General features: G+C 39.2%; 1 protein-coding gene across 1 annotated transcript; it reads left to right on the top strand.

Moving 5' to 3' along the window:
- The first annotated feature begins 39578 nt into the window (after window positions 1-39578).
- LOC139711493 (transmembrane protein 184A-like) lies at window positions 39579-66187 on the top strand. The gene is made up of 5 exons (XM_071623371.1): window positions 39579-39649; window positions 51676-51846; window positions 52626-52795; window positions 64446-64657; window positions 65870-66187. Exons 1-5 carry the CDS (start codon window positions 39621-39623, stop codon window positions 66185-66187), a joined length of 900 nt encoding a protein of 299 aa, XP_071479472.1. The 5' UTR covers window positions 39579-39620.
- Window positions 66188-71578: the final 5391 nt, after the last annotated feature.

The following is a 71578-nucleotide window of genomic DNA, read 5'->3' as shown; positions in this document are numbered from 1 at the left end:
TAGTGGTCGACGGCTTTGCCACAGACGAGGTTGTAGTATATGTAGATGAAGATTATGTGGGTGATGACGCTCATGCCACTCCGAATACTCCGCGAACTTCGAGCTGTCCACCGAAGGTAATTCTAACCGATAAGCGGAAGCGGAAGTTCCCGGACGACACACAGGAGTCTTTTCCAGTCAGCTCCACCATGCGGGGAAGTAGGCCTACCACCAAAGCAAGTCCAATGTCTTCATCGGATTATTACGAAGAAATGATCCGTATCGAAAATGAGAAACTAAATGTCATGAAAGAAACTTTGGAAGTCAAGCGACGCTACATGGATCAGAAGATAGCTATTCTCCGTGAAAAGCAAACCACTTCACTCAGAGAAAATTCATGATTTTCCACTCTTCCTCTTTCTCAACCCTGTACATGGAGTTACCCATCACGTGTTACTCCAGCACCTACGTTCACGCCTGACCATGTTTCATGGAATAGCATCAGCAGTGGTGGATCCGGGATATCGAAATGAGAGGGAGGCCCGTACTTGCCATATAAGCAGCAAAGCAATTGGCTGTTGTATTATATGCACACAAGTGTATATACAAAGGCGGCAAATATTGGCAAAGATTGGGATATCAGGGAGATTTTCTGGCTCCGTCAAAGTAGTCGTGACCGCTCAGATGAAGCGAAAATAGCGCCCTCATCTGTGGAGTTAAGACTTTAGGAAAAGTAAAAAAAAAAGTTATTGTTTTATAGTGTCCCCGCCAACTTCCTTTTTACTTGCTAGTCTTTTTTTTTGGGGGGGGGGGGGGGATGAGGGGGTTGTTGAAAAAAAAATGTCAGAGTAAGCTATAACGTCATTTTATTGTGGATCCGCCACTGAATAGCCACGAGGAAATCATTCAAATCACAAGCAAAATTTCACACTGTCAATTGATATTTTGTTATTCATTTATTTCCGTCCCACCGTTCCATAGAACATGTCCGTTGCATATCAACGTTCACATATATTGCCTCTATGTTTCTAAAGTACCATAACAATTAGAGATGCATGAACCAGAAGAGTTCACATTTTTCTTTTAGGCATTATGTTTACTGTCTGTCGACACACAAAGTAAAGATTCGATGCGGTACTTTAAACTTTTTCGTAACGCCGATTATTGCTGTAAAATATCCTTTCATGGTTCTACTCTTTCATAGTATATGAAGTGTTCTTAGTGCATATTATGTATTACTATACAATGGAAGGTTCTTCATCAAAGGATTCAAACACAGCCATGAAACTGTCAAACGGATCTACACTGAACGGCAAAAAAAAACTTTTACTTTTTTTGAGATTGATGCCTTATAAATTATATGTACGGCATGGAAATGAATGTGCTTTTTTATACTATTTATGCACATCATTACAAACGTTGACCAAAAAAAAAAAAAAAAAAAAAAATCCCCAAAGAAATCGACAGTGCCAAAATGAGATAAATGCCTTCAAATCACAAGTCCTGGCAAGAGATACAAAACAGAAAATCGTAAAAACATTCCTTTGCAATAGCTGAACATGTATTTTGCTTACAGTAAGATGATGGTTTGTGACAATTATCAACATATGCTGTGCTTATGATCATAGAAGTTTCTGTAATATAGAAATATCAAGTTCAAAGCACAAAGTTTTGTTTCGTCTGACATTGATATTTGGCATATAATCCGTATGGTGATGTGCTCTGAATCTCTCTACAGTATTTCTTTACAGATAATTTATGTGAGCTGCAAACTGTTCAGAGGGACTCGGAAGAAATACAGCATTCATGTTGCTAATTTTGTAAGGTTTACTCATCTAAATTGTTAAACTTTAGTTCAAATCTCTGTATCATATATGAAACATGTGTTTCCTTTACCAATACTACATATATAAAAAATATATTACCATCTTTTATGCATGTGTGAAAAGCCAACAAACATGTTCCAGTGACAAGGTGTTGCTAATTTCATGAATTTCAGAAAAGAGTCATGAGAGCGGTCATGTAATGTTATAAACAGTAAAACCATAAATAACTGACTGTTCTATATGAATGCAGAGTTCTTGTTGTGTTACAAACATTCTTAAAAGAAAAAGACAAACATATAGAACAATTTGAGATGTGTTTGCATAGTGATGATGCATAATGTTGATTTGTAGTCACATTAAATGCTATCTCACCTTCCTTCACACAATATGTGTTCACGTCTCTTTTATGATCGATAGTAATAATGATAAACTACAGCACTCGCAATTGAGCACATGTACAAGTGTATCCCCCGAACCCATCCCATACCCCATCTGGATTACTTTTCAGGCCAGAATGTTGTACAAGACGGAACAAGCGTGGGCACCACCGCCAAAAACAATATAGCCAATCTTCATTTCACTGTAATGCACCTTTTTGTCAAATTTGAAGAAAATCTGATAAGAAATGTGGCTGATACAGCCAGCACACACAAGAAATGTGCACTGGCATCCGTGTCGGAACACTGAGGGCGCCGTCACCACAACCTGTTGTGTCCTTCATGTAGAATGACCACCCATACATCTCCTTAGCAAGTCTGAATAAAATCCATTGAGTAACAATCAAGTTATAGCATAAATAAGCACTTCTGCAAAGTTTCACATGATCAGGGTGACCTTTGACCCTGTAAAAGGTGGAACAGTGAGGGCATTATCAATAGGTATAGGTGTACAGATTAGACTATGATACATTTACATACCAAATTTGAAAAAATAATCTGTCAAGAAACAAGGTCAGCATTGCACACACAAGCAGACTCTGTTAAGTATACCTTTTCACGTATAAAGACGGAACAAGCGAGGGCGCCATCACCAAAAAATAGACTTCTTTGTCTTACCATAATTCACCTTCATGCCAAATTTGAAGATGATCAAAGAAGAACTGCAGCCAGTAAAGTGCTCACAAGAAAATCTCTGCGGCGGACGCGGCGCAACGAGGCCAAATCCGTAGTATCCTCCGAACTCTGTTTGGGGGATACAATAATACAGTGGAACATTCGTAGCAAGTGGTCGGATGTAACAAAACCCAAGGTATTACATTGCAATTTTGCCACTAGTCCCTTCTCTTTAGAATGTGTTGATTTTACACTGATGCAACCACAGACTGTTCCTCATCTCCATCCACAAATGAGACCTTTGCGATTGCCTTATTTAACATCGTAGCGCCGTAAAATTTGCAGCGATGTCAATTTCAACAATCATAAGCTTTAGTAAACATCATCACAGCGTCCATTGTGCTGGTCCTGTCATAAAGTACAAGTGTAACTACAACCTGTATATCACACTGTATGTTTCACCAGCTAAACTTGCACCGCAGCATAATTATGGCGTGACACATCATAGGGGTATGTTAACTCTTTATGTGCCATGACACAAACCCCCCCTTGTGCCACGTTCTTCTAAGACACCAACATTGTCATACTTTGGAGAAAAGATTCCGTTTTTTTATATCCATGCGAATTTTAATAGATTTCTGTTAAGATGGACATGTGGTGAACAAAATTGAGGATAACATGCCAGGCTTTGCTTTGATGAAAATTGTATAAGACAAACATGATTGTTTTATTTCAAATGACCAACAGCTATATTACTGTGAAGTCATGACTTTTGCACACAAAACAGTGAGAGAAACTTAGAATTTACACGCAAATCCAGGAAAGAATGCTGCTTGCTAGTCAGTCCTCACCAAAAAATGCAAGCTTAATGTGAGAGGAACAGAATTCCGAGAAATGCTTTAATTGTACTGTGGTATTTGGCAATTTATCGATTGGTTTGGGCGGATTTGTGTGTTTGAGCATAATATGCGAAGTTGGCACGTCATCGACTGAGTCGGGCGTGCGACATGACACATAAAGAGTTAATGGCTACTACGACAGAAGGCAAAACATTTTCCCCAGGAAATATACATGGTATTTTCCCCAATTTGGGACACAAGTTTCCTTAATGACGCATGAACAATCTTTCCACTACATTTCGACGGGCACGAATTCCTGCATTGTCTCTGCCACCATTGGCCTCAACGATTACATTAGCATTCACCAACATGTTCTCGTCTACAAAATTGTCAATGTCAGGTGGAAGTTCCATATTGTGAGCCAAAGCAAAGTTGTGTAGGGCTCCGCATGCTGCGATTATTTTTGACGCTCGAGGAGGTTGGAACATAATTGGCTTCGTGAGACACCTCCATCGCATCTTCAGCACACCGTTGCATCTTTCTACAGCAGAACGGATTTGCTTGTGTCTCCTGTTGAATCGTTCCTCAGCTTCGTTGGCAGGACGGATGAATGGTGTAAGAAGCCAATGCTTGAGTGGATAACCAGAATCTCCGAGCATCCAGCTATTTCGCATGTTGTTCTCCTCAAAGCGTTCCCATACATGCGAATTCCGCAAGATATAGGCGTCGTGACAGGAACCTGGATACCTTGCATCGAGGTTGAAGATTTTCAATTTCCTGTCGCACACTATCTGTACATTCATTGAGTGAAACCCCTTTCTGTTCACGAATGCACCCTCATGCGCTGGACGAAATGGTGTATAGAGTGGTACGTGGGTCCCATCTATTAGAACGATGATAGATGGCCATCTTTCGTTTTGATAGAAGTCCAACTTTGATCTCCTCAACTCTTGCTCATCCGGCCAATGAATGAAATGATGCATGTTGTCACAGATGGCGTTGGCCACAGTATGTATGCAATTGCTGGTGGCACGGGGTGATAAGCCATGTGCGTCTCCTACCATGGGTAAATATCCTCCTTGTGCGAAGTAACGGAGTGCGCTGCAAAGTTGAACGGTTGGCTCGATGGCATCATGCCTGTGAAAGTAGACAATATTTGTATACAGGTAACTACATGTAGATACTACCAGCTTATTGCATTGGTTACGAATGGCCTCTGAGATAATTGTGCCACCTCCTGGGAGAAGTGGGGCATTGGTTGGGGTAAATTGGGACAAACAGTAACTAACATAAGCGGACAATTAAAAGCATATCACCGATAATGTGTTTGTGTGTGAGTGTGTGTGTGCCAGTAAAGGCCTTATGTGTGTGAGTTTGTGAATATTTACACGAGTTTCATTGCAAAATGTGATATCATATCCATCATGCGTCATAAGAGAAATTTACATCTTAAGAAACTGAAATCTAAAGAAAATGACAAGAAAGTCAGATATTTTTATCATAATTTTGAATGAAGTGAAAAGACAGTGATATTGTCCCATTTTACCCCAGCATCCCCCCAAAATTCAAAATGGCTGCTATAGCATTACAAAAATTGTGCACAGATTTTGCAAAATCTTTTAATGGAAATTATTAGAACTCGAGGCCTACATAGCATGCCAAGTGCCTGCTATTTAAAACAATACAATTAATCCAAAGAGCACTTCACAGATCACTTTGAATGCAAAGAACAACAAAATAGAAATGTAAGTGAAATAAAAATCAAACTTTCCAGTAGACTTGCCGCATAACTCTCACCAAGTGATTGTACTATGATTTGCCTAATAGGGGGTAAGACTTGATTGAAAACTGATTGGTTCGAAACTTTTTAAAATTATTTAATTATAATACGACACCATATAGGGTCCTATTTATATTTTCTTTAAAAGACCCCCTTTTTGCTAAATTGTCAACTATTTCATTACCTTTCACTCCTTTATGAGAGGGTATACATTCAAAATGTACATCTATATCCTGTAATTGTAAACATTTCAATTTCTCTAAAATTTCTACAACTAAAACATTAGTAATAGAGAACAAATTTTCTAGCGCCTGTAACGCAGCTAGAGAATCAGTTAAAATAACAACTGAAATACTACGAAAATTCTCTAACCATTCTAATGCCATTATAATTGCAGTTAATTCTGCTCTCATAATACATATTGAAGGTAATCTAAAAACTTTACCTATATCATACTGATCAACATAAAAAGCAGCACCAGTATTGTTATTGTCTTGCCTTGATCCATCTGTGTATATTTTCAAATACCCTTTCCATCTTATTACTAATCTTTCTTCTACATAATTTGCTACCTCTATCTCAGTATCACTTCTTTTCCTAATGTTATCAAAAATAAAATATGATATTCTCGGAGGTACATAATACCAGTACGGTTCTTTTAAAATACAATCATAAATTTGTTCAACTTTTGTATTCAAAGTACATGCCCTCATAACAAGCGGGCCTTGACCGGTTTTCCAATGAAATCGATCGTATTAAATACCAACATGGCTGTAATGTTTCAACTGTAGAATGCCGTTTCCTTTCAAAAGACATTAAATAAAATCTATACTTATCAACAAATATACTTCTGCGAAATTTTAAGGGCATCTCTCCACACTCTACTTGTAAAGCTTCAAGAGATGTCTTACGCACTGCACCAGTAACTATTCTCAAAGCCTGATATTGAATACAATCAAGTTTACGTTTTGTGCTACTACTTGCAGCATCATACAATTCACATCCATAATCTAAAATTGATCTTATCAATCCTTTATATACCGTCAGTAATATTTGTCCGTTACTGCCCCATGGTGTACCAGCAACACATCTCATCAAATTCAATCGCTTTACAGTCTTGTCTTTAATATAACATCAATATGTTTTTTACATCATCAAACGGTACGTACTGTGGTCTCTACATACGTAATAATACAGTAGTCAATACACGGTTACTCACCGTAGTGTTCTTCTTTCTAATGCAGGGGCCACAATGTCAAGGAGGTCTTCAAAGACTGCTTTAGAAAATCGATATTTTCTAAAAAAATCGGGTTCACTTTCCTCGTAAAAGGGGTCATATCTCTGTCTCCTTGTGCCAACCGCAAAATCTGCGTCTGCCGCAACCCGCCACATTTTTTCTCACTTATTTGTAGTTCTCGGGTCAATTTCGTGTCCGAGGTAGGTTTACTTGGGAGAAAATACTGGCGCATGCACTCAGCGCGCACGCAAGAAGCACTAACAGTGCCACTATCGGTGCCCTTGGCACTGTTAGTGAGTTGATAAAACAGCACCACTGTTGTTAGCTTCTGTGCGGCCTCGCGCTGTTAGGCTAACAACGCTGTTAGTGAATTTGACTACCAGCACGCTTCTGTGCGGCCAAATCGGCGCTATCAGTGCTGTTAGTGCGCTGTTAGCGCTAACAACGTTTCTGTGCGGCCGTCCCAGGATGAAATAACAGAATTATCAAGAGAGATTTAAGGAATTTAAATACATGAAAGGAAGCATGGTGGTGAGAAGTATAATGTAGTGTATTTATTCTGAATAGACAAATAACACATGTGATTGCAATATTTGTAAGACAGACTGTTCAGCTTGATATACATTGTACAATGTCAGACCATCTCAAAATTACGCCACTTTGAAAGATTCAGCCAAATTAGATGGAGGAGCAGATGGCCCCAGTCATAATTTGCCATTTATAGACTTGATTGCATTATCAGTGAATTGGAACTGTTCTGTTTACCAGGAATACAACTGTGGGCCAGGTTTCTAAGTTGAATTCTACGAGTGTATAATTATGTAGGGGATGTTTTGTTTACTAATTGTATTCTCTTCAGCACTTGCTTCTTTGAGTTTACACTGTTACATGGAAATTGCTCCCTTGTGCTGAGAGCCCTTTGCTAGTTCAGTCAAGTAGACCTCTGAAAGATCTCAGGCAAGCTTTATGTTTTTCACCTATAGCAGTTGAAAGTGGAGAATAAGATACATCGACCCTGTTTTATGAAGAGTTGTAAGTTGATTTCTACATGGTAAGTCTATGGCAGCCTGTGTGGAAAGGAAACGGGGCTGTGAAATACACTAACACTCTGTTATAACATGCATAGTGTTCCTTATGAAGAAAGCCACCTAAGCGGAACTTTAGCAGAAATTTTATTGAGTTTTACATTCAGTCTGATTTTAAGGGATAGTACAGTTTTGGTGGAGATGAGAATTGGGTTTTTAACTTTTTGCGAGATACCAAGAAAACACTTATGATATAGTACAGAACATACCATTTTAAGAGGAATTCAAAGTTTATTTGACGAAGATCGGGTTTGGAATGACTGAAACATAAAAAAACAAAGTAAAACAAAGCGATCATAATAAGTGTGGGTCCCACACTTTATTAGAATCACTCTTTTTTGATATCTCAGCCATTTCAAAACCAATTTTCATCAAATAAACGTTGAATTCCTCATAGAATTACATGCTCTTTCACATTTTATAAGAGGTTTCTCATTATCTCACCAAAAAATGTTAGAAACCTGAAATTAGGTCTCAACCATAACTGTGCAATCCCTTTAATATACTGTCCATGAAGATATTTCTATGCAGGGGAGAGAAATAAGAAAGAAAGGTGCAGGTTTATTTCATTTACTCTTTGTCTGGAGCGAGTGGAGCGAGAGTGAAAAATTTGTTAGAGAGAAAATTGTGAAAGGAAAATGTATGCATTTTAGTGTGTCTTGGATGATGGTCATGCCTTGTAAATGCAACTTTTCAGAGTCATATTTTGTATTTAACTGCAACAGAGCATGCACATACATGTACACAGGCAGGGTGGGTGAATGTATGCTTCCGATCGAAATCCCAGTCCCATGCATGTCATTTGATGTGGTGTTTTTTAAAATCCTTGGTGATCTCCGTGGTGATACAGCCACCTACCTGTGTCTTGGTGTTGTCTTACTGCACGCACTGATGTGATGTTTAATTTACCTGAAGATGGGAGAGGAGGCCCCCAGGGGTCCGAAGGGGTAGCAGTCTTGCCAGGGATGTACATGTACCTGCTAGTCTTTTTGCAAGGACTCTGAGATTATTGGTTGTTTCCATGGTTCACCCTTTACAAAAACATGCATTCTTAAATTTGAATCTAATAGCATGTGCTGGAAATCATATGCACCACTTAGCCAAGAGTATTTAGATTGCTACTCCTTATCTGTTTTCTTAAAACGTTAAACATCCTGAATAATGTGTTGAAGTGTTTTTTCTATAAACAAGTCCAAAGTGAACAGTTCTTATGCGTATGCACTGCATAGTGCTTCTGATAGTGCAGCCTACTTTAAAGTACTATACAGCAGTGAATAACACCTCATGTATCTGATAGTACAGCCTACTTTAAAGTACAGTTGAACCTCTCTTATCCAGCCTCCCTTTATCCGGATCTCTCTATTATACGGACGCAATCTCGCCGTGATTTTTTTAAAAATAATTACGGGAAGAAAGGGGGATTCCCAACTCCTTTTACTCCTACACAAACACACATGAATTACATATACTTGATACATTTCTTAATAATTATTTAGGTAAATCATCCCAAGAATTTATAAAAGAAAATGATTTCATTCTTGCAAACACGAACCTCTATTTTGGGGTCTGTTACTGAGTGTAATAATGAAAAGGTTGCAGTATACACATTACTACATGTGGTACAAATGTGTACTACAATGGGATACATCAGTACATGTGTTTGTATAAAGCATTGAGTCTCCCGTATCCGGCCAAATCCCTTATCCGGATGAGCCCCGGTCTTGACTTGTCCGGATACGAGAGGTTCAACTGTACTATACAGCAGTGAATTATACCTCATGTACACCATATGCATATGAGCTCATATTGCAAGCTTTCAGCTTCTAGGCTATAGGAGAAAGGGGAGGATGCTGATGTGAATGGATAGGACTGAATCAGTAGCAGTGCTAACATCATGTATAAAGGCTTTCATTTGCCTTATTTTTTGTTCAGAGGTATTCATTAGGGTAATTGGCCTGGAGGCATTGCTGGAATCATGCCTACTCTAGGCATGATGATGGCAATTCTCTTAGAGGCTGTATCTATAGGGAATGCTTGTAATTGATTATCAACGCACAGCTAATCAATGCTGTATTGTATGGTGGTGTGCCGGACTGCATTCGCACCTGTGCTAGAATCTGTGTGTGTGTGTGTTGATGGGTGTGTAGGTATGCATGTATGTCTGTGTGGGTGGATGTGTGCGTGTGTGTGTGTGTGTGTAAGTATGTGTGTATGTGGATGTGTGTAAATGTGTGACTATGTGATGCTTTTGTTTTCTTGGTCTTCCAGCACTCATATATGCAATGACTCTTGTGGTTTTGCGATATCCTCTCACGACTGTATTTCAGCATCATTTTCCTTTCATCATTAAAAATTGTCTGTCATAAATGATGTAATATTAAGCTTCAAACACAACCAAACAATTAAACAAAAATGCTGATATGAATGTTATTGTGCCAAAGATTTACAATAACATGTGAAGGGAAGTACGTCTCAATGAATACAGACACTGCATGTTAACATGGTGTACTTGAGCATGCAACTGTACCTTTAATTATTCATGCAGCCAGCATGGTGACTGGATGATGTACATGTGATAGCTGCCTGAACTCTCGCTATAAAAACAGCCTGAACCAAGGATTCTTGATGGATTTAGCCTGAGAACATGCTCACATTCTCCAGTGTCGAGGTCCTAAATCTTCCCAGTTTTTCCAGTGTCTTTATATCCATTCCTTGGGAATTACTGGCTCCTGAAATGCTTTTCACATTTAGATTTATTTATTCATTGGTTGTTGTTGTTGTTCTTGGGTTCCCTTGGTATTGTGTTCCATATTCTAGCTCTGTCACACTCTTGTTTTTTGTTTTCTTGTTTTTCTTATTTTTCTTGCAACAACATCCGAGCATGAATGCAGCGGTGTGGCAATGTATCAGTAATCAACTTTCCTGAACATTGTAGAGTTGGGACGTTTCCTGTAAGGGAAAAGAAAAGCCTGGGTACAGTGTGTTGGACTTATTAATTTCAGAGTTTGTCAGGCATTTAAAAAAATGTGGAACATGTGGAACTGATGCAAAACATTGGTAATGGCTTCATTTCTTAAAAGATGAAACCACTGTTTAGTGAATGCCTGGGGCATATATGTGACCGTGCACCACAAAACAAACAATAAGTCACACCCCTTGATTTTACGTGAGGACTCAAAAAAGGTGAAATGGTTCAACCCAGTCAATCTTGAGTTTTTCTTATTTTCTGAAAGAGCTATTTTTCTCCTACATTATTCTTCAGTTTGGGATCTTAACATGAATGGGAAAGTGTGTTTTTAGCAGTTTTTCTACAACTCTTTTTTTTTTTGGGGGGGGGGGAGAGTAGAATGATCAGTTATAGAGGCCACTTTTCATGTCTTTAAATCCTTTGCACACTCTTCACTCTCAAGTCTAATAATTTTTGAAAGGATGACGCTACTGCTTCGAAATTTAGCATTAATCATGGGCAGAATGTGTTAATAGAACATGCTTGATTTCAGCTTACTTAGTAATCTGATAACCCCTTCATTTTTGTTGCTCCAGTGGTTTACATCCTGTGTTTTGTCCCTTTCATTGCACAGCTACAGTACCACTGCTTGGTAAAGTTTAAGCACTTGAATAGACCATATACTTCATAGCCTCTTTTCTCAGTTCACACTTTTCCAGAGTGGGTGCTTTCTTTCCAGTATTTAGGTAGGTTAGGGGAGTCCATTTGAATTGAGTTACATCATTTTAAAGCTTAGAGTCTGCTCTTTCAGAATCTGCCCTTAACTAAAAATTCATGTCTGGCGACTTTTTGTTGGTTTTGTGGTGCTGGGTCACATATAGTAAACTTGGCCAAGTTTGATAGCAAGTTCAACATAGCAACTTATATTTCTCACTCTTTGCTTTTACTTGACAGGATTCACCATTGTGGCAGTTTTTTGTTTTGTTTTATTTTGTTTTATTTTGTTTTGTTCTGTTTAGTTTTTTGTGTTCGTTTGTTTTTTACAGAGAATGTCAGGTATTCAGTTTTTTGTTACCTTCACTCCTTCCTACATATTATGCAATAATTCATGTCTATACACTGCACAAAATGTTGAAAAATATACATGGGTCAGATACATTATGTAAACATGTACATTATGTGTTATAAATATGATGCATGCAAAAAATGTTGTCTGTACTGTGTAACTCATAGGTGGCAACATCATGTAGAGCTATGCAGAAGAAATAGATTGGTGCCATGAGAACGTTTCTCTCTCCTCTCTCTGATATTTATCTATTTACCAGGTATATTGTGAGAATTTTAGTCCATGTGTTGGTTCCAGTACACAAAAGATGAAAAGAAGACATTGTAATGGATTATTTGTCCGAAACCCTAAAAGAAGACGTAAGACACGTTTCAAATTTGGTGCAACCGTTTTAAGTCATTGGGTGCTGATAATGCATTATGTACAATCTCTTTTTTCAATCTTATGTATATACATACATAAACATATATGTACATATTGCTGGGAACATATGATAGCACATGTACAGTATTGCACCATACCAAGGAAGCTTGCACACCCCTTGGTGAAACTTCCCTGAACGTATGTGGTTACAGCTTGGAGCTGGATGCTAGCTTATCGTCCTTGCTACGTGACGCACAAGACACCCACCGGTGTCACTACTGATGAGACAACAAGGGTTTTTGTGTCACCCGATGGCTAAGTTTATTCATGCTGTCGAGCTACCACATTAACAGGCTAGTGTGTTGTAACAGAGGCCTATTGCCTGCATAATATGTGTGTCTGCATGTTATTATATTGTGACGATGGCTATGACGTCCATACCAATTTTTGCCAGCCTTTTGAAGGCTGCTGTTTAGTAAGAGATGATAACTGAAAAAAAAAAAATTAACTCTTAATGTGCCAGGCCCAAAACCCCTAATGTGCCAGAGGTTTTTACCTAACGCCAGAACGTTTTGATACTGGACTGACAATGAAATTTAAAACCGCTATATCTCTGAAACTATTGACTGTTTTGAATTGAGGTCTACACAACATATATCAAGAAATGTTTGTTCTTTCGTGTCATGTAGTCAGTTTGCCATAATATCTATCTGAACCTGAAATATTACAGAAATAATTGATACATCAAAAAAATTATTAGAAATTTTTGTGTAGTATGGAAAAAAGAGTCAGTCGTGTTTTTCCTTCAATAGAACGCTCCCTTTACTCTGTGAGAAAGTTTCAGAGCAACATCTCCTCTTTCAAATGATAACAAAATTGCCTTCTAGAATTGTATGATTCCAAAGATACTAGCAGTTTATTTTGTCTTAGCAATTTCTCTTCCTGCCGCAGTAATTCATTCCCAAATCTGAGTCCTTTAGTCCCAGATCCTGTATTTGACACTAAAGTAATTGTCCCGGGCCCTGGAAGAGTGTCTTTTGTCTACTTGAGAAGGAAGAACCTACTAATCCTTCTTTTGTCTAAGCGGATCGCGGGTTGGGGGGGGGGGGAGGGGGAGGGGGGTACTCTATTGAAATCGGCAGGCCTTTGTCCGCGTGCAATTCCTATGCTAGCATGGGGACCATTAGTGACGTTTACCAAAACAAAAGGATGAAACACTTGACCGACGAACGAAAGCTGACCCTCTTTGAGGGACAAAATGAAAGCAGCTTCCCGCAGGACAGCGTCCAAGCGGAACAATGCGAGTGGACCCGCATAGACAATACACGCAGATTCAATTGCATACACACGCGTGGTTTACTAATGAGACTTTTGATCCATACACATCTCGCAGAGGGTGCGCTCGCTGCGGATTTTCCCGACGCGAAAAAAATACATCTAGCTGAAAAATCATGTATTTACTCAAAATTTTCCAATGTAAGCATGTTCATATTTTTATTGGAAACGATGGCTATGCTTATCAGCTACCAGTACATATCATTGGCAGTTTCTTAGTGTAACACATTATGGTATCACAAGAACTTAAATGATCAATGCTTTTCTCGCTCTTCTTAGTCGCCGATCGGCGACCATGGCACGTCAGGACTAAGGTCGCCGTTCGGCGACCATGGCACGTTAAGAGTTAAGGAATGATGCCTTATATGTACATGTAGTTATCTTTGGATGTTCTTTGAAATGACCTCATTGATGGCACTTACTACATATATGTCCTCAGTTTCTGTGTAGCATATGTTAATGATTAATTTAGCCCTTTGCCTTGAGCACTCCTGAAATACCATGTTCCTCCGATCATAGTTAGGTTTTAAGGAGGGTACCACTTTTATTGTAAAAGACTGGCAGAAATTTGCAATACTCTGTACCATATGTTTGTCAAATACTCCATCCCCTGCTTGTTGCCCGTAACACAGATTTTACTCAGAATGCTCCATAGTTGACTTATGCTGTAAAGTTGCAGTATATTAGGTCGTTGGGCAGTCTGTTGAAGTGACATGCTTATTGATGTAATAGCAAAGCTGATATTCTACATAGGCCTGCATCTATTTCTGATTTCATATCTACCAAAGCAAGGCATATGGATATGAAGCAGTCAACGTGTCATTCACGTGAGTGGCAGGAGGCATGAGAGAGAGAGAGAGAGAGAGAGAGGGAGAGAGTGAGTGTTTGTGTGTGTGTGTGTGTGTGTGTGTGTGTGTGTGTGTGTGTGTGTGTGTGTGTGTGTGTGAGAAGGAGAGAGATAGGAAGAGAGGGAGAGAGAGAGAGTTTAGAGAAAGACTGTGTGACACTATGGGAGTGTGAGAATGAGAATGTGTGCAGGTATTACACTGTACCCACTGCTCTCCAACCAGTAGGCACGCATCACCGTTTCAGCGGGATTACAAGTGGACAGTGTGTTGTATTGTCAGTATATTAAGCTCTGCCTTCTATAGCCATGAGCAGTACACACACACACACACACACACATACACACACACACACACAGATACACACATACAAACACAAGAGGAGAATATCAGACCTTCTGGCATCAAACTGCATCACGGTGACCTACACCTTGGATCTTCACACTGAAATAGTTGGTCGCATAACAAACCATCAATACCAAACAAATTAGGATGATGCGAGAACACTAGGGCAGTAGATATTAAAGAGATGCAGATGGTCCCTATCCATCTGAGTATTGACCAAAAGATATGACCTTCTTCTTTTCCAAGCTACAAACACCCATCCCAAGAGAGCTTTCATACAGTTCATCATTTTCTAACCCCTCACATGCTCTGTGCATCATTCTACTTATTTTTTTTTTCTCCCCATGCTCTGTGGCTTTTCCTCACCTCACTCTTGTGTTTCATTTATGGACCATGGGGCATAAATATCATGAGGTGATAAGACCTACATAATTTACTGCATATAGTGATGGAGAGGTCCTAAAAAGATCTGTACTGCTTAAAGCATTGTGGAGCCTCATGCCGCCATTTGTAGCACACAGTCTTCATTGCGGTGTCAATGATGAGACAAGACAAGGCCAAAAAAAAAAAAAAACAACCAAACAACAACACTACTTTAGTCAAATGCTAATACAGTCAAACCTGTCTGTAGAGGCCACCCAAGGGAAGCAACAACAGTGGCCATTATAGACAGGTAGCCACTGCAGACAGGTCGGTGACCATTTTGAATTTCAACACTTGCATTGTATAATAGCATAAAATACCGCATGTTGTATTTGAAAAACAAAACAAAACAATGGCAAATAAGTTTACATGTGCAGCTATGATATGGGTATTTTTCTGTGCAGTTTACTTCATTTGTTCATTTATTTTATTAATGTTATTATTATTATTTTTGCCTACTTAGGCTGTTCTTTTGATTGATTCAAATAACATTTTGGGCCTGAGGAACTACACTGGTTCATACCAGTTTACATGCTATGAGCAGTTGGCTGCTATAGACAGGTGGGTGCGAGGACGGGTTTGACTTATACATGTAGATCAGAGTTCTTTTCAGTTCATGCTGTAATGCTATTGTGTGTGTGTGTGTGTGTGTGTGTACCTATGTGTTATGTCGGCATCTATATGTATGTGTGTTTTAAAGAGAGAAGCATAAAGAATGCTCAGTGACAGAATGTGTGAGAGAATTTCTTCATAATTTCTATGGAGAGAATGCGCATATGATGACATAAATGGTATCCTGGGGTACCATATAAAAATCCGCCATTTTGTTGAATTATTATTATTTTTTTTTAAAGGTTGTACCCTGGGTTGCCAAAAAGCTGAAATTATTTTGGTGCTGGAGCTGGCACGTGCTAGCCACTGCACTACACTGCACTGCACTGCACTGCACTGAGCACATGCTATTGCTAGCACAGCGTACCATGCATGCATAATATAACATGCAGTGGCATGGGAATGACTGTGTACACGCACACACAGTGCATGCATTTCTCTGCGGCTGTCCTCGAGTGGACGTGAGGTGGCGCTACACAACGTGGTACCCCGGGGTAAGGCGTGATGCATCATATAGAGACAAACTGAGAAAGTTAGCACCACACCACTGCCAATGTCAAGACCACTGTGAACATTTAGTGTCAGAACCCCATTTCTAAGGAAACTAATCAAATATTGTCCTTATAATTTGAATGATGAATACACAGTTTCACTCTATTGTTAGGTTTGCTTTTATGAATGAAGCAAAGCCAACAAAGATTGTATATATTATAATAAAATAATGATATATTAGCTGCAACTTCATGCACACATTACATGTTGGTGATGTTGTTTTCTCACAAGTCTTCTATTGACTTGTAAACGACTCCTTTCTAGACATTGTGTCATGACATGAAATCTGAAAGGAGAAGTTATACACGTTGTAGCTTTTGCTCCAGATTATTCTTTTGTTATGACAACCTAATAATGATGAATTCTAGGAGATGAGGTTTTACAATTGTAGTTACTACCAACCGAAAACCTGTATTTTTATGACAGTCATATTGGGCAAGCACAAAGTGCTTTTTATTTGTGAATAACTTACTGCCAGCAAATGGGGCTGATGAAATTATTGTTGTTTATATCATATTGTGTACAACTTCAGTGATATAATGCTATGTAACCTTTTATCGACATTGCTGTACATTGGTGTGAATACCTAAGAACTGTAAACTTTGAGGCACACCCTCTTGATAAAAAGTGTCACAAGATCCAACTGCTCAGTGGAAGAATCTCCTCCAAACAGTCTCAAAAAGAAAGCTAGGACAGATTCTGGCTATGGGAAGGAATAAAGACCAATCATTGCCTAATTGGCTCCGGGGGTTAGGAGAAACCTGAGAAGAATTAAGATCTAATTTCTTGAGGACGAGATCCACCAGGTAGAGGGCTTACGCATTCATGAATGAGAATCAACTCCCTTCTCCCGCTCTCCTCCTGTTACCATCTTGGAGGAAGTGGTATCCAACAGCTCCTCTTTCGTGTTGCTTGGGGATGGAATTTATTTGCCGGGCCATAGTTTATAAACTGAGCAATGCATGGCGTATATCTCACGGTGAAACGCCCGATTCCATCCATTTATTAGTGATACAGTTCGTGAGGTGTGGTTTGTTTGTGTTTCCGTGTCGTATTGCACCCTGATGCTATGTGGCGAAGTCCTATGACTGAAATGGCCGTTGGATGAAGTGAGAAAACATGATCAAAGGTGCTGACGTAGGTAGACTGACATTTAGTGAGACAAATTTACGATTTGCTTGAGATGCAATGTAGCATGCCCTGTGAGGCACATTCTGCTCATGAATGCATAAATGCATGTTGTACAGAGAACAATCTAATTTATGCACAACAAAAAAGACATTGGAGAACTACATGATATGAGCAATGTGACTGCAAAACCGTACTGTAGGATGCTATTAGATTGTAGTGATAGTCGTTCTGCATAGACTAGATCAACATAGTATTTTTGTTTTTAAGTTTATTTCTTTGGGGGGTTTTTGTGGATAGATAAGCAACATTGTTGCTTCCCATTTGATCTTGTGTCCTATATAATTCGCCAGCTGTTGCTTGCTCTCCACGTCAAGTCTTCAGCTCCACCCAGGCCATTGAGCAGGCTTCAGAGCGTTGAGCTATGGGAGTCAAGCTCAGTTTAATATGCACATACCCTGCGTAGGCAGAGGGTCCATCCAAGCGGGGATGGATGGGACAGATGTGAGAGTATAGGCTTCGTGACCATGAGATGGGCTAAGGGGGGGGGGGAGCGAGGAGTGGATGGATGGATGGGTGTGTGGTATTCAGAAAGAGACTGAGAGACAGAGAGTAGTGGAGAAGAGAGGTGATGCGGAGAATTACTCAAGCGCTTAGTGCACTCAAATTCATACAGCTGAGAGCAGTGCCTGTGATCAAATTTCGCAAAGCTGGAACATCGTCAGAGCCTGAAATGAGCGACATGTACAGATGAGGGGAAAGGAGGTACAGAATGATTAAAAAACAGAAGAGTTTAAGTGTATGCATATTGAGGAGGGACTTTTAGGACAGTTTTCTAAAACTTAAGCCATCCAAGCTTTGGTACAGTGTATGTTTGATACTTTCTGAAAGGGGGGGGGGGGGGAGATGGGCATGGAGAAAGGAGGGCGGGGCTAGAGGGAGTGAGATGAAAGGGAAGGAATGAGGTCAGTGTACCACTCCAAGTCAGTGAGTTAGGCAAGGATGGTGGTTTGTGATGGATGACTGTTATTAAGTACCAGAGGGATTGAAGGAGGGGAAGAGCTGACATAACCCTTTCCATGTCATTCATTCAAACTAGCATTGATATCTAGTGCATGATAGTCACACATGATAGGAAAGTTAACCCTTTAGCAAATGAAGATTCTCTACATAATGGCCTATTGTTCCCTAGAAGGTAAAGTAATATTACTCTCATATTGACAACTTTCTAAATTATGTAAAATAGATCACTGCATGTTTATTTTTGTCTATTATACACGTAAGTTGTGTTTATTTGAAAGCCTATTAAGACTTTGCCAAGAGACTGATGTGTCACAGAAGAAATTCTGACATACTTTTGTTAATCTCGGACCTCCTTCAAATTACATAATGATATATTCGATATGAAAACAATAAAAATAGTAAAGCATAAAACTCTAAAAAAGCGGATAGGCGGTTTTGGGCGTTTCAGTTACTAATAGGTTTAGTTTTCTTTTCATGGTTGTTACCCAAGATATTATTTAGAGAAGTCATACTACATTATACCTTTGATTATTATTGCAAATGATGTTGATGATTACTTGTTTACTCCATTGTTATTTTCCAGTTGAGAAACATCTTGTTTATTCTTATAGAATTATTAGCCGGGTTCACACGTACAAAATAGCGGGATGACGATCGCGCTCCATATCTCAAGATTTTTTGCAACCATTCACACGCTCCAAATTAGCGGGATAGCGATCGCGCTCGGAATGAGTTTTTTGCAACCGTCCACACGTACAGAATTATCCTGCTAATTGCCGATCCAGATAACAGCAAAGCCTGCAAACTGGGTCACACAGCGCCCTTCTCTATCACTGCCTGCACGCACTTCCCTTTGTCCTTCGCAGAGGCCTCGCTGTTGTGATGTGCGCATTGCATGATGGGATATAAAAACTCGAGATTCTAATCCCGACCGTTCACATGTACCGGCGCAGGGCAAATTATCCAGCTAATTGAGGAATTAGCGCAAGATTTCTTGGGATTAGCATCGCGATGCTTTTCGCGCTAATTTTCGGGTTTTTTCTGTCCACACATGCAAAAAAACTCGAGATAACCGATCGCGATGCAAATCTCGTTATTTGTATCCCGCTGATTGGTGTACGTGTGAACCCCCCTATTGTAACCAATATTTGTACTTACAGATTGCAGAGGGATAGTGGGCAGTGAAAGGTTGGAACATTGCTGCCAATATGAATGCCTTTTTGAGTGAATGTCTTGTTGTTGTTGTTTTTTCTGCTCAGAAAACAGTAATAAAAGAAAGTGATGACTGAAGTTATCAATCTAACGAGACATGAAAACTCGTCACATTGAGGACGAGTTAGGTGATACGCTTGTGGTCATCAGATGACAGTCATCTGTGATCGACAAAGAAAAGAATGTGATATAGGCACCTTGAAGTTATATTGAGCGTACATGCGAAACCGTTTCTGTAACGACTCGGCCACGGGTCATCCACGGAAATGGTAAGACAAAAAAAAAAAACAATGTATAGATATAACAGGGGGAAAGTCAATGCCCACTCAACCAACGTGGCCGTGTGAACATCTATTGCATTGCTAAACGGAAAAGCGGCCTTGTAACGACTGAGGTCGCTATGCCATTTCTGGCAACTTGGGAAAAATACGTCCCGCAGACATAAAACCTATAATCGGCTGGTTTTGATACCTTGCCTTTAATCACAATTTTCAGTGTAATGACGTCATCAAATTACAAAACAATGACATCGTCTTGAAAGACAATTGTTCAAAGTACAACACCTCAGTCGTCGTCATTACATACTATGATCGGTTTGACAAAGTCAACCTGCAAAATTGTGCTGCAGTCGAAGCAATGTGGTCTCCAACACACAAAAAAGAGGGATATGGCGTGTGTGTGTGTGTGTGTCTGTGTGTGTGTATAGGTGCGTTTATATACGTGCGTGATTTCTACATGGACGAATATGTAATACAAAATTGAAGAAAAAAAAGTAAAATAGCTAAGTATTTTGTTTCGTGATCTTGTGGGGTTCGAACCCGCAACCTTACGTCTCTGAGACGTCGCCTTTAGCCACTCGGCCATATGTCTCGACGAGAAAATATGGGGAACGTAAACTTATGTATGTGAAAGATACATGAGGAATCGTTTTGTCCACATTCCATTTTCATTTTCAGTTTTAAACTGCAAAATTGTCAATCTGATGAGGAGATTTCAAAGAATAAAATGCATGATTACTGCAGCTTATTGTCTCAGCTACAACATACTAAAGTTTCAGAGGAAATGAAGCAAAATCAGCTGAGATAGAGGTGCTTAAACGTTGTCAAGTCATTGCATGGTTTTAAAAAAAATCACCTCCCATAGACATAACACGTAAACTTGTCCGATTTTGTGTCTTTACTTTTATCACAATTTAAAGTATGATGATGTCATCAAACTAGAAAACATCGATATGGATTTGAAAGACAGTTGTTTAATGTATAATATATTAATCGTACGTTGTCAGTTTGCTATTGACATGACAATCAATCACATGAATATGAGGCAGCTATTAGTACCTGTATGAAATTATTATAGGCATGGTTATCAAATTCCCTTAAAATTTCCTTATTATTGCTTTATTTTTACACACAGTTAAGCTATCTCTTTAAACTCGTCACAGTTTAATGAGAATCATGAACATCATACATTAGTACCATATTCAGTTCCATAGCTGATCGCGTTTGCTAATTAATTAAGATTTATTGTCTAGAATGTGCCATATGGCCAACCTGTATACACACGTGGACACACAAACACAATGCTAAATGTATGTATCAAACCTCTGTAACACAACTTTGAACTAACTGTAGAAAGTATTGCTGCACTTATCATACATACTTTTTATCATTATCTGAAACTCCACAAAAACCACTAATTGACAAATAATCATCAATACAGAAGACTGACTTAAAGGAACAATTCAAATACCTTTTTTTACAATGTATAGCTTCTTACATGTATAAAATCAGCACAAAGTAACCACGACTACATTGTGTTACTGAATTGATATGAACAAATTTCATTTTGTTACAATATACCATGATCAGCTTGAAAAGCCCAGCCTGCAATATTTTGCAGCAGTCGAAGCAATGCAGTCTCCAACGATAAACAAAGGGATACTGTGTGAGTGTGTGCGTATAGGTGTGTTTACATGCGAACGTGACTTCTACATGGACGAAGGTGTAGTACTCCATTGAAGAAAAAAAGTAAAAAAAAAATTATTATTTTCTTTCGTGCTCTTGTGAAGTTCGAACCCGTACGTGTGCAACCTCACGTTTCTGTGCCGACACCTCTAACCACTCGGCCATACGTCTCGACGAGAAAATTAGAGGAACGTAAACTTATGTACGTGAAAGATGAATCAGGAATCGTTTCGTCCGCATTCCATTCTCATTTTCAGTTTTAAATTGCAAAATTGTCAACCTGATGAGGAGATTTCAAAGAATAAAATGCATGATTACTGCAGCTTATTGTCACAGCTACAACATACTTAATTTTCAGAGGAAATGAAGCAAAATCATCTGAGATAAAGGTGCTTAAACGTTGTCAAGTCAATGTATGGTTTTTAAAAAAATCACCTCCCATAGACATAACACGTAAACTTGTCCGATTTTGCGTCTTTACCTTTAATCACAATTTAAAGTATGATGACGTCATCAAATTTCAAAACCATGACATGGACTTGAAAGGCAAATGTTCAAAGTAAAACATATCTGAATTTGGGGTGATATTAAGCTTAAACAATAGAGATACGAGTAAATGAATGTCAGAAAGAGTACCTCAAAAAAATTAATTCCACTTTTTTGATTTCAGATGATGATATGATGACGTCATGAGTTTTCCTGGCAATATCGGTACTTGAAACGTTATTTCCAATTCATATGCTTTTGTAATATGCAATAGAAATATAGGGTCAATGGACGATTTAAAGAGCTATGGCGACATAAACAAAAACATGTTTTTTCACTATATTTGCAGAAAGACGCGCGCGCGGAATTTCAACTTTGACGCCAGTGCATTCCTTTGTTATAGGTCAAAATCGATCGGAAATCAATGGATATTGTTACTCAAAGTATCAGAAATCCAAATCAGTCAAAAAAATTGCATTTTCATGTTGGTTACGCCCTCTGCGCGCGAAATTGCGCGGACGGACGCGCACGCGAGAAAATGTTTGAAACGCTTAGAATTGTCTGAAACTTCGAGATTTCCCATTGGGAAGTCGTTTTGAGCCTTTTAAAATTTTGACGCGCGCAAACGCGCGCGTAATGATGACCTTGGTAACTAGCGTTAAAACGTAAGATAGAGCCTGACCTGAACTTTATGTCCACCGAAAATGATACAGAAATGATATCTAGTTATGAAGTTATGATCGATCATGTGACAAGGTCCGAAAATCACAAAATGGCGCCTAGATGACGTCATAGATATGTTACTGTCATGAAAACCTTATTGTGGCTAGATATTGTTATGAGACATGTTGACTGAAAATGTTATGTTATTCCGTAATGTCATTGTTGAGATATTGACGACACAAAATGTGGCAGAAAGAAAGAAGAATAAAAAACGAGACATGAAAACTCGTCACATTGAGGACGAGTTAGGTGATACGCTTGTCATCAGATGACAGTCATCTGTGATCGACAAAGAAAAGAATGTGATATAGGCACCATGAAGTTATATTGAGCGTGCATGCGAAACCGTTTCTGTAACCACTCGGCCACGGGTCATCCACGGAAATGGTAAGACAAAAAAAAAAAAACAATGTATAGATATAACAGGGGGAAAGTCAATGCCCACTCAACTAACGTGGCCGTGTGAACATCTATTGCATTGCTAGACGGAGAAGCGGCCTTGTAACGACTGAGGTCGCTATGCCATTTCTGGCAACTTGGGAAAAATACGTCCCGCAGACATAAAACCTATAATCGGCTGGTTTTGATACCTTGCCTTTAATCACAATTTTCAGTGTAATGACGTCATCAAATTACAAAACAATGACATGGTCTTGAAAGACAATTGTTCAAAGTACAACACCTCAGTCGTCGTCATTACATACTATGATCGGTTTGACAAAGTCAACCTGCAAAATGTTGCTGCAGTCGAAGCAATGTGGTCTCCAACACACAAAAAAGAGGGATATGGCGTGTGTGTGTGTCTGTGTGTGTGTGTAGGTGCGTTTATATACGAACGTGATTTCTACATGGACGAATATGTTATACAAAATTGAAGAAAAAAAAGTAAAATAGCTAAGTATTTTGTTTCGTGATCTTGTGGGGTTCGAACCCGCAACCTCACGTCTCTGAGACGTCGATTTTATCCACTCGGTCATACGTCTCGACGAGAAAATATGGGGAACGTAAACTTATGTATGTGAAAGATACATGAGGAATCGTTTTGTCCACATTCCATTTTCATTTTCAGTTTTAAACTGCAAAATTGTCAATCTGATGAGAAGATTTCAAAGAATAAAATGCATGATTACTGCAGCTTATTGTCTCAGCTACAACATACTTAAGTTTCAGAGGAAATGAAGCAAAATCAGCTGAGATAAAGGTGCTTAAACGTTGTTAAGTCAATGCATGGTTTAAAAAAAATCACCTCCCATAGACATAACACGTAAACTTTTCCGATTTTGCGTCTTTACCTTTAATCACAATTTAAGGTATGATGACGTCATCAAATATCAAAAGCATGACATGGACTTAAAAGGCAAATGTTCAAAGTACAACATATCTGAATTTGGAATAATATTGAGCTTAAACAACAGAGATACGAGCAAATGAATGTCAGAAACAGTACCTCAAAAAATTAATTCCACTTTTTTTGATTTCAGATGATGATATGATGACGTCATAATGTATTCAGGGAAATATTGATACTTGAAACGTTATTTTCAATTCATATGCTTTTGTAATATGCAATAAAAACATAGGGTCACCTGACGTTTTAAAGAGCTATAGCGAAATAAACAAAGACATGTTTTTCGCTATATTTCCACATAGACGCGCACACGAAATTTCAACTTTGACGCCAGCGTATTCCTTTGTTATAGGTCGAAATTGATCGGAAATCAATGGATATTGTTACTTAATGTATCAGGAATCCAAATCTGTCAAAAAATGTGCATTTTCATGTTGCTTACGCGCACTGCGCGCGGAAATGCGCGGACGGACGCGAACGCGCGGAACGCTTAAAATTGTCTGAAACTTCGAGATTTCCCATTGGGAAGTCGTTTTAAGCATTTAAAAACTTTGACGCGCGCTAATGCGCGCGTAATGATGTCCTAGGTAATTAGCATTAAAAAGTAAGATAGAGCGTGACCTGAACTTTATGTCCAACGAAAATGATAAAGAAATGACCTTTAGTTATGAAGTTATGATCGATCATGTAACATGGTCCGAAAATCACAAAATGGCGCCTAGATGACGTCATAGATATGTTACTGTCATGAAAACCTTATTGTGGCTAGATATTGTCATGAGACATGTTGACTGAAAATGTCATGTTATTCCGTCATGTCAATGTTGAGATATTCACGACACAAAATGTGCCAGAAAGAAAGAAGAATAAAAAGAAAGAAAGGAAGATTTTGACAAACACAATAGGTGATACGCTAAAAGCGTATCACCTAAAAAGAGAAATTTTGACAATCACAATAGGTGATACGCTGATAGCGTATCACCTAACAAGATACTTTACATGCACAGTCACATATACATGTAATAGGCAGTGAAGCAGTACTTAGTTGTTGATAAAGTGGCCATTGATCATATGAGTGAAACACCTACATTGTAGTTAACAGCATGAAGTCTAGGCGTTGCTCAGGCTAGGGGTAAGTTTCTTCACTGGATGCTGGCCTGCCCGCATTTTAATTCGCAGGGGAAGGTCAGCTCAGCGTAGGTGCAAGTTTCCTCAGTGGATGATTCTTGAGTGAAGAGAGATTGGCACAGAGCAGAAGTTGTGCTCCTGGCTTCGGAGCAGGGCGGAGGAGTCTTCCTCATACTGTAGGGCGGGATGCAAATAGATGGAGATGAAAAAAAAAGCCTAACAGATGGATGAGTTGGTGGGATGTGAAAGGAAATATCTCTGGGATAAATAGTGGGTTGGCAGTGGAATGCATTCACTCTGATCTGATGGATAGTAAGTGGAGACTGGCCAGGGGGTAAGAAGGAAGGGACAGAGGGAATGATGGGTTGGTGTGCTGCCACCGTGACTGACCTTGTCAATTTGCATCAAGCCGAGTCAGGGAGCTAGGCGGTCATTAGACTACATAATCATCGCAAACTAATGAATTAGTGCAGTCAGCCAATGCAATGCCATGTACTTGTAACCCGACAAGGATTGTAAAATGATGGTCGAAATTTTTGTGTTAGTCTGAGTGTGTTGAGTAGGTATGTGTTCGTGTATGTGTGTATGTGTGTGTGTGTGTTTGTATGGAAGTATGTAGTATTTCAGATGTATTCTTTCATATTCATTCACTTTTACCTTGTTATTGTGTGTCTGTACATGCAGCGGTGATTAGAATAAACATGACACTACATGGGTTCCCAATACAAAACTGTGGCTGCTAAGATGGATAATATTCAGTCAGACTAAAATTATGATTTCTTTTATTGACCAAACAAATGATTGTTGTGATTGTGTATGTCATGCTGAGCCCCTCTGCTGTTTCTTCTAATAATCTGGCATGTCCAATTTATTCTCATTGCAGATATATCTCAATTCAATTTTAGTTCAAACTTCAAATTATTTTTCAGCAGAACTGAAATCAATAAGGAATGCAAAAGAAATAATAATACTGTAAAGACACTTGGCAATTATACTGGTTTTGTATCATTCCCTTTAAAATAACTACATTTGCCATAACAACAAAAGGTATTAAGTTTCAAGATCATGTTCAGTGTAAAATGGAGCCCTGAACCCAATAAAAAGCAGTGCTTGTAATTTGCAGGTCCCTCAAGGGAAATCCAAATAGATCAATGAGGAATACATGTAAATGTACATAGAGATGTAGCCCACAACTAAAGAAAACAAATCCAGGACAGGACATTAGCGAGTTTTAGATCTGCCACGCGAATGTCTGGGTTGGACAATCGAAACAACTGTCTCACATATACAATGTGCACAACACAATTTTGGCCTAATTAGCGTCGTCGTAGCGTTTGCATTGCAGATCTAAAGCTCGCTAAATATAAAGACAGGATAAAGAGATAGAGGACAACATTGAGAGCAATGCCTACAGAAGGAGAAGTATACAAAGTAATTGACCTGCACTTTCCTCCATAATACCAAGGGAATTAAGAGCACTGAAATCAGATGAAGATATGAAAAGGGAGAGAAAAAGTAACTGTAGGAGGATTTAGGAGACATGAATGCAGCGACAGTGTAGAGGAGTGGAGACAAGAGAGGCGGTAATGAGGAGAGATCTATCCATAGAGGTTAAATAATCGCATGACATGGGCGCAGGGTCACGCTCATCTCCCCCCGATAACGAGGACATTAGTGGAGTGGATCGGATACTGCGCCATTCATGAAGCTAATCATTCAAACATCCATTCATCTGGGGCTACATGCACCACCATGACACCCACTGTTTTAAAGAGAGGCCATGTTTGAGGGACTCAGGGTGTATACATGTACTAGGTGTTTCAAAAAACATTTCCCACTTTTGATTCTTAATAATTCAAAAACTATATATCAAATAACACTGTCATTGATATGAGTGATAGCTGAATAGTGTACAATTTGGTTGAAGGTAGTTTAAATATGAAAGCATAAATAAGTTTCATGAAATCCATGATTAATTTCAAAGTTAGGTTCCAGATTTTGCTCTATTTTCAACCCTCTGTACAAAATTTCACTTTGCACAGGGGTCAATGGGTGTGTATGGGAGTGTGTGGTTAACACTCTGACAATGGTCCTGAACAATGGCCAGGGTTTGAATGCTTCATTATTCATTCATGAGAAATTCCACTATCACAGCTAGTCTTTATTCAGCCTCTGGCAGTATCTGTGTAAAGTCAAACGCCTGTCGATACTGTCGTTGAGTCGCGTCAGTGCTCTCCCTACTTCTGAAAAACAAAATTACGATGAATACCTTCTGTTCTATCGTAAACGTGGTGACAGGAAGTAAAGAAAATCAATTAGAGTATAATACACTTGTGTATATGGAGCCTTAAATAAATCTACTCTGAAACAAATCGCCCCAATGATAAATGCTGCTGAACTCTTTACCAAAAATGATCTCTTTTTATCGAAAAAGCGAAAAATTTGTCAGACTATTTAATTAGTAGACAGTTGTATTAAAATGAGGAACTTTAGATCATTCATGCTTATTTATATCCCAAATTTAGTGATATGTCAGAAGCAAAATTTGAAAATGATTGCCAGCTGGAATGAAATGTGGTGTTTGCAAGCACTTTACCGTGCATGAATTCAGACTAGCAGTGCCCAGGGCAATCCACATGAATTATTGATTAAGCATTCATGTGCCAGGGAGGGCCAGACTGACGCCTAGTCAACAGGTGGTTCAGGCATGTCCATTGTTCAGGGCCATTGTTAGCACACACTCACATACACATCATTGGTTCCTGTGTGAAGTTCAATTTTTGTACAGAGGGTTAAAATTTGACCAAAATCTGAAACCTTACTTCAAAATCAATCTTAGATTTAATGAAACTGATTTATGCTTTCACGTGCAAATTACTTGCAACCAAATTGTACACTATCCAGCTATTACTCATATTAATGACAGTTTTATCGAATGAATAGTTTTTGAAATATTAATGATCAAAAGTGGGAAATGTTTTTTGAAACACCTAGTACAATACATTCATTCATTCATTCATTTCTTTGTTTGTCCAAATCATGTATAAAAACATGGCATGGAAAATTGGTTTTGTCACACATTCATCATGGACACATCGTAACGCCAGATAAACAACAAGTTACATTACATATAACATCAAAAGAATAAAAAAAAAGAATACAAAGGAGCTAAACATTCAATCAAAACACAAACATGCAATCAACCGTGTAGTCAGTTATTCAACACTACTAAGATCAGTTTGTCAGTTTTACAGATCAGTATGGTAATGTTTTGTTTGTTTTTTATTCTTTTTGGGGGAGGGGGGAGGACAATACACCTTGGTGTTTGAAAGTGCAGACCATGTTGAAAAACATACCAGTGAGTCACTGTTGTCAAGATACGTCCATTGCAGTTTGAGCTAAGCATAGATGATCTTTGAGAAATAATAGTCCAACTTTAGTTTATCCACCCTTCACTTTTCCAAACCTCTCTATTATCTGGACATGGACTTGCACATGATTGTCTTCATGTTTTTAGTGCGAAATGCTACTGAAAGATCAGTGGCGGATCCAGGAGGGAGCGCACTAGGTGTGCGCCCCCCTTCATTTTTTAAATTAAAACAAAAGAAATAAAAAGAAAAAATTGTAAAGGCACCCCCTCTTTACAGAATTCCTGGATCCACCCGTGAAGATCCCAAACAACGATTCTCTTGCAAATATGACAAAATGAGAATATTGGGACATAAATGTTGATCACTTTGATGCAAATATACAATTTATATTTTGTATTGACCAAATCACTTTTACTTGACATTTCGTTTCTACAATATTGACACTATGAGACATGCAAATGTCGTGTAAATCATTGTGGTGGATATTAAATTGGCGGTGCCTTTTAATACAACTTGCTTGAAAGTGTTGTGCTTGAGCCTATGTGGCTCGAGCCTATGTGGCTCGAGCCTATGTGGCTCTCCTGGCAAGATCATTTATCTGTATGGGCACCGGTCCCAACATGGCCATATGACTGAGGTTGGACTGTAATTGCATAGTGAAGTGAGTGGGTGTGTCAAAAAATCCCCCCCCCCCCCCCCACCACGATCCATGAGTCAGTTGGTCTCTTGTGCAAAGCTCATTCAAGCTGTGTCATATTTCCAGTAGAGAAGAAAAGTGGTGTTAGTATCACTATGATTTGGAGCTACATGTATACTGTAGAGCATTTCTGTGAACAGATGGAAAATTGAGATTTAGGCATTCACATCATTAATAAAACAGCATTCTTGGGGGAAGTGCTTCTCTTCGAAAATGAACGCCAGTTCTTTGATGCAAAAATTTCTGTAATCCAATCACACTCAATGTGGTTACACCCTGAGTGAGGTTTAACTGCAATGAAATCAAAATAGAGAAACTATGACCTCAGTGACAATTATGCAGAAGATAAGTAAATGGCATCCCTCTCAACACTGTCATGATCACTTGATAATCAGTTTGATAATTTTCAAGTGTCAATTAAGCAGTGACACAACATTTGCTCCTGTGACAATTGCTCCTGTGACAATTGCTCCCATCTTATTTTCTCCTAAGGACCGAGGGTTATGGTTAGGGTTAGGGTTGTGATAGGGTTTTAGGTTTAATTTGATGTGAGGATTAAGATTAGGGTTAGGGTTATGCTTGTGGGTAGGTTTTGTATGTTTGGCTTTAGTCTGCATTTATTTAATGGGAGCAATTGTCACAGGAGCAAATGTCATGGAACTCAATTAACCACCATTTAGATGACCTTTCAACAGTTATCTGATTTTTTTTTTTTCATCCTTGCACTATAGTGTATAGTTCTGTTACACAGCATTCATGCAATGGAAATTTTTCCACTTGGTGCAGTTTTCTTGAGCCTCAACATCAGCCTTGGTCCCTAAAATCCTATAGAGTTTGCCAAAAATTTCAAGGGAAAAAATTCATTTCATCGAATTTCAAGAAAAATGATACAGGGAAAAGTGTGTTGTCACCACTACATGCAGCAAGAATTGTGAGAGTCTCCTCATAAGGACGAGATTGAATAAGCTCCTTGAATTGATTTTAAATCTCATGTTAATACACTTGAAGAAATAAAGTAAAGAGATAACTTTTGAGCATTTTTTCTAACAGAGAGTAGTGGATGTTTGCATGTGCCTTCTTCAGAACTGCCTTTCTGACATGTAAATTTTTGCCTTAACTAAGTGAAAAATACTTGCTTCCCCAACTTTTACACTTTTTATAGTTTTTCGTGTATGTGTGTGTGTGTGTGTGTGTGTGCATATGCATGCATGTGTTTAGATTTGTATATATAAATGCTGTGTTTGTGTGTGTGTGTATGTGTGTGTGCATGCATGTGTTTAGATTTGTATACTGGATGTTCATGTGTACATTATGTATGTGTGTGTGTGTGTATGTGTTAGATTATGTTACTAGGTACAAGTGTACAGGTGCAGTTTGTCCATTAGTTGAGAAATAACTTTGTTGATATTCATGATGTGATGAAGAGGGCGCTGCGTATATTGCTCCTTTGTGAATACGCAGAACTCACACTCAGTACGCAACCATGATGAAAAGGCATGGAGTAGATGAGCTGATGCGTGCCTACGGGATGCATGTTACATTAACTAGCTGGCATCGCACGACTGGACTTCTCGTACGTTTTTATTGGACCCGAGGAGGACATGCCAAGTCAGTGGGAGAGGTTGTTTTGCGATATTTGTCGGCGGTGCTCAGTGGATCCAATTTATGACAAGCCTGAGTGATTAAGATCCCTGTCTCAGAGGAATAGCACTGATAACTTGTCCTTTTTCAGTCCATTTGTCATGTACAGTATTCATCGCATAATCGGGACAGGTTGGGAGTAGCAAACACGGCCCCTTTAAGCGGGGTGCCCGATTTCGCGATGAGCACTCACCATACACTAGCGGCATACGACATGCACATGTAGTGCACACACACACACCCACAAACACCTGCATACTGACGTACTGTACATGTACATGAATACACAACCACGCCAACCCCTCGGCGCGACCCTCTAGCTAATTCACAACTGAGGAAGATTGTGACATACACACAGATCACAGTGTATTGAAAGTTGAAACACTCAGAGATGAGGAATTTGGACTTTGCCCTCAAAGTGTATGACTGAGATTAAACAACGTATACAGCCTGAGCTGTGTGAGCGAGGCATGTTTTTTATTGGATGTGAGTAGGAATTGCAAGCGAGCACGTGCCTTTGCTTATGTAGGGGAGAAGAATGTTCGCGAAAGCATGTGTCTCGCAATGGCATGGATACTTATACACGGCGCTTTCATGGCTATGCATGTACGTGTACTGGATGGACGGAGGTCAAAACACACCAGTCCGAAGCTTGCTTTGTAAGTTTGATGTAAACGACAACTGATAGGGAATCTTTGAAATATTGTTGTAGTATTTTGGTAGATTTTTTGTGTAAAATATCAACAAAATCGAAGATCGCTTGAAGAAAAATTGTCCCATTTATCAGAGGTCCCCGCCCGATTATCCAGTGAAAATAACATGCATTGGAAATGTTTCTGGGAAGCGTATGTCATTTAAGCGAGGTTCCCGATTATCAGATGCCCGATTATGCGATGAATACTGTAATATCAAAGTTTAAAGGGGACCTCTTGATGATCTTCAGACTTCCACATTTGAACAACTATGAATTAGCTATACTGAGTACAGAGTTTCAGAATTTGTAGTGACTGAGATGAGGAATAAGAATATTTTCAAAATTTATAACAAATTGCAATGAACAAGGATGATGACATGGTAGCCTCAAAATCAGAACGCGTGAGTCGAAGGGCTCAAGGAAGCAGAACAAAATAAGAAGGCATGCATTGATTCTACACTGGTGGATTTGTTTAGCAAGTGGTATTGTAATGGAATTACACTGCTACATTTCTGAAATATGTGAGGCTCCTTTGTCATCAACACTGTTCAGTGTAATCTGTTTAGATTTTTTCAGAGTATTGGTTTCAAGCGCCGCAATAAATTCCACAAATCTATACATGGAGCTGTTGATTTATGTACTACATGATGTGAAATTATGAAAATCGTGTGGAGTGCCCCTTAAGCGAGTGGAAGTTTTTTCTTGTTAATTTTTGGTGTCGGGGAGGGGGGGGGGATGGGTAGGGCCATATATACATTAAGCACATTCAATATCTTATACAATTTGCTATTGCTGCTAAAATGCAGTATTTGTTTGTTGTAGTAAACTGTCACACATTATTGGCAATATCCTGCAAATGCTCACTCTTGTAGTCATCAGGTGTTGTTAAAGATCCATCTATATACAGTATGTATTATTGCACATGATAGGACTTATTGACTGATTTATTACAGGAACAAGTTTATGATTATTTGTGACTCTGCACCTCAAAACAAACAAAAAGTCGCCAGACATGAATTTTTAGTTAAGACCATATTCTGAAAGAGCAGACTTTAAGCTTTAAAATGATGTATAACTCAAATCAAATGGACTCTTCTAACCTATCTAAATATTGGAAAGAAAGCACAAACTCAGGAAAAGCGTGAACTGAGAAAAGAGGCTCTGAAGTACAGTGTCTATTCAAGCGCTTAATCTTTACCAAACCGTGCTGGCTGTGCGATGCATGGGACAAAAAACAGGAAGTAAACCACCAGAGTAACAACAATAAAGGGATTATCAGATTAAAGTGAAATTAAGCATGCCTCATTAACACATTCTGTCCATAATTAATGCCAATTTTTAAAGCAGTAGCACTATCCTTTCAAAAGTTATAAGAGTTGAAAGTGAAGAATGTGGACAAGGTTTTTCAGAAATGAAAAAGGGATTCCAAAGACACACCTAATCACACTATTCTACCGAAAATGTTTGAGATAAACTACTAAAAAACCACACTTTCCTGTCCGTTTTATGATACCAAATTTTAGCATAATGTCAAAGAAGACCCGCTCTTTCAGAAAATATGAAAAAGTCAAGTTCGGCTAGGTTGACCCTTTTCACTTATTTTCCGTCCTCACGCAAAATCAGTGTGTGCGACTTTATGTTCGTTTTGAGGTGCACGGTCACATTTGATACCTAGTTTGTATGTACCCCCTTGCTATAACTACTAGAATTTCAGTACATGTTTATGCACTTACCACTACCGCCTGAGGAAAATTTGTATTAAAAAAGCGAATAAAAAGAAAATGTAGATGTGTTGTTTATGTTCCAAGACGCATCTTCAGGCACAGAGTGTTTTTTTGTTTTGGTTTGTTTTTTCTCCCTCATAAAATCAGAAACTCGCCTTGGTTCATGTCCGGGATGGCTAGTGGTCTGCGAATTATCACATCAGACACGTTTGATGGAGGGGCTGATAAATCAAGCACAATGTTTACACTCCTTCGTGTGTGCTTTTCTCTGTTTGCTGTGAGTTGATAGTCTCACCAAACAGACCCCTAGATTGCCGAAACTGTGGCTGCATCCGTGTGTTGTGTAATTCATAAAAATTAATTGAAAAAAATCCCAAAATGTTGAATGTTTCCCTCCTATTGTCTATAGAAACTTCCCAATTTGAGCTCTGTGTTTTTGACTTGCCATCAACAGGTAGACATTTGATTGTGATTATGAGATTTTTTTTTAATGTAAAGAAGGTATTGTACCATTAGGATTAATGTTTTGAAACTACCATTCAATATGGATATCATCAAATTGGAGAAAACATCAAAGTGAATTTATTTCACAAAGAGAGTCAGAAATGAGGACTTTGTTGTTTTATTGATGGTTGGTTCATGAGTAGTGGAATATTTACTGTTTGGGAAAATTATATGATGGCATCATATTCACATCTTCTGTAGATAGCATGTTTCAGTAGTGGCTATTTTTACCATCTTATATGCTCTTTATTGACTTGACAGTGTCACACAGCTTACCACTGGCACCACTGAAAATAAATCTACATTCACTGAAGTGGTGTCTTTCCACCCTGTACTTCTTTCCATTCCTTTCTTAGTTTTTGTGGATACTCATTCTACTCGGACAACATCCTTGTTCAGAAGCTTAACATGGCAAACCACTTTTGGGATTCTTAAGCAAAAAGGGCTCAATTTACAACAGTAAAAAAAAAAAGGAAATCACTTTTTATTCTTAACAGTTCAGATAGTAAGGAGGCATTTCTGGTTGTTCTGAAATTTCCGGGAGAGAGAGAGAGAGAGAGAGAGAGCGTACAAGCCAAAGTTGTCAGTAATAATTCCCCTTCACTTCTACCAGCCTTATTACCTCAAATTTGTGGTCATCATAAAAGAGCTTGTACGCGCTCATTCCATTTTCCATTGCAATGCTCGTAAGCAATCTACAGGGTTGTCCAGTCTCATATGATCAAGTGATATATGTCAGATTCATCAACGAGCAAATTTTATGACGTTTGCCTCATTTGTGGGAGTCATCCCAGAAAGCTTTAAATTGACTGCAAAGCCTGGAACAGAGGCCATTATGGCAAAATGCTTATTACACGGGTAAGGATGTTGAGGTTTATTATTAAAGTGTAGCTGCTGAAATCGACATCATTTTCTTTTTAGAGGCTTCACCTTTTTTAATTGAAATGTGGGCAAATAAAGATTTTGGGCTTCTTCTTGTTTTCTTGTAATTGATGTGTCCATAAAAGGTTGGAGCAAGTTAGTGACCGGGTCTAGGAGGATCTGTCTTTGAAATAAAGAGAAATATGGTGTGATATCTGAATTAGTATGGACGAGTATTTGTCCGTATGAAAAAAAAAAAAGAAGAAGGAGAAAAAGATGTAAAGGATGTGAATGTATCACTGTATGAAAACATACATGCCCACCATCCCCATATGGGTTATGGGATAACTAATCACATCCTGTGTGGGTTGATAATGGTTCCATGACATTTGCTCCTGCGACAATTGCTCCCATGAAATATTTGTATCCTTAGCCAGGCATGGAATATACCCACAAACATAACCCTAACCCTAATCCTAATCCTCACATTAAACTAAACCTAAAACCTATCACAACCCTAACCCTTACCCTAAGTTCTTGAAAAAAAATGAGACAGGAGCAGTTGTTGAAGGAGCAAATGTTGTGTCACCTTGATGATAGGTAAACAGACAGCTTTAAATATTGTAGTTGAATTTTGACAGTCAACCAATTTTGTGCGGTAATTGTTGGCTCTTGGCGTACTGTATACGCCATAAATTTTGCAGGGTTTTTATTTTCGCAAATTTTGTGAGTCAGGTACTATTCACAAATTTAACAACACACCAAATTATCACCTTTGTTCTCGACATGAATGCAGCGTGCACACAACATTTCCCAATGCATTACTATACTCCACAATTGTGACTTTAAAACCACTCACGAAATTGTCTTTAAGTCCCAGTTTGCGAAAAAGAAAGACTCACGAAATACAAATGGCATACATATGTTCAGTATGTTGCTACTTAAAAATCCTGTTTACCTTTGGGAACAGTGATTTAAAAAAGATATGACATTTATTGCATATGTGTAGCCCTGTTGTACCACAAAACGTCCTATCATATACAATTTTTGTGTCAGGCAAAGCCTAAACTATAAGGAGATACAGTATTCATCGCATAATCGGGCATCTGATAATCGGGATCCTCGCTTAAATGATATACGCTTCCAAGAAACATTTCCAACGCACGTTATTTTCACTGGATAGTCGGGCGGGGACCTCTGATAAACGGGACAATTTTTCTTCAAGCGATCTTTGATTTTGTTAATATTTTACACAAAAAATCTACCAAAATACCACAACAATATTTCAAAGATTCCGTATCAGTTGTCGTTTACAACAAACTTACAAAGCAAGCTTCGGATTGGTGTGTTTTGACCTCCGTCCATCCAGTACATGTACATGCATAGCCAAGAAAGCGCCATGTATAAGTATCCATGCCATTGCAAAGCACATGCCTTCGCGAACATTCTTCTCCCTACATAAGCAAAGCCATGTGCTTGCTTGCAATTCCTACTCGACTCACATCCAATAAAAAACATGCCTCGCTCATACAGCCCAGGCTGTGTGCGTTGTTTAATCTCAGTCATACACTCTGAGGGCAAAGTCCATTGTTTAATCGCGCGCCTTCGTATCTTGTTATCTACTGTCTTTGGTTTCAACTTTCAATACAGCTGTACAGTGCACTGTGATCTGTGTGTACGTCACAATCTTCCTCAGTTGTGACTGGGCAAAAGTTACATGATTGAAATGAGGGCTATGAACAGTTACGTATTCAGTGAAATGGGGGAGAGAGTGGGAGGGAGAGCGTGAAAGATGAGAAGGGTTCAATGTATGTGCGAATACGTAACGTTTTATGAATCTAGACTATGAGCTGACATTGATTACGTGTACACGCGTGTTTGACAGAAGAATCGAACCCGGTTGCGATTACTCTATTGCGAGAATGCAGGGAGAGCTGGAGGGTCGCGCCGAGGGGTAGCGTGTTGTGTATTCATGTACATGTACAGTATGTCAGTATGCATGTGTGTGTGTGTGTGTGTGTGTGTGTGTGCACTACATGTACATGTCGTATGCCGTTAGTGTATGGTGAGTACTCATCGCGAAATCGGGCACCTCGCTTAAAGGGGCCGTGTTTGCTACTCCCAACCTGTCCCGATTATGCGATGAATACTGTATCTGTATTTTTCTCAATAAACCGTAACTGTAGACGGGTTAGTTTGGAAACACTTTTATTATAACTATTGTTCACATTTTGTATATTTAACGATACTTAACTTTGATTGTACTGATTCAAATTTTGTATATTTAACGATACTTAACTTTGATTGTACTGATTCAAATTTTTTACAGTGGTTGTTTCAATCCCTAACTTTACATTTTAGAACTATTCTAAAGCACTGATGCTGGATTTTGTTCCATCTGCAAATTGTAAATTACGTCTTTAACAGCCCTTCTGTGCTGAAAACATGTCAGAATCATGCTGCTCGTGGAAGGCATACACAATCATAGAAGTTGACCAAAAAAAAAAAAAAAAAAAGGAAAAAAAAAGGGAGAGAGGAAAGACCTTTCAAATGGGAGAGAGAGTGAATTCCTTACCGAGTGGAATCGATCGATACTTAATTCACCACCAATGTTTTCCAAATGTATCCTCTCTGCATTATGACCTCCTTGAGTGCTGTAGATCATGGCATGTGAGTAGGTGTAATGGCATTGTGGTATGGCAACCAGTGTTGTTTCTTTTTCTCACATTGTTTTTTTCCCTGTTCTCTCGTTCCTTCTCTCCTCTTTCTTCCCCTCTCTTCTTTTGCTCGTTCTGTCTTTCTCTCCTTCCATAGCTCCCTCTCTGTTTTTTTTTCTCTCTCTTACATGCATAATGGACTCTACAAAATGAGCCCATTGCTAGTGCTCAAGTTCTCACTAGTTTCTAGCTGTAATGCACTCAAGATTATCGGTTGTGCTCAAAACTCAAGATTGATGAAAGGGTCAGTAAAACTGAACAGGCATGGTCCCAGCGAAAGCAATCATGGCTTGGACCAAAATCTCGTACTTTGCATTTACAGATAGAAAGAATAATATTGTATTCTACCTCACTGCCATCAGAGCCGAGGAGGATTTCTTTTCACTCGACAACATTGGACAATTTTATACAGAGCGTTCATTGTTTTAATGAAATTTTGCTACAATGAAGTGATAATTCAGGTCCCAAAATTGCTATCATTAAAGTTTATGGTGAAAATTCCCTCCAGGTGTAACAGAATTTCAATATGAGGAACGAAAGCTGCTGGTCGCGAGGACTTTATTATGACGGGAGTCACCTGTAGTACAAAGTAGGCTATTTACACACACCCGAAACTGATGGTCTTCAAAAATTGATTTCGTGCAACGTGATCCGAAAACCAATAACCGTTGTGCGTGTAGACACAAAACAATCACTAGCTGTCGCAGTCTGCATTGCGATGCAAGAGTTAGTCAATCTTAGATTTATTTTGGGAGAAACATGGCTGTATAGTGCCGGGATGCTGTTCAATTTGCAGATTTTATGCAAAGCAAGTGCGATGCAATATTGATATTTCTACCCCCCCCCCCCCCCCCCCCCCCGCAAACCAAGCCATTTTATATAATTAATTCTCAAACCAGTGCAGAGTAAGAATGATGTGATACTAATCACTCTGCGACAGAGGTACGTGATACTGCTCTACCCCAGCTCCTGTGTCCAGAAGCAAAAACAAGGAGATTTGGTTTCTATTTATCATGTAGCTGTCATCAACGTGCTGTAGCCTCAGTGTGTTCTACCTTTGCATGTATTGTGGACTGAAATCCTAGATGTCCCTGTGCTAATTTCGTCTCTTTTGTTTGTTTTGGTTGTTTGTTTTCATGTACCATCTGTACAAGATGGCTAGATATCCTACATTCAGCTGTACTAGCTGGTCATCCATGGGGTACAGTTTTATGTACCTTGAAAGTTCAAAAGGGGAATTCACTAATAAGCTAGAGTAAAAAATCTTATGAGTACAACAGTATAAATTTGAACAGAATCACATGAAAATTAGGGAAGTTATGAAATTGTAAAGTTTTGCTAATTTCAGCAGAACAGTCCTCCTGCAAATGATTTGAATATGCAAATGAGTGAGCTGATGATGTCATCACCTCACAATTTTCCATTGATGATGTACACACGAAAAACAAGAATATTCAATATTTCTGTTATTGGAGTGTGAAACATGACGTTTTTCCTGGTTGAATAACTTCAAAATAATGATCAGTGAGATTATCAGGATTTGAGGCTTTGGTGTCATTGCAGTTTAATGAACAACTGGGAATTTCAAAATTGTAAGTATAAACTATATATGGCAAGTTGTAAAGGGATGACATCATTACTTCACTATGTACATATTCATACTGACTGTTCAAGAACTGTTTCCTGAAAATTTTTATAACTTCTTTATTTTTCATCCAATTTTGATCAGATTTTTATCATTGTGCTGAAAATGTCCTTCTTACTTCAGAATAACTTTCAACTGCACTGGAATTCCCCTTTAAGGGAATTTTAAACAACTATTATAAATATTTTTCACTCTGTTGTCAAATATTCATATTTTAAACATTCTCTTTCCTTATGCACTCATTCGAAATGTCTTATTGTTACGTGAGTCATTTGTTTTTGCATAATTCAACATTTCTATTCATAATATGAATTGTCCTCCATTCCAAATTTGACTCGATGCATTCTACTATTTGTTTATCAATCTCTTTCTGTTCTGCATTTTTCCCTTACTTCTACGCTTGCAGCATTTGTAATATATAACTTCCTAAGCCTGTGCTACGAATACCTTGGAGGAGAGAGTGCCATTATGTCCGAAATCAGAGGCAACCCGATCACGTGAGTACTTATCCTCGGGCTAAAATTAGTTTCATTTGACCTTAACGTGCAGACCTTCTTTTTACGCACACAGTCTAAAGCTGTCACTGTTTGTTTTTGTCTTCTTCTTGTTTTTGTTTTTATGCCTGAGTGCATCCTAGTAACTTCTTTGATCCCTATTGTTATTGATGTTTTAGAAAAAAAAAAACATCTGTTTTCCATCCCAGTTTCATTTCATTTAATAATATTGACATCAAATTTGATAGGATAGCTAGATTTTGAAGGAGAAATGAAAAGTGTGGTCATTTGTAGTCTAACAAATGAATAAATCTTGTTTTCCTCTGTCGCAACGCTTCACGCAAAAAGCTGTTTGTGTGGAAGTGGGTTGAAATTGGTTCCATTTTTAACTGTGATCACGTCTGAACAGAGATACCTTGCAAGTAATGTAAATAAGGGAAATTCCCTTCAGGCATTATGCATTTTTTGTTGCCATGAAACAAATGCATTCTGTTTTCTTCTTTTTCTTTTCTTTTTTTTTTTTGTTGGGGAGCAATGTATTATATTTTTAGGTTGTTTTTTATTTCTCCTCAGTTGATAGTTCATGAGAGGACGAGTAGCATCCAGTGTGGATATGGTTCAATTTAGAAGTTTAGCACCACTCCAATTTGCTATTTCAGAAATATGTGATCAAATATTGTTGTTCTTACTTGATCAAAGGCAAAAGAGAAGTAGTTGCCCCATGTCATGTCGATATTACATCAGATATTCTCAGTGTCAGTATCAACACAATGAGGAATGGGACACCACTATGATTATTGCATTTTCAGGTGTTTGTTTTCTAGTTTTACCTGCAAATGAATAATTTTCCATCGTTGTTTTTTTTTGCATGATAGGCCTACATGCAACATGAATGTAGGGATTTTGTTTGTGTTGTTGTTTTCCAAAGGGAACTTCCAAAGGGAATTTCTACCCAGTTCATATTCAGGTTTACAATGTAAACACCTCACAAACTTGAATTTCTGTCGTGCCTGACTCTCAATGTTTCAATTGTGTGTCAGTTTCAGAGCAGGTAAGAGTTTGCATGAGATAGAAAAAAAAAAAACACAATAATGTGCCAAGCATCGTGTAGGGAATGCTCACACAGCATCAAATCCATATGGGTAATTCCATGAAGTTGGGGCAGTATCCATGTAGCTTCGTGATATTTAAAAGATACATTTCAGCATAACTCAATATTAATTATGCTATACATTTATTGTTTGTAGGCTTTACATTTGCATTGAGGCCACACATTTTCCTGGAAATTTTGTGCCATTCAGACTCAATTTGGTGAAGTTATTAAACAATATGTAACAGTGTCCTGTAGCATCATAACGTGTCCATGTAGCATCGTGATATTTCAAAATTTGGTACTAAGAGACAAATTATGGCAATTAGCTTGACCAAAATTTGATGCAATATGCATTTACAAGATATGAATGAGATAGCTAAATATCTCATATTTCCTTTACACAGTTTTGATTTTACAAGAAAATTACAAAATGTATCACGATGCTATGAGGTGTCCTTTTTTGTTACATTTGGTGGACACCGCGTAGCATAGTGACACATTATGTAATTTTCTTGTAAAAGTAAAACTGTGGAAAGGAGAGTTAAGATATTTAGCTATCTGACTAATCTAGTAATTATGCATATTGTATCAAATTTTGGTCAAGCTAATTGCATTAATTTGTCTTTTAGGACCAGATTTTAAATATCACGATGCTACATGGACACGTCACGATGCTACAGGACACAGTTACATATTGTTTTAATAACTTCATCAAAATTGAGTCTGAATGGCACAAAATTTCCAGGAAAATGTATGGTCTCAATACAGATGTAAAGCCGATAAACAACATGTACAGCATAATTAATATTGAGTTATATTAAGATGTAACACTTTGTGCCCCAACTTCACGGAATCACCCATATTGAGATTGAATGCCATGATGTGTTATGCCAGTGCTAGAACATTGCATACACACACACAAAGTGATACAAAATATGATTTGAATCAGCAGCAATGACTATTTTGTTCTCTCTGTGCCCAAGAGTTAACAAAAGACGGAGGCATATGTATGATTTTACCGAGTTGCCGAAGTGCAAAATTGATGAATGACATATACGTTTTGCAAACCGATGTTGTACTGTTCATTTGGCATAAATCATTAGGGTCCGTCTTTGTTGAGTTCACACCTCTGAAAGGCGAAACATAGTTCTGGTACGCCTGCAAAATTGTCAAATTTCGCCCCAAAAATGTACACGTGTGCCTAAGAAATGTGTGAAATAATGCTGTAATAACGAGATATTCTTTGGGTAATGACGAAAAATAAAAATATTAACCAAAAATGTTCGCATCTCAGAACTTACCCGATCGGGGTCAGGCTAACTCAGACTCAGGACAACTCGGCCTCACTTTGATGGCGGGGCCGAGTTGTCCCTCTGGATTTTATAATGTTTTACTAGGGGAGCGCTTCGTGTCCTGGTTGGTCGCAGTTATGGGCCGAGTTGATACAACGCGCGCATCCAAAATGAACGTGCGCCTATCTACAGAATAATGGCGATCACGAACTGTGTATAAATTGTCTGGAATAGGGCCGAGTTGTCCCAGAGACCGAGTTAACCTGGATCCTTTTGGAATAAAAGTCGGTATACCGACTTTTGTTTTTTATCTCAAAATACTCCGAAACTACTCATCATCTGGGCAAATCGCGTCAGCCAGGTAAGTTTCTTGGTAGACTCTTTCGATATATTGCAAGCAAATATGAAATGGTGAAAGACGGGTCCTGAAGCCCTTACCAGAACTATGTTTTCATTTTAAAGTTTGCTCTGTGGGGGTACTTGTGTGTGCATTGTGTTCAGTCGGCATTTAGAAGTGAGCTTTTGACCTCGCAGCGCACCTTGGCTTGCGTCAAACATTACACTGTCACAGGCAGTTCAATTTTATTTCGTCAAATCAAAGCAATAATACAGTACCCACCCTGACAGAGGTGGCAGTATTCTGCATAGCTGGGGATGATGTCTAGAAATGGCATAGTTAGAAAGGACACACTGTTTGTGTTGTCAGTTTTTTCAAATCAAATTTATCTCCACAATGAATACAGTAACATCACACACTGCACAAAATAATTTCACCACATATTGACAAGAAGCAAAAAGAGTAAAGAAAAAAATAAGGAATACAAAACCAGACCAAAATCAGACAACTCTGACAACATGATATCATTATTGTAGATAACAACATGAAGCACATTCTAATGAGGTGGGAAAAAAAAAACCCAAACACTTGTAAATGGAGAGCGATTAGATCAAGCCATCTTAAGAGTGACCAATAATATGAAAGTGACATAATTGACAAAGAAAAGTGGCTTCCAATTGCAATTGTCTGCGTGAAAACGATTATCTCGTTATGGTTCATGATAATCATCAGATAATAATCTTAACTCTCGCAAATTGATGCATAATCGCAGAGTATTTACTGCAATGAGCAGGCCCAAGGCATGCGGATTACTATTATGATCCCCTGAAGTGCTAAATTTGGTCTGGAAAGGAAAAAACGCATGTATGACGTGAATGTTGGCCATGGAGTGCTTTTGCAGTGAGCCGGGGAAATATAGAGCTATTCTAGGAGTATGCGATAGATGTGTGAAACAATCTACCCTACCAAATCATTTTACCAGCCCCCACATGAAGCCAGGGAAAGCGTGTTGTAGCAGCACAGCTGAACATTACCTTGAAGCCACCGTGTGAAGGTCGCGCCCTGGAGGGATGGGGGTGGGGGGGGGGGGGGGGATGATAGGGAAGAAGAGGTGCACATGCCTGTGGGCCTGGTTAAATTTGTATGACCAGCCCCCAGGATGTTGGTGATGGGAGCCTCCTAATAGCAAAGGCAGCCAGCCCCCCAGAGCTGAGCCGTGTGGAGGTCATGATCAGACCAAAGGGTGCACTGCTCCCATCACTATGTGTACCGCCGCCGCCGCCATGCCAACCGCATCATGCCCGCTCATACGCTGATCCAATATGTACAACCAATCTGATCCGCGGGACAGCTCCAAAACAAGCGGCACAGTGATTGAGCGTGCAGCGGGGGAAATCTGAATGGATAGAGAGATGGTGAGATTGACGCTCAGTCAGTCAAGCAACAGATGAATAAGTAATTGATTTATGCAGAAGAACTGGTGGGTAAATCATTTGATAGAAAAGGAAGATAGATATGTAGAAAAAAAAATTGTACAAAAGTAAAAATAAACAACAGAATACAATGATGGATGGATGCGAAGTTGTCACCTAGCATTCTTACCATACAAGGGGTCTTTCTTTTTCATCCTGAATGAGAAGATATTGTGGTGATAAGAAATATGAGGGGTTTTCTGTTGTTATTAGATTGGATTGAGCATACTTGAAAAGTGAAATGTACCCATTCTTTCTCTTTTCCTTCAGAATATATATATTTTTTCTGTGCATCAGTATGTGTTTTGACATGCAGACGTTGACACCCCTTTGGATAGATGGATGGATGGATGGATAGAAGAAAGTCAGTTCACACTTTAATCAAAGTTTAGGAACGGATTAAGAGAGAATGAGATGGGATTATGAACTGATGGTTGATAAAAACACAGATGTGGAGAGTAACAAGAATAGAAAATGGATATATACAATTAGTGTGAATAACATGAGAATAATTTATGAATGTAACAAACTTCTGTATATTCCTTGCAGTTCTTAGCTTTGATAAAACGTGAAAATCGGTGCATTCACAAAATGCTGATGCTGCACATGCTCTCAGATCACAATTATATACAGGTATGAATAATTCTGAACGTGATAATGCATTACAAGCAAGCAGAGTTAGATACATTATACAAGCAGATTGATTTTTGTTTCAAATTATGATTGTCAGAAATCCCAGATTTTAAAATTCTGTAAACTGCCTACTATCAAACAAGTACACTTGCCTTACTTACATCTTGGAAAGTCTACTGTCTGCTCACACATGTATGCAAACAAAACTGTCTTGAATGCCCAGGTGCTGCTAATGTACTCTTAGCGATGGGAGTTGCTTGCACTTTTTAACAGGAACCATTGAATGCAGTGGGGTTTAAATGCCAAAGCTCTCCCGCTGAAAGAGGGGAAAATTATGATGGGAGTCACACTCTGTAAAGAAGGACTCGGCTCGTTTCAAGCAGTTGATTCTACTTTTTTCCTCTAGTATTTAGTGGCTGTTCTCATCTTGAGATTGGATAGTTGGGATTAAAGGTTGAAACTTTCTTTGGAGAAAAATTAGACAGAAGTATTTTCATGGTGTGACGTCTGGGTATTTAGTGGCGGCTGGAGTGAAAAGAAATCCATGGTCAGTGCACGATTGGTGAATTTTTGAGACGAAATTATCTACTTTTCTGTCATAACTGGCTTAAATTTCATGAAACTGTCAGATGTGGTACATCTTAACATTTCCGAAAGCCACAAGAAATATTATTGATTAATTATGTAAAAGAATGGTAGAGCAAGGATTTTGAACACCGATGCTGTGTTGTCTATATCACCACATGGATTCATACACTGTGTGCACATGCATGCATGCACAGCATTCACACCGATTCACACTCCAGCTCCGGCACATGTACGGTGCAGGCGAGCTGTTTGTTTTCACTGCAGCTATAATGGAAGTGGCAAATACCCGATCATGAGAATACTGAATGTTTCCATGAGATTATGGGCATCTTTCATTTGATTCTTGCAGATTGTGAGCAGTGATCACAAATGAAGAGAGAGAATGATCTACATACTCACATTAACATACTTTTTTTTCTCGATGTCACCCAAAATATTTGCCTGTATTTTGCATAAGATAGTATCTCCACACTAGTTCTAGAGGGTGGGAAATTCTCAAAAGCTTCCACATTGGAAAATATTCTGTGTTTGATGTAAAATTCACTCGTGAGGAATTTTAAGTGATTACAGCATGATTTAACAGTTGTTATGACAAGCAGTATGTTGACATCTTATGAAGATTTCATGTCCAGCGTTTGTTTTGATGGCTGAGGAGCCATTTATCTAAAGGTTGACTAATATGAATTACACCCATGAAAAAAAAAAAACTTTAAGTGTCATGGTCTTTTCACATTTATGCGAAAAGAAATATTACACTTTTAAATTGAATTTGATTCTCTGAAGCAATTACTGAAGTATGTTTTATCAAGCAAATATGTGTGGTTATTCAACTGCTCATTTATCTGTTATGAAAAATAGAGCTATTAAAACATAACTTGGGGAAGTCTTATCTGCATTTTGTACCTAGCAAAAGAGAAGTTTGCAAACGTCACATAATGATGACAGAGCCTTGAATCTTGCGACGGAGATGTTTGTCATTTCATGTTTATGTTTCCTATTGGGTTTGATTAATTACAGTTTGTACTTTATGCATGGAATATCTCGCAGTGTTTGGTAAATATTTGGCAGATATTTGTAAAATCAACACCTCATGAAATTATTGCTCCCTGTAGCACACATGTATTAGATATCATATCTAAGCTTGGAAGTCTGACATTTTCTTTTGAAGAGTGATATTAATGCTTTGATAGCATTCTGTCACTATAATTGTTTATCATGAATTCAACCACTCACAAAGTTATTTACGAGTCCCAATCCTTGAAATATTATTCTTGTGAAATATGTAGAATATACATTTCATTTGTGTGTTTTCTTCAACCTAAAATTATTAAGTCTAGCGTGATATGTTTTCAAGTGCAAGATATATGAGCTTGAGCTGTGTGTTCATAAATCATGACTTTCAATGTCAACAGTAACATAACCGCAGTGCAAGTTGCGACAAGAACAAAATGAAAAGCACTCCTCGGTTGTGAAGATAAGCTTCTTGTTGATTTATGTGTTGTACAAAGCCACCATATATGGATTCCTCTACTGGTTAGGTGTAGAAGTACATACTAGTAGAAAAGAAAAAAGAAAGAAAGAAAATGAATATCATGGTGCAGATTGGTTAAGATGAATGCATATGCAGACTTTCCTACATTGTGAGGGCATTTACCTCAAAGTTTTTCGTACCAGGTATAAGGGCAATTCACCACCTGATCTTAGGAATGTGATCCCTTGCCAAAGGTTCTCCCCTGTATTCATATCACGCAGTCATTTACACCCAGCCATCTTGCAGCCAAAGTTCACTCATCGCAGCACTCATCCCTAGGATCATGTGATACAGCCAGCCGTTCGGCGTCGTCTAGGAAACCAAAGCAGATTCACATTTTGATGCTCGGTCAATCTATAACCGCAGTAGCCTCATGTATTCACCAACAGTCCAAGGTGGTATTAAATTGTAGGCAAGGGTCAGTGGGATTTCAGGCAGTCCGCCTAGAATTGTTTCACAGGGTGCGATTTGCATTGCTTGGAAGGAGGTCAGTAAACCCTTCTCCATGCATATGTCTGTAACTATTCATTATGCACTAGGTGGGGCTGCCCCATATTGTATGGACAAAGGACATTTTGTACATACATACAGAGGGTAGGCTATGCTAAGTACTGGACAGCAGTTACACTGTGTACCATATTTTAATTCAGATCATCATACATTCAACAGTCTTCCAAATTAAACCATGGGAAAGCACTTTTTTTTTGTATTTGAAATAATCTTCAGTCATATTACGCAACTGTAGAATTCTACACTCATTTAGATACATGTCTGTCTTGTATAATATCTCTGTCCATCTTCTTTTTTTTTTTTTTTTTAAAGATATATTGGATATAATACACTGTACCAAGGATGACAAAATTCACAATTGTGGATTGAATGTAGGGGACTATAATTACAGCCCATTGCCTGGTATTAAGACTTGACAGTTGACTTCAATCTGTGGACTGGACTCTGAAATGAAAATCAAGAATGTCCATAAGACTTATATTGGACATAGAATAGTCGTAACTGGTCTTTTCTTTGTGAAAGATAAAGATTTGGTTGCATTTTGTAGTGTATTTGCATATTTTGAGACTTGTGTCATGCATTGTACATACTGAAATTTGTACTGTGGCTCCATGTCCTGTCTGTGAGGATTTTAAAAGTTACCACTGCCAATGTTTGTCAATCATTAAGTACCCTTTAATACTTTCTTTTTTCCTCAGTTATTGGTCAAGGCGATGAATGTTCCATGAAATAGATGGAGAATTTTTGGCATGAATTAAATCACTAATTATTTTGATGGCATATTAAATCAATATTTCAGTGAACCTATAACTACACAGTGTCCTGTAAAATTCCTTATACATGTATGTGCTTACTTGTCCTGGAAGAGTATATTGCAGATCATAGAAAAAAAAGAGAGAGAGAGAAATATTTGATCAAGAAAGCATACTGTTTAAAGGTATTTGGTTAAGAGGCACATCCTCAGTGATTGCTTTATTAAATCAAAGAAACATATATATACAAGGAAAACATACAAGATTATGATATGAAATGTTAAACTGAATAGTTTTAAGAATATGTGCAAGCATACATCACAAGCTGGAGGGAGGGAACCAAATTTATTCACATCATTCATGAGATGCACTTTTCATGGTCTCCGGAGTAATGGATGTATCTTTCGCCACTCAATTTCTCAAGGATCTTTGTTTCTAATTTTAGACACGTGAGCAGTGCATGTTCGTTCGGCCATCGGGCGTGGTGAACGGCTACGTGGACAGGTTCCTAGAAACCATTCCACACCAAGTCAGTCCCTTGTTGACGATCTTTGTTTTGCATTTAATTATAATTAGTCTCTATTTAGCCAACTAGGCCTACTGGGGTGTGTGGACAGGTTCCTAGAAACACTCCCCAGGTCTTGTCTCATTGACCTTTGCTTTCTGTGCACAAAGAATGCTTGAAGTCTTTATTGATATTATGTGTGTACATAACACCAACATTGTGGATTCAGTTATACCATCATAGTTCTGCTGCATTTATCATGCTGTAGAACGTACGAGATGTCTCCAACATTCAGTAGAATTTTAGATGTAGATTTAGTGATTTTTTTTTTGAGAAGAAATGCCACAGACATCAATTGATGCAAGTAAAATTAACACAGAAAATGCCAGCAAAGTGAGTATGATCATCCATTACTGAAGAATGATGATCACCTCGTAGTAGTGACTACGTCTATGGTAGCATTCAGTAATCATGAAATATATTTGTGACACATAAATCACACGCAGGTCAACAAGCATCATTTATATGTGTGTTTTTTTAAAAATAACTCATATACCGGTATGCATAAAGCCGAGGGAAGAAAAATCTTGATTATGTGCATAATGACTCATGAGGAGAAAAGATTCATTCTTGTCCATTAGGGACGGGACACGCCTAGAAACATTGAAATCCAAACTTAAAACATATCTGTTTCTCTCACACAGAGGATTGTATAACTGTAATCCATAATGTTCAGAAAAATTGTATTATCTATCTGGTACTGTATGTATTTGCTTGTTGTTTGTTTTCCTGTGAAAAGGAAAAATATGTCTGTCTCATTTTGGCAATGTGGTTTCTGATTTCAAATTCAACCACTCGCATAATTGTCTTACAAGTCCTCATTTGCAAAATATTTTACCCAAGAAACGTATGGCATTATTTCAAATCTATCGTTATTGTAATGTGCTCAGACCCCATTGCAGCTCCATAGAAATGACTGATATGTGGAGTACCGTTCTTAGATTTCTTAGATTATTTCATTTAAGACATTGTGAGGAATGCGTACATTTTCCACTCACTGTTCAAAGACAGACTTTCAGAGCGAAATGCAGCAAACGGTGCTTGTATCGAACGAGCCCATATGGTATGATGCTGAAAAAAAAAGGCAATTTGTTAGTACGCAGCTGGAGAGGTAATCAAAATGTAGTGGAATTGACAATTCTTTATGCCATTTTATGCCTCCCCTTCACGCACACATACCCATATGTTCGAAGGGCTGTGTGCTCATCTGATAAATGGGCAACTTGTCCCCATTTTCAGGTCATCTCGCCATCCGTGCGTGCCATCTGCGCACTGCCCCAGATTGCAGAATGCGGCCTGACTGGAATATTGATCACTCGGATCCGAGGAATTTCACCCAAAGTACCCGCTGCGAAAGCGCAGCAATCTATCCCGAAAATAGCAACGCTAATAGACAGAAGTATGTGGATCCCACACACGACGAAGAAGAGAGAGAAGGTCTTGTTGTGCTAGAAAATCGCTTCAGACCCATTAGAAGTTCTCTTTGGGATGTTTGCTATATTTAGATGAATATTTTAAATCTCACATGAATGCACATTCCACACATACACACACACCAAAAAATAAGGACAAAACAAAATACCTTAAAACAAAAGCAAAAACAAGGCATAACAGAAATATTCAGGAGAGTATGAAGGCCATTCAGCCTTTCAGAGCTGTTAGCAGCAGGATTGAAGGTGATTTATAAGATAATGTGGGAGGTAGAGGAAAAAAAATTTTGACACTTCCATTTCTTCCCTTCTTTAGTGATGCAGATGGGGTGCTTGAGTATCACAGAGAGAGGCTCTGAGCTCCGTGTCTGTTGAATATTTCTCCTCCTTTGAGATTCTTATATGAGGGTTTCATTTAAAATCATCACTTTTCTGTGCATGTATATCCTATTGCAGTTACCAATTTTGTGGAGTAGGTTGCCAGATAAACCTAGGACTGAGACAGACGATAAGCAATTTGCAAAATCTCTAACTTATCATTTTTTTTTTCTGATGTCTAGGAAGTTTGGTATTAAAAGCGCATCTCTAGAGTCTTCTGGATTATGTGCTATGTGTAAATGCAAGTTTTGTATTATTATTATTATTGCTATGATTATGATTATGATGATGATGATGATTGTTATTATTATTTTTATTATCATTATCATCATCATTATTATCATTATCATTATGATGATGATGATGATGATGATGATGATGATGATTATTATAATTATTATTATTACTAGCAGATGACTATATCATTATTATTATTACAAGAAATAGTAGTGGTACATTTTGCTACCCCGCTGTAGAAACCTTTTTGACTTTAACAGCTATGTTGTTTCATTTCCATAGATTTTGAAGTGTGCAGTGTGGTGTACATTGATACATGCAGGAAATTCACATGGCAGTGCTGTGTCACATGGTACAATCTACGGTAGCTTTAGGGCAACTTTTCAAGAAGGGGTTGATATTAATTAGCTGTCATTGCGAGAGGCAGACGAAGGTGAAACTGAGAAAATGTGTGGTTTCGAGTATCTAACCTCATGAAAGGATGCTGGAGGACACTTAAATGCAGGGTGAAGTGGCGGGAGTGACGTCACTCATGTTTGATGTACTCGCTCTCCTGGTGAGATGGACCTTATGAGACTGGATAGATTCAAGTGGTCAAATGGTGTGTCTGATGTGTCCTCAAATCATGTTTGCAAATGGTTGTAGCAAAGAAGTGTTATTTATGGAATGAAATCATGCCCCCAAATTAGATCTCTGTAAAATGATATGATTATTCTTGTAATGTAATTTAGGGTAAAATGTGATATGATTAGTGTGGCAATAGCTCAGCGGAGAGCGATGTTGTAAAACTTCTTTGTCTTCCGTGCCTAATTCGTACGTGGCTTTAAAAGGGGCAATCACAGCAGCAGCCGATGAATAGAGAGGTTGATTTGCTTTGAGCCATCTCAGGCTTTGGCTTTGGCTGTGAGGAGTGATGTCCTCAAATTCTCTGCCATTGTGCTGTGAGTATCCAGCATGAGTTTCAATCTTCCTAAGAAATAATAAGAACAACAAGGAAGGCACTGACTATTTCATTGCAGCTGTGCAGTGACATACTGCGCTGGAGGGATCAAATCATTCTGGAAAATGCCAATTTTTATACTGGTGGAAAAGAAAGTTACATGTACCTGGCATGGTTCCCCTCAATTAATATTCCACATGCTCCGTCAAAATGCCACAATTTTCATTTCTTCAAAATGCATTTTTTTTTCGTTCCATTCTTACCACTATAGTCCCACCAGTGTATTTTGCTGTACCTGCTGTCTGAGGGGCAAGACTTACTCTATTGGCTTCCTCCGCTTCTGCAAGCAGGCCACCCTTCAGTTCTGCTTCATCAAGCCAGTCATGGCCCTGGCGACTCTCATCCTCCTCCCATTTGGCAAATACTCAGATGGAAATTTCTCGTAAGTATTTCTCTAATTGTTTGTTTGTTTGTATTTGTGCATATATTCATGACTTTATACTAGGTAATGTGGCTTCCTAGTGCCACCATAGCTGTAGTGTTTCATGACATTTGCTTCTGTGACAATTGCTCCCAAGAAGTATCTGCACACAAAGCCAAACATAGATTTTATCAACAAACATAACCCTAACTCAAATCCTAATCCTCATGTCAAACTAAGCCTAAAACCCTGTCACAACCCTGACCCTACCTCCTTGGAAAAAAAATCAGAAGCAATTGTCACAGGAGCAAATGTCATGTCACCAACTGCAGAATGCACTCCTTCAATAGATGGTCATTTTAGAGCTACCAGAAAATAATGCTATGGTAGACTTTTGATCCGGTCCAGGGAGAAAAGATTTTCATTTAAATATTTTTTTTTTCCCCTGTTAATTGATTTTCAGGAACAAACACACAAATCAAACAAAACACCTGTGTACTGCATACTGTCAGTTGTATCATAAAACTGTTCACCCCATATACTGGTAATCCAACATGTTCTCATTAAAACATAACGTTGAAACTTTTCACGATATTCTCATCATAGAAAACCGCATGTAGCGTGGTACTCATTTGTTCTTTAAAAAAAAAAACTTCTGATGCAGTTTTAATATCTGTATTGTTTTGTTAATTATATCTAGAGAGGCGGACAGACAGACAGGCGGACAGACATGAACGAACATGTACCTACTGTATTCTTTGCTTTCATGTTACTTTCTTAACTTTGTTCTGTCCATCCAGAGTTCATGACGGGTACCTGTACATCACCCTCATCTACAACGTGTCGGTCAGTCTGGCACTCTACGCCCTCTTCCTCTTCTACTTCGCCACGAGGGATCTCCTTACTCCTTACCGCCCCGTCCTCAAGTTTTTTCTCGTAAAATCCATCATTTTTGTCTCCTTTTGGCAAGGTGGGTATCTGTGGCATCATTGTTTCACTACACCAGCCAAATCCTCTGCAGCTGATGCAGGTTTTAAATATTTCTCTTTTTTTTTTAAACTCTGTGCACCACATTCACACACCTGTCTCAGCAAACAGCTCGCCAACTTTTGATATTTTGCTCTAAATTCCAACACATGCTGAAAAAGATCAGTGTTTTGAATGTTGGTGTTTTGCAAGAAAAAGTTGCAAAGCTTTTTTATGAAATTTACATCACAGCAATGCATGCAATTCTCTCTGCAACTATGCTGTACAGTCCTCTCAGAAACGCTTCTACAAAAAGTTACATGTTTTTCAAAAGCTCTCATGTATTGTGATCTCAGAATAATATGGCATACAGGGGAATTACATTGTGGCACACACAGAGAAATTTGTTGGGATGGTATAATCTTAGTTGAGATAGGGGATTCAGATTTTAACTTTTTGTGAGATCATTAGAAACCACCATTGAAATATGAAAGAGCATACAATCTCAAGAGGAATTCAAAGTTATTCAATGAAAATATGAAAGTATGATGAAAGTATTAAGTCCCTGCCCTAATTTTCTAGCTTGATAAATCCTGAACTGAATACTCTCCTAGGATTGAATCTAGGGAAAGCTTTCAATTCAGTATTTATCAAGCTGGAAATTTAAGGCAGGGACTTAAATACTTGCCAAAGAAATACTGATTTCTCTCTTTTATGGAGATTTTTCCTCATGTGAAGGTGCTGGTGCAAGCCTACTCTGAACCACTTTTGTTATTGTTAGTACTTTGTCAATACCAGGACATTGTCAACATTTATGTACAAAGTAGATGTTTTCAGGGTTTCTCTCTGTGTATTCATTTGGGGCTGCAGTCTCGATAAATGAGAGCTTATAATGGAGTCACTTTATTTTCACCAAGGTGAAAAATGATACACTGCCCTCTTGTGGTGTCATAGTGACAGTGCAGCAACTCTCTGTAAAAGAGCACAATACTGATGAGAAGTAATGCAGTTTGTTACATATTTCAAAGTACAAGCAACACTTCCCAGCAGATAATAGGGGAAGACGTAGTCATTGAAATCGTGTAGAAATGTGGGGGGGGGGGGGGGGGGGGACATGTGACGAATCAGTAAAACTAAATCACAGAAGGTAAGGAGGACAGTCTGTCTGTCTGTCTAAACACCATTTCTGTACCAGCGACTTTGGACAGCGTGTACAAAGCTATGGGGTTTTCTGTACCAATCTACACTCAAAGTACACACAGGGTTAAATCATCTATCATGGTATCCGTGATGGGTTGGTGGTATCGATGTGTCGTAGAACACCTCTTCAATGCTGATTTTACTTGGGATAAAGTGACGACTTTCTGTAAAAGAACATATTCTTTACAGACCATTAAAGCCAAAGTTGCAGTGGATCCAATGTTTTTACATGTAATGTATGTGATCATCTTTTTGTCCCCGCCGAACGAGTTCGAGCAGGGGACTATGAAACGGGCTCCGTACGTGTGTGTGTCCGTGTGTCCGTGTGTCCGTGTGTCCGTCCGTCCGTCCGTCCGTCCGTGTGTCCGTCCGTGTGTGCGTCCGTGTGTGATCAAAACATTCAAAATGCTACTCCTTCGCCATTTCTAACCCAATTTTGATTCTGTTTGCTTTATATGATAGCACTACATGGGAGTGTCACAAATGTACACACTAGTAGTTATGTACATGTATGATGTACTGTATGCATGGCTGTTTTAACGTGTATGTACACAGGTGGACCAGATTAATGGAGAACATTCTATGTGGTATAGATATAGTACATACAGGCTGACCAGATCAGTGGAGAATTTTCTAGGTGGTATACAATGTAACTACACAGTACATGCATGTAAGAGGAAATACATTATAACTCACTCAATCTAGAATGATTTCACCCTTTCCAGAATTTTCTGGGAAGTGCTTACATATTTGGCTGAGTGAGGCACTGTCCCTGTAGCCCAATGTGATTGGTAGTTATTCTTGGTAATGGTGTTTTGTACATAGTTAGGCAGTGAGTCATCCAGGTTTCCTGGAACTTGGACTGGCTAGTAGGTTGGAGAGAGTTACAGAATGTGCTAGAAGGGGTGAATAGATAGTATATAAGCTAGAGAAATTCTGCAGTAGGCAGAGTACTCAACACCTCTGCTCTGAGAGTTACGTCACTTCTGGCTCTGAAGTGACTTGTTATAGTCAGTCCTGTGTTACCTGCTGACCTGTTATGTGTGTGGAGATACTTGGCCTGGGAGACATTTTGCCTGCAGAGAAATGTGCCTTCATTGGACTCCATATTTTAATGTCAACGGACATTGTCATTGCTACGGCAAAGCTGTGACGGGCTGGATTCCTAGCTGGACAATATAAAGTGAATCATCATTCAACGCATCAACTGGACGTGGTCGTTGGATTCTGCACATTTCGCTGGGAACATTATACGGTGGATCTATTGTGGACATATACCCTGGATTTATAACGTGGACTATCGTAACCTGCGCCTCTGGAGTTACGTCGGAGGAATCATTCATCCGTGCGTCAAGGATCATTCGTCTGTGCATCGAACATCGTATTTGGACACTTTCAAAGGATTATTTAATACGTGTAAGTGATTCCACTACCGATTTATAACTGTTTCTATTGATCATTGTTGTACTGATGTGACGCTGATTACCAGTCTGTACCCACAATATCACTGTTAATAAACCGCCTGAACATCAGTTGATTGTTTCTTTTGTGCGATCATTCTCAGAGTGATTTTGGTCGTAACAAAATTGGGGGCTTGTCCGGGAAGTGAATTTAAGCCAAAACTTAGAATTTGGAACGTTCCGGAATCCAGAACATTGGTACAGACAAAATACCAGTTCAGTTGATTGTTTCTTTTGTGCGATCATTCTCAGAGTGATTTTGGTCGTAACAAAATTGGGGGCTTGTCCGGGAATTGAACCCGGGACCTCTCGCACCCCAAGCGAGAATCATACCACTAGATTGTTCAATTGTATATTGTGTGTAATACATTGTGACAATGTCAATCAGTACAATGGATGTTCAGGCATATGTTCAGAGGACAGATTTGTCCCTCAAAGATTTGCAAAGGTTACGCAAATGTGATTTGACTGCTATTGCACAGCATTTAAGTGTAGATGTTCCACAAGGTGTAAGAAAGGCAGAGATTCTTGACTTGGTAGCTGGTCACATGGAGCTCAAAGAAGAAATTGACACTCCAGATCGAGCTCAAATTTCAGATCAAACACGGCTTGAGCTTGCTAAATTGCAACTGAAGGAGAAAGAAATGGAAATGAAGGAAAGAGAAAGAGAAAGAGAAATTGAAATGAGGAAACTTGAAATTGAAGAGAAGAAAATGGAGCAACAACTGAAATTGCGTGAGATGGAATTGACTCATGCACAGACTGTTGGAAATCGTAAAAGGGCTCCCTCTGAATTTGATTTGGCCAAGAACATTCGATTGGTGCCAAAGTTTGAAGAAAACAGAGTTGATGCATATTTTGTGTCATTTGAGAAGGTGGCTAACAGTTTGAACTGGCCACAGGAATTTTGGCCCTTGCTCCTTCAAAGTGTGTTTGTCGGCAAAGCAGCCGATGTGTACTCATCTCTCTCTGAAGAGCAATCACGTGACTATGCTACAGTCAAGAAAGCAGTGTTGAATGCTTATGAATTGGTGCCAGAGGCGTACAGACATAAGTTCAGAAATTCGTACCGCAAACCAGGCCAGACACATGTTGAGTTTGCTCGTGAAAAAGAAATGATGTTTGATAGGTGGTACAGGTCCCTGAAAGTGGATCAGGATTTTGATAACCTACGTGAGGTTGTTCTCTTGGAAGAATTCAAAAAGAGTGTTGCTTTCAGTGTGAGGTCGCATTTGGATGATCATAAAGTGACAAGTTTGCATAAAGCAGCCTTGATGGCTGATGAGTATGAGCTGACCCACAGAAATGACAACAGACCACCTTTCAGGAATTTCTCTGGAAACAAGAGAGACAAAATTCAGTCGAGCAATCCAAAGAATGCTGGTTCTGAAAAAGGCACGAGTTCTGAAACTTCATCGGCACCAAAGCCTCAATCTGACAAAGGGTCCAGTACAAGTGCAAATGTCATCAAATGTTTTCACTGTAACAAGACAGGGCATGTAAAGTCACAATGTTGGAAGTTGCAAAACAAAACAAAGAAGGACTTGGGATTTGTCATGTCAAAAAGTGTCCTACCCGAAAACAGTGTCCCGTTCAGTGAAACACAGGCCATTGAAAGTCAATCTCCCAAATTCAAAGATAGGATGAAGCAGGTGGATGAGAGCTATCGTAGCTTTTTGTTTGATGGTGAGGTGACCCCATGTACTTCTGGTGAGGCAGGTAAGCCAGTGGTCGTCCTGCGGGATACGGGGGCCTCTCAGTCATTGATGGTGGATGGTGGTATGACTTTTCCACCAGATAGTGCAGTGAATGCAAAAGTCTTGATTCAGACTGTTGATGGCAGTTATATGTCAGTGCCACTGTATAGAGTGGATTTGAAGTGTGACCTAGTTTCTGGTCCTGTTACTGTTGGAGTTGTTCCTGAGTTGCCCATGGCAGGGATTGACTTCCTGTTGGGGAATGACTTGGCTGGGGACAAGGTGGTTGCGTCTCCAGTTGTTTCGGATAAACCAGTGGTGGTTGCTGAAACTGAGCAGTTGCAGGAGGAGTTTCCTGGGATTTTCCCAGATTGTGTTGTGACTAGGTCTCAGGCTGGTAGAGCTGTTCAAGATGATGCGGATTCTGTTGATGTGGAGGAGAATTCCGGTGTTTGGTTGGCAGAAACCTTTTTCAAGGATTTGAATGATGGGGTTGCTGTATTAGGCTCCGAGGCTAACAGTGATGGGCTGTTTAGCAAGTCTTCCTTGGTTGAAGCACAGCAGGCAGACTCTGAGTTGAAAGGCTTGTCTCAGACGGCGTGTTCTGAGGCTGAGGCTGAAAAGGTCCCTGAGTGCTATTATGTCAAAGATGGCATTTTGATGAGGAAGTGGAGACCTCCCCATAGGCCAGCTGATGAGGATTGGACGGTGGTCCGTCAAGTTGTTGTCCCTCCCTGTTACCGCGGTGAGATCTTGAGGATTGCTCACGAGTTACCTGTTGGCGGCCATTTAGGCGTCAGAAAGACAAAGGATCGGATCATGAGGCATTTTTATTGGCCAGGGTTGAATGTGGATGTGGCTGAGTTTTGCAAGACTTGTCACACATGTCAGGTGGCTGGTAAACCACAGCATTCAGTGAAGCCGGCGCCATTGATTCCGATTCCTGCGTTTGAAGAACCATTCAGTCGGGTTCTAGTCGACTGTGTTGGACCTTTGCCTAGGACTAGGTCGGGTCATAAGTACCTCTTGACAATCATGGATATGTCCACACGGTTTCCAGAGGCTATCCCATTGCGAAATATCACTGCTAAGACTGTGGTAGATGCTCTAGTGCAGTTTTTCACTAGGTATGGGTTGCCCAAGGAAGTGCAGTCTGACCAAGGGTCAAATTTCATGTCAGGCATATTTCAAGAGGTGATGTATCGTTTGGGTGTGAAGCAGCTGAAGTCGTCAGCTTATCATCCCCAATCCCAAGGTGCGTTGGAGCGCTATCACCAGACCCTAAAGACAATGATTAGGGCGTTCTGTGAGGAGTATCCCGAGGACTGGGATAAGGGCATCCCTTTCCTGCTATTTGCAACGAGGGACTCCCCAAATGAGTCGACGGGTTTTAGCCCATTTGAGTTGGTGTACGGTCATGAAGTTAGGGGCCCACTGAAGCTCATCAAAGAGAAGTTCATGACTGAGGATGATGAGGTCCACCTACTTGACTATGTGTCAAAGTTTCGTGAAAGGCTTTCAAAGGCTTGTGAGGTAGCTAGGGAACACTTGAAAGTGTCACAAGACTCTATGAAGAGAAAGGCAGACAAAAATGCCAAAGCCCGAACTTTCAACCCAGGTGACAAAGTTCTTGTACTGCTGCCCATACAAGGTGAACCACTGAAAGCCAAGTTCAGTGGCCCGTACTATGTCAAAAAGAAACTCAATGATGTGAACTATGTGATCAGTACGCCAGACAGACGCAAAGATCAGAGGGTGTGTCATGTAAACATGCTGAAAGAGTACTATGAGAGAAAGGCTGGTCAGCCGGTAGACGTAGCTCAGGTGGTAGAAGAGGAAGTAGAGGAAGAGGGGGAAGCTCAAGATGAGCATGGAAGTGAGCCCTCTAGTGCCAGGTTGTCTAACTCAGAGATGTTAGGGAAAGTAGATGAGGCACTGAACTACCTACCTGAAAATCAGAGGAAAGATGTGACTAGTCTGTTACATGAGTACAAAGAACTGTGTAAAGACAAACCAGGCTGCACCCCTCTGGCTGTACATGATGTTGATGTAGGAGATGCTGACCCTATCAAGCAAAACCCTTACAGACTAAACCCGAGCAAACTGCAAAAAGTAAGGGAAGAGGTTCAATACATGCTAGACAATGACATAATAGAACCTAGTAAGAGCAGTTGGAGCTCCCCAATCGTCATGGTGCCCAAACCGGATGGGTCTCAAAGATTCTGCATAGATTACCGAAAGGTGAATGCCGTGACGAAAACAGACTCTTTCCCCATTCCCAGATTAGAAGACTGCATTGACAGGGTCGGAAATTCTGCATATGTCAGTAAAATAGACCTTCTAAAGGGATACTGGCAAGTGCCCTTGACCGACAAAGCCAGAGAGATTTCTGCCTTTGCAACACCAGATGGCTTGTTCCAATGCAAAGTAATGCCATTCGGCATGAAAAATGCTCCAGCCACCTTCCAACGGCTGACAAACCAAATCATTGCCGGACTTGACAACTGTGTAGTGTACATTGATGACATCCTAGTGTATAGTGACACGTGGGAGGAGCACATTACACACTTGCGGCAACTTTTTGATCGACTCAAGGAGGCCGGATTGGTGATTAATCTGGCAAAGAGTGAATTTGCAAAGGCCAAAGTGGTGTATCTCGGGCATGTAGTCGGTCAGGGACAAGTATTGCCAAGAGAAGCCAAGGTAGAGGCTATACTAGGCTTTCCCATCCCCCAATCCAAGAAGGAGTTGCTCAGATTTCTGGGCATGGCTGGTTTCTACAGGAAATTTGTACCGAATTTCAGCACTGTAGTCACCCCCCTAACAAACCTGCTGAAGGGCAAGGCAAAGTACACCTGGACTGATGAGTGTCAAAGAGCCTTCGAGAAACTAAAGGCAGTCCTTGCTAATGAGCCTGTTTTGGCAGCTCCTGACTTCGCAAAGCCATTCAAGGTGGCAATAGATGCTAGCGATGTAGGAGTGGGAGCGGTTTTGCTCCAAGAAGATGAAGAAGGCACTGAACGACCAGTTAGCTACTTCTCCAAAAAATTGAACACATACCAGAAGAAGTACTCCACAATTGAGAAGGAGGCTCTCAGTCTCATCCTTGCCCTCCAGCAATACGAAGTGTACTTGACAAATAGCAAAGGGGAGATCACGGTCTATACTGACCACAACCCCTTGGTCTTTTTAGACCGGTTCAAAATGAAGAACAACAGGTTGTTCAGATGGAGCATGATGACGCAGCCATATGCACTCAAAATCAAACATGTGGCAGGCAAAAACAATGTAATTGCCGACGCTCTGTCAAGAGTGTAACATGAAGAGAGTATCAAAGGTGAAAAGTTTTCACCGCATATTATTTCCAGTGTATGTGTTTAGCATATTCATTAATGTGTGCAAAACAGTGTGATATGATTGTATAAGCTCCTTGAATCCAAGCAATATCATTGTAAATGGTATCCATGAAAAGAGAACATGGAATTAATGCAGCTATCCAAAAGGCATGTGATAGTATGTGATTATTGTTGCTTGACTTGGATTTTACCTCACATTCGTTGTAAATAATAATGAGAAATTGTGAAGGTAAAAGAAACCCTTGCTACGGCAAGGCTTTCTTTTTCCCATGGGGGATGGTGTCACAAATGTACACACTAGTAGTTATGTACATGTATGATGTACTGTATGCATGGCTGTTTTAACGTGTATGTACACAGGTGGACCAGATTAATGGAGAACATTCTATGTGGTATAGATATAGTACATACAGGCTGACCAGATCAGTGGAGAATTTTCTAGGTGGTATACAATGTAACTACACAGTACATGCATGTAAGAGGAAATACATTATAACTCACTCAATCTAGAATGATTTCACCCTTTCCAGAATTTTCTGGGAAGTGCTTACATATTTGGCTGAGTGAGGCACTGTCCCTGTAGCCCAATGTGATTGGTAGTTATTCTTGGTAATGGTGTTTTGTACATAGTTAGGCAGTGAGTCATCCAGGTTTCCTGGAACTTGGACTGGCTAGTAGGTTGGAGAGAGTTACAGAATGTGCTAGAAGGGGTGAATAGATAGTATATAAGCTAGAGAAATTCTGCAGTAGGCAGAGTACTCAACACCTCTGCTCTGAGAGTTACGTCACTTCTGGCTCTGAAGTGACTTGTTATAGTCAGTCCTGTGTTACCTGCTGACCTGTTATGTGTGTGGAGATACTTGGCCTGGGAGACATTTTGCCTGCAGAGAAATGTGCCTTCATTGGACTCCATATTTTAATGTCAACGGACATTGTCATTGCTACGGCAAAGCTGTGACGGGCTGGATTCCTAGCTGGACAATATAAAGTGAATCATCATTCAACGCATCAACTGGACGTGGTCGTTGGATTCTGCACATTTCGCTGGGAACATTATACGGTGGATCTATTGTGGACATATACCCTGGATTTATAACGTGGACTATCGTAACCTGCGCCTCTGGAGTTACGTCGGAGGAATCATTCATCCGTGCGTCAAGGATCATTCGTCTGTGCATCGAACATCGTATTTGGACTCTTTCAAAGGATTATTTAATACGTGTAAGTGATTCCACTACCGATTTATAACTGTTTCTATTGATCATTGTTGTACTGATGTGACGCTGATTACCAGTCTGTACCCACAATATCACTGTTAATAAACCGCCTGAACATCAGTTGATTGTTTCTTTTGTGCGATCATTCTCAGAGTGATTTTGGTCGTAACAGGAGCTTTGAAACTTCTGTACAGAATTTCAATTGTGACCTTTGACCTTGACCTTTGACCTATATTGTACATTTTGCTTCAAAATGCTACTCCTTCGCCATTTCTAACCCGATTTTGATTCCGTTTGCTTTATATGATGGCACTAGGTGAGGGCTTCAAAACTTCTACACAGAATTTTGACCTTTGACTTCTTTGACCTTTGACCTTGATTTTTTACCTATATTGTACATTTTGCTACAAAATGCTACTCCTTCGCCATTTGTAACCCGATTTCAATTCCGTTTGCTTTAAGTGATGGCACTAGGTGAGGGCTTCAAAACTTCTACACAGAATTTTGACCTTTGACTTCTTTGACCTTTGACCTTGATTTTTGACCTATATTGCACATTGCCTACAAAATGCTACTCCTTCGCCATTTCTAACCCGATTTTGATTCCGTTTGCTTTATGTGATGGCACTAGGTGAGGGCTTCAAAACTTCTACACAGAATTTTGACCTTTGACTTCTTTGACCTTTGACCTTGATTTTTGACCTATATTGTACATTTTGCTACAAAATGCTACTCCTTTGCCATTTGTAACCCGATTTCAATTCCGTTTGCTTTAAGTGATGGCACTAGGTGAGGGCTTCAAAACTTCGACACAGAATTTTGACCTTTGACTTCTTTGACCTTTGACCTTGATTTTTGACCTATATTGCACATTGCCTACAAAATGCTACTCCTTCGCCATTTCTAACCTGATTTCGATTCCGTTTGCTTTATGTGATGGCACTAGGTGAGGGCTTCAAAACTTCTTCATAGAATTTTGACCTTTGACTTCTTTGACCTTTGACCTTCATCTTTTTACCTATATTGTGCATATTGCTACTAAATGCTACTTCCGGCGGGGACATATATTACGCACCGCGTAATTTCTACTTTTCCTTGTTAAGGGATGGTACAGTATTGGTGGAGATGAGAATTGGGCTTTAACTTTTTGCGAGATACCAAGAAAACACTTACGATATAGTACAGAGCATACCATTTTAAGAGGAATTCAAAGTTTATTTGATGAAAACCTGGTTTGGAATGACTGAAACATCCAGAAACAAAGTAAAACAAAGCGATCGTAATAAAGTGTGGGTCCCACACTTTATTAGAATCACACTTTTTTGGATATCTCAGCCATTTCAAAACCAATTTTCATCAAATAAACGTTGAATTCCTCATAGAATTACATGCTCTGTCATAATTCATAAGAGGTTTCTCATTATCTCACCAAAAACTATTAGAAACCTGAAATTAGGTCTCAACCAAACCTGTACGATCCCTTAAAGATACTAGTAAAAATCCTTGGATCACAAACAAAATTAACCCATTGAAGACTAGACCTGCGTATTTTTGGGCTAGCGTAAATGGTAAATGCGTGTTATATGAAAATCACTCCGTTTTCAACAGGTTAATCATCTGATCCATGTATCATTATCAATTTTTCTAGCAAATTTCATTCAAATCCATTCACAACTTTTTGAGTTATTTTGCAAACAGACAAACAAAACAAGCCAGTGCTGATGAAAACATAACCTCCATCATTGGCAGAAGTAATTAACCCTTTATATTAAATGGGTTAGTCAAATGCCGGTTAGTGAGTAGCTAAACACAGTCATGTGGTGGAGGTACATTCGTTATGTTCGCCCATGGGCAAACATTCTTGTAATGTTCTCCCATGGGAAAACATTTTCATGTAACAAATGACAGAAGGCCTAGGACCGCGCGCACACAGTGAATTTGGCTCTGCTGCGCGAGCGAGCGATCGAGTGCGTTGTGCTGGTGGTTGTCGTTGACATATTTGACTAACCCATATAATATAACAGATGATGACTTTTGTTGTCGGGAACATGTACCAAACGTTCCACCCTCAGGGTTTGAAATGCTATTTCAGGAGGCTATAAGTCCCTCAGTAGCATTTCAAACCCTTTGGGTGGAACATTCGGTATGTTCCCTCCCCCTCCAGTCATCATCTATATAATGTGGCCAGGCACTTTTCCTCGGCATTGAGTAATCTATCCAAATTTGACCTACATGGTACATTGTAGTCATAGATTGGCAAGCCCACTCAGGGGTAGCAATGTCCCTTTGTCCAAGAAGGCCAGGGTGACCTGGGGAGGGGGATTAGGGGGATTAGCTAATCCTTGTTCATTTGGCAATTATTTTTCAGACATCTGTGCCAATCCCTGAATAAAGCACTCCAGCCTGTGTACCAGTTAGTGAACAAAGTAAAGTTAAAGTTAACTCTTTCTAAACCCTCTCAATGCCAGGGACTTTGGATAATGTGTACAGAGTTATCAGGGGTTTGTGTGCCAATCTGCACTCCAAGCACACATAGAGCTATTAACCAGTTGAGGACGGGCTGATTTTGTTGCAACACGTATTTCTCATAGACACTTGCCCAAGTATACTCGGGACTCGTTCTCAATGGGTTAAAGACCTTTGTATAAACAGATTGAGTTGCGGTGTATGAAATACAAGAGTCTAATGAGAATGCCACCTGCTTCACCCTTGACCCCACGACAGGTGTTTTACTGGCCATCCTGGAGTTGGCCGGAGCCATCAGCCCCGCCACGACCAAAGATGGCAAGTCCATGATACCGGCGGGGACTGTATCCGCCGGCTACCAGAACTTCCTCATCTGCATCGAGATGTTCTTCTGTGCCATCGGCCTGCGCTATGCCTTCCCCTTTGACCTCTACATGGAGAAGCAACGCTTCGGCTCCTCTTCGATGCAGGTATCTACCCTGCAGCCAGGGTGACTCATAGAATTAATTTTGGAACCAGAAGTTCTCACATAAAACTAACCCGTTTTGTTTTTTTTCTTCTTCGTCTTCTACTTCTTCTTTTTTTTTTTTTTTTGAGGTGTGGTGTTGACAAGTTTCGAAATTATCAGAAAAAAATTGCAAAGTTATATTTTGCTCTGGAGTACGTGAAAGCGTAATAAATATCTGATAGATTTATTAATTTATTGCGATTTATACTCCCATCCAAAGACAGACCCCTTACAGAAATACACAGTTTCATAACTTTTTCAGATAGTCAATTTTTTACGTGATTGGCAGAACTGGTCACTTTTGGAAAATTTTGCTGAATTTCAACAGTGAAGAGTTTTAAATGTTGCATTTGCATGTTGACAAACTGCATTGAGTGATAGACTTTTTTGACTTGACAGTTTGTTTGGCAGAAATAGTTAATAATCAGGTGACTTGAGACACGATGGAGAAGTCTCACATTATGGAATTTTACTCTGCAGATATTTTGCAATCATTTGCTTATTAGATCAGTTAAACATCCCCTCTTCTATGGAATTCTCTACCGATCCAACCGTGATACCTTCAAATCTGAATTAAAGACTAATCTTTTCCAGCGACTTTGTAAAAGATATGTGACATATTGTGGGAGCAGGGCACCTGAATGTTCTTTGCAAACAAATATATAAATGCTGTCCATATCATCATCATCATCATCATCATCATCATCATCATTATCATCATTATCACCCATCATCAAATTTTGCTACCCTTGGTTCTAGAGGACGAAGTGGGATACACCCAAACTTGGTAGGTTTAGATTTGAGTAGCTGTTGTGGCTCATTGGATAGGAACATGGACTATCAGTCATGACGTTCGAGGTTCAAATCCCCTGGCTGTTGGGAGATAAGAAAAGTGACCACTACTGGCAGATGGCCTGTATTGATAAGTTTGATTTTTGATGGAGGAGGGGAAAGAAATGAAGAACTTCAAAAAACAACTTCTTTGAAGTGGTTGTATACCATTTGTAAGGAGAGTAATTTCATTTATTGGATGACAAGGGAAACTTTGTACTCTTCTAGTTAGAGAGGAAATACCTGTTATTGTGTATGGTACAGTGAATGCAAGCAGCCCTTTCATTACTTTTCTCACCCCTGTACTCTCACCCTTGACCCCCAATCTTCACCCCCTGTGCAGCAGAGTATATCCAACAACCTGAAGGACACGGTGAACCCGCGTGACATGTTCAATGACACCATCCACAACTTCTCGCCCGCCTACCAGCAGTACATGCAGCAGGGCACCATGTCGGACGACATGGATTCGGGCTACTACCACCACTACCCCCAGACCAACGGCAAGGAGATGATGAACCCAGCCGGCTCCATGGGCAGCGGGGGCAACAGCAGCAGCAACGGTGGAGGAGGCATCCTGGGAAAGGGGCGCGGTGGGAGCGGGCGACGGTCGGGACACACGGAGAAGACCACCCTGCTCAGCTCCGATGACGAATACTGAAAAGGGTTTTGGGTACTCTAATAGAGAAAAGTCGTAGTACATATTCTATTTCACAAAACTCATCTTTGTTCCAAATGTGCCACAAAGATTTGTTGTTCTTATTGCTTTTTCCAGATCAGGGGGAGGTCAAACATCTAAGTGCACCACTTATATTCAGATGATTGTATCAAAGAAAGTTCTGTAAAGTTTTCTTGCAAGCCAGAGATTATCTCTAGAATAAAGACTTTTTACAGCGTTGTGAACACTGACATTACATCAGTGCCAGTCTTGTCAGGGTGTTGTGTTTACTCATAAGACAGTCTGTGTTATGTAGTCAAATTTTCCTCTTAATTTTCACCAAGATTACTCTTCAAATAAGCTACAAACTTGTCTAAAACTTCTCTTTTAGATTGTCAGACTGAAAAAAAAAAGTTAAAGAGCAGCAGCTTTTTTCTGCCTTCTGCAATGTGGTATTTGTTCAAAAAAAAAATTGGATCACTCGAAGCCACCCATGCACAAGGAAAACGTGGCACATGATGAAACTGGCTCGCTGAACCTTCGGTAAATTCTCATATCATTCATGACCTACACTTGCGTGTAGCTAATGATACAAAATCTATTACTCTGGGGAACCAGATTTGTTCAGATTTAAGTCAGTTAACGGTGAAAGGTGCAAGATCCAGGTTTCTCAAATGCTTTAGCGCTGACTTTAATGATAGAGATTGGTGAGGAAATAAAGAAAATGGGGTGAAGATGGAGTATCTATCCATTTGAGAGGACACTTGAGGGGGCGCTGTGGCTTAATGGATGCAACTCCCGACTCCCAATTGGAAGACTGGAGTTCGATTCCTGCCCAGTGCTTTACGTCGTTGGACAAGATGTTTTTACCTACAATGTCCCTCTTGACCCAGGTGTATTGGGTACCTGACAACACTAGGGTAATATTGATGGCAGGGCCCTCTGGTAGAGCAATGGCAACTCTTAAGAGGCCACCCTGGATAAAAAAGACAATGAATAAGTGATGAATGACAAATATAAATATACATGTACCATGTATAAGCTAGGTTAATGCCACCAACATTGCTGCTTCAATGAAGTGAACGCTCCTGAGAGCAGAAGTTGTAGTGACACCATTAATGTGTTAATGTGTTCGAAGCAAAGCAATGTTGTCTTTCCATTCCATAAATTCACGAAAATGCCACCTCAAGGCAAAGTATTCAAATTTACCTGTTCATTGGTCTTTCCAAACGATTTTCTGAATGCTTACTTAACTAACTCCAAATACTTAACCATGTATGGTCACATTTTGCCCATAAAATGTCTACTGTATTCTCCTTTTCATGTCGCATTATTTGGCATGAATTGTAGCAGGATTTCATCCATGCCGTACTCTTCCTGAAATACCAAGAGTTAGCAGCAGCTTTTTCATATTCAGAAAGTGAAAGAATGCCCTCTATGTTGTAATTATTATAATGCACCAATGCACTCTTGATATAGGGTACGCAAGATTTGGCAAGACATATTCGGTGTTGTTTCTTTCTTTGTTTCTTTCGGGGGGGGGGGGGGGTATTGTTCAGCCTGTTCATGTAAGTCTTTTCAGTTCCATTTTTTTCTTTAGGTGACTTGGTAATGATAATATGTCTTTTTATGTCATTTGAAAGCAAGAAATGTAATATGTAAATGGTGACAGTTTCATGCCCACATTTGGGTAAGATGTAAATGGTCACACACATGAGGTAAAATGCCGTACTTTTTCTTGTTTGGTGCATGTTTTGTTGGCTCAGTATCTTAGTTGATCTTATTTTTATCACAGTTGGTCACAAATCGTTTTCCTATAAAGGGAAGCATCATACAACTAAAGTTGACCTTTTGACCTTTACAGGTGTGCTTCTCTGGGTTACAATGTTTGTATTCTTGGAATAATGTTGTGAAAGAAAACAAAAAGACAGGGAATATTCTGTTATTGCATTCCTAATCTCTTCTATTTAGATAAAAGCAAATCCACAGCTTACATGTATGGAATAGCTTATTAGCAAATAAAGAGCGTGCTGTACTATCCTACTACACCCTGACTGATAATTTGCTGCAGTATGTGCAGTTCAGTCAGTCAATGATTTTACATTAATGTTAAGCCTACTCCTTCCTGCCCTTGGTCTTGTCTTGGTTACCATAAAAGGAACTTCTGCTTTGCTCAGCTTTTTTCTTTTTCTTTTAGGCTGTGATATAGCCAGTGAATAGCCAAATCAAGCTAATGGATTTGTCTGGGATTTTGCTCTGTAGTGGCTCCTTAGATAGCTTGGTGTGTCTGATCTTACATCATAATGTTATTGCCGATGCCAAATTGGCAACACTTGTATGTCTGCTATGACTTTGCAAAACGTGTCCCCCCAATGGGGACTGAGAGACATCTTGCCAAATAGTGAAGCATATGCAAGGTTGAGGGACCCATGGAATAATCGTATTGTCAGGCAGTCACAATGACCGAGTGTTAATTGGCTAAGGCAGAGTATTTGTGTGGATCTGTGAACTGACTGCAATGAATCAAGCTGCAAAGTTGAGATGTATAGCTGATTGATAGCTAATGTATGTGTATTTCATTGCTGAGAAAGTCCTATGATAAAAGCAGTGTTTGAGAATAGGAAGATGTGATTCCTAAAGGTGAATTATTACCACGAGGTAGATCAGAGTTAACCAAGTCACTGTAGTTTTTCAGTTGATTATGCTTGCAATGCAAGATTGTGTGACTTGGGGAGAGTAGTGTGAGAGAGATTGTACCAGAATGCTGCATGCTTACGTGGCTGTACGTCACAAATGAATACTGCGTGCTGAGATAAGGAGATGTGATGAAGAAATGTAATGAAAGGTTGTAGCTCCTGGTAGTAAAGCGTCACTGACGTCTCCAAGTGACATGCAGTGAAGGCATACTACACCAGAGGGGGGTCAGTTTTTGAAGGAAATGCCTTGCAACATCCACTCCGTGGTCATTATATCACGTTGGAATGGATGCTGGTGCCTCGTCTGTAGGGATGATGGCAACATGCCTGAAGCATTCGATGGGAGAGAGAAAGAAAATTCAAGGATTAACCCTCCAATATTACACGTCATGGACAGTATGGATAGTCCTAGCAGAGATTTGTAGCTTGTTTTATTGTGTTAAACGTTACTTGTGCATGTGATTGCAAGGTTACGGGAAGTAGTAATCCGATCCAAAATCATCTGCTGTGTTATAACCACTTGTGATAAATGAAGGGGGGGGGGGGGAATCTTTTCTTTAGACATTCAGGGAATGATTAACTGGTATCAAATCTCAATACTCTGAAAAGAATTTTAGGAGATGATGATGATTTTTTAGTTGAGATCGGAGTCAAGGAAACACCAGAAATCAATATGACTTGGTTAAATCACCTTGCGTCGTTCCTTCACGAGAACATTACAAACATTCTTTTGTGTTTTCGCCAATCATGATATGATATTAGATATCTTAACCATTTGCCACCGAGTATGTGGCACTTTCCAAAAAAAGTTGATACATGTCAAACCCATTTCCCTGTAATTGGAGGGTCAAGGGATACCATGTAAGTTATTTTCATTTCTTTTCAAGCTGCCTTCCATTTCTGAGTATTTAAACACATATTGGACCCAAAAGGACACCACTGACCACATTTAAAAAATAACTCCTACCATGTCTTGTTTTCATGATCTTTGTGATGATCAGCATTGGAATAACTTGTACGGGATAAATTGATAAATCATAATAAATCACAGAAGATTACTAGCGCCTTCAGAAAATTTAGCAAGTTCAGCCTGTTAAACTTGATTTGGAACAAGTTCCTCTTATTCTTTATTTGAGAAATCTTTTCAAAATATTAATCGGTGTGGTTCCTGTCCTTTGTTATTGTTGTTGCGCAGTAACCTATCACAGATTTTTTTTTTTTTTTTTTGCCAGTATGCTTGTGTGCTTGCTGATATGTACATGAGCATATCTGAAACAAATCTGAGTCCCTATATGTCTGTTCTTTCTGTCTTTATTTCTGTTCGTCTATCTCTCTCTCTCTTTCTTCTCTCTTTTCTTCTCTGCTGGTGAGAATGTCTTACAGTATGCATGTTGATGGGTGACCGTCAAGCATGAAACAAAGCCAGTGGCACAACTCTGTGCAATAATATACACATTTCAAAATTAGGGTCATAGTGCGTGGTAATGATGTCGGAGCGTTTCATGCTAAAAATATACCAGCAATTAACAAAATCAATAGGTTCCTATTCTTAGCACAATTACTGAACCACAACGCAAATATTTGTCACAGTCCGAGCCCATCTCTGCTTGGTTGAGCTTATGTAATCTGGGAAGTTGTACTGAATTCAGTGATCCACTTCATGAATCTTGCAGATTTTTGTGATTTATTGCCGTGAGAAAACAAGAAAATAATATCACAAAAAAGGCAAAATCTCTCTACCAGAAGTTTTCAAAGTTCTTCTTGGGATTCGTTCAAGGTTCACTCTGAAAAAAAAAAGTATTTGTCCTTATGAATGTAAAATGGCAAAGAATTTATTCATATATCTGATTGAATCGTAGTTTGTGTTTAGGATACAGTACTAAGAAAAAAAAACATAAATGACAAAATATTCATGTGCTTTAGATAGTTGTGGCAACATCTTTTTAAAGAAAATCATTTCCAGAATGTAAAGTTTTTTGTCCTAAATATGACGTAATGAATAATCATTCAGTGTATATGATGAAATGAACATAATTCTGTAAAGCCAAAGTGTAAATAATGAAATTGTAAAGAGGGAAAAAAGGTGTTCGAGAATGAGAAATTTAAAGTTTGTTATAGACAAACAAATTTCTTATATTGAACATCAAAAGATGGAAAACAGAAAAAAAAAGAGAACCCCGTCTGTATTACAAGTTATGGAGGAAGTGTTGTACATAAAAAAAAGAAAATCAGAATTTGAGAAAATAGTTTTTCACGTAGAAGTCAATATCTATATGTAAAGGAGGAAAAAAAGAATTAAAAGGTCTTGAAGTGTTCACGTCGAGTGGTCATGTTTGTATTTTAGTTGGAGAGTGTTGTAAGTTCTACATTTTGTGAATTATTTTTCTAAAGAGTCTTATTCAAAGTGTGCTAGCGTTACTTTAGAGTTGGCATCAAAGATATTCGATTATGTGCATATTTATGTAAATGTGTTTTTATTTTTATGAGTCGTATGCATCGAGTGTACATTTCCCTTGTCATGTCTGTTCGTCATGTGTTATAAATGTTGTGACAGGTATGGTTAAACGCCATTATCACAGGCTCACTTACAAGGTACCGCTTTTAATGAGGTAATTCAGTGGTCCTATTTTTCATTACTGTGCTTGGCTGGTCTCTCTCTCTCTCTCTCTTTAGTATGTTTACAACAAGGTCGATGAAG

Source organism: Diadema antillarum, unplaced genomic scaffold (assembly GCF_040938485.1).
Source record: "Diadema antillarum isolate AM-2024a unplaced genomic scaffold, OU_Dant_1.0 seq00001662_RagTag, whole genome shotgun sequence".
Classification (NCBI taxonomy): Eukaryota; Metazoa; Echinodermata; class Echinoidea; order Diadematoida; family Diadematidae; genus Diadema; species Diadema antillarum.
Note: the sequence above shows the minus strand (reverse complement) of the source record. Positions and strands in the feature narration are given on the sequence as shown.

Coding starts and splice junctions, on each gene's coding strand:
- LOC139711493 (XM_071623371.1), top strand. CDS start 39,621: ATGTCCGAAATCAGAGGCAACCCGATCAC. Junction 39,650..51,675: donor ATCAGAGGCAACCCGATCAC/GTGAGTACTTAT, acceptor TTACCACTATAG/TCCCACCAGTGTATTTTGCT. Junction 64,658..65,869: donor TCGGCTCCTCTTCGATGCAG/GTATCTACCCTG, acceptor CCCCCTGTGCAG/CAGAGTATATCCAACAACCT.